The following is a 58,724-nucleotide window of genomic DNA, read 5'->3' as shown; positions in this document are numbered from 1 at the left end:
TTTTGATTCTGGCAAATAACGAACCGAAAATGTTTGTATACAAGCTACAAGTTAATATAAACAAATATGTCTGAGCAATTATACCAGTGTATCCACACTTTTAATTTGTTAGTGTATTATGTACTCTTTTATTTGTAAATAATAAAGCAAAGTGGAAAGAAGCCATTCTGCTGGTGTGTTTTTTCTAACTTTCAAGAAGTGGAAGTGGAGGTTTGGGGGCTGAAGTGGGCAGACTGAGCTCATTAGCAGCTTTTGTTACTATTTCTGTAGAGGCAAAGTCATTTTAGTTTGGGCCTTGTCAGCCAAATTCAATTCCTGCCTGATTCAGATCATCTGACCATATCGGAAGTGTCATACGTGTGATAATTTTAGTTAGATATGTTTGCAGTTGTGTGGATTTTACCCAAACCCTAAAGCAACATAAAGTGTTCATAAATAATAACTATTCAGTTATGGATGACAAAAGGTTGATGTATTGGTACTCACACTGTGTCTTTGTATTTGTACCTACATCCTTACAAATATTGTAAGACTGCTGGACTGTATGGACTGGGCATAAATGCTACAGTGGCATTAGCTGGTGAAACAGCTGGTCTCAAGGTGTCAGTGAATGGTTGGCGGAATACGGCCTCAGAGGCATTACACTAGCACTTAAAGTTTGTCTTCGTAAGCCAACTGCAGAATGTTTTTTCATGCAGACAAATAGGTAAGGCTGTTTCCTTTGAACTCCTTTTGCATTTAATCATTTTCACAGAAAATCCTCTCGCAGCCATATTTTGCCATCGTCCGCTGGCTGCACATTCCTCACTGCATCACAACTTACCACACAGAGAAATTAAACGAAAGCTGTTGTGCACTGGTTTGCATATACCACCAATGTGACACATTTCTCTGTATTTGCTGACCTAGAGAGCGGCGAAACTGAGAGTCAGTTTTATCGGTTTCCTGTGATCGTCATGATAGAATCATTAGTACTCATGACGAGAAGAGAGGAACTGAAAGCAGGAACAAGCCATACGTGGGAGAACAGTATGTCACTTTCTTTGTATGACGCTGGTTTTGTTACCTAATAACACACGACAGACAGTCCGGTGATACTGACTGTATCTGCTGTCTGTATCCAAAACAAACACACAGGAGCATTATATCATATACGTTTGATCCATATTCGTCATTTTGCTGCTGACCTTACTTCCCCTCTCTTTCTGTCATTTCTCTTAAGTCTCGGTGAGTAGTGCATGGTTGTGCTGATACCAGCGTCGTGGTTTTGTGTCTGAAACTGACGGAATACATCCATTCTCGGAGCCTGGGCCAACTGCAGAGATACATAAATGCATGCAATTCTGCTTACCACAATTTTAGTCATTTATGAGTCAGACAGATCAGGCAGAAAATTTTATAACAAACGTGGCTGCCAACAAACCTCCCATGTGGGTCGGTTCCCCTCGAGATACTAATAAACAAACTAATCCCGCTGCATTTGTCATGCATGGAAACTACTGGAATAGATCAGGTTTTATCATATTAAAAAACAAATTGCAGTCAGCGAAAATAATGTGCAGAAGAACATCCATTTATCACTTTAATCCTCTTGAGTGCAAAAGGTCAGGAGACTCATAATGACTCCCTCCCAGCTCCCAGTTCGTTAGTTCATTAAGAAAACACACAAATTATGGACTGTAACTTTAAAGCTGGATGATTATTTTTTACATGGTGTAAATGTAGTTTTGGACTAACAACTACTCAAATTACTGTAGATTTGACTACATAGTTGTTTTTTTTGTTTGCTTTTTTAAAACATACCATGATACCTCATCTTTTACATTAAACTGTCCTCCCTTCTTTCCTCCTGTCACCTTCTTGCCAGCTGCAACCTCTCTACTCATGCAAGCTGTCTGAGTCAATTCATATTCTGTTTCCTCTGTTGCCAAATTTAGGAATCACCATGTCAAAGTAGCAGAAAGTATCTGGAAGTATCTGAAAACTGGAAGTTTTACAGTTTGAATTAAGTTTGGTGCCCAAGCGAAAAACAAAATCCAGGATATGACCCATGATTTTGGTGCCATAATGTAATAACTGTTAATAATACATCTTTGACCAGTAAAATCTTTGCAGCTTAAACTTGATTTCTGTATAATTAATACAACATGGTGTAAAATGTTTTTATCATACATAAAATGATTTTAGATTTTAGAGCTGTCCTCAACCGTGGAAGGATTATGAGGCAACAGGCCCCTCTGCACAGACATGTAAAGGCCTCCTCGACCCCTTCTACATAAGAGCAAGACTCCCAGACTCAAAGAGACACAGAAGGACTTGTTGCATGTGATCGCTTTGCATCACCATGTTTTTTTTTACATCTTTGTAGATATTGGATTGACTTTCCAACAAGAAATGCTGACCGTAACTTAATAAAGAGAGGCTCGGGCCCCGGGGGCCACCGATCTCTTGGGCCCCAGGGGCCACCGATCTCTTGGGCCCCAGGGCTAGAGCCTGTTCAGTTATACATCAAGGTCCTCAACAAATTACTGCATCCTGATGTTGACAGCTACTGAATTTTATCACCAACATGTGAGTGTAATGTCATCTTTTAGGTTACCTAATTTGTCCTGTGAGGCTTTTGAATATACTCCCCAGAGTTCAAAGTGAGCAAACTAAGAACGCTAAGAGATATATATGTACCCTGGGAGTTAATATGGAGCTCGAAAAGGTAAATGGTCCATACTCTAAAAGCTTCTACCTGTACATGTTTTCTCTTTTGAAAATAGTTAGGTCAATGTGTACGTACGCATCAGTCCAAACAGTAAAAATAAAAAAATATTGCTGAGCATAAAATATAAAAAAAAATTTTAATGCATGAAAAGCTGGATATGATTTAGGCATGTTAAACTTACAGTACGGTACTTTTGTGATTTGTCTCTTATGAATAAGCAAAAACTGCAGTTTGACCTGGTTAGTAGCCAACAACTCAACATGTTTCACCAACAGTGAAATGTGCAAATATTTCATTACTGCAGCGCTGAGAAACCTGTTGTGTTAGCAAATATTCAAAAAAAATTTAAAACATTTTAATAATACAAATGTTCATTTTCATGTCTGTACACGAAAGAAGAGCCAATCTAAGATGTGCTGTATGGTAGTGACACTATGTAGCAAGTGAATCAAATGCCGGTGTAAAATCAGAGCTCTTTATTCATCGTCCACAATGGTAATGCTCATTTTACACGAAACATAGTCATCCAGTGTGAATCACAGGGCTGCTTGCTACGACCGGAGTTAAGTAGCTGACAATATGACTCAGATGAATTAACAATAATATGACTGAATATCTTGATGACTGAAAAAGAACCTTTCTTTTGGAAAAGCTGTGCAGTTATTCCAGTTTTTGACACATCGGGTCAAAACTGTGGTCAACAAAACCTCTGCAATGTGCTAAATTTCGAGGTAAAGTCTAAACTCTGACTTGATCTCCACAGTGGGACCTGGTACGTCATACCAATTGTGAAACAGAGGGAGAATAACTGAATGGAGCCCCCGTCAGCCACTGACAATTAAATCCGGCTAATTTTTCTTTAAGCTACTCAAACCTCTCCCATGAAAAGTTATGTTATTATCTTTTGCAGAGGTTACTGATCACCAAAGCCACAGCTGCAGATAAAAAAAAAAAGAAAAGCTCCCAAATGTTTTAAAAGGTCCTAGTTGATTCTAGTCTCGTTAAACTCCAGCTGTTCTCCCTAAAGAAAAGCGACTTTAGTAGCGTTCATTCAAAGCAGTAACACAATAGTAAACTCAAAACTTCTCTACATTTCAATTAAATTCCATAATATTATCTAAAATTAGGCTTTTAAATTATGATGCATTTAATTAACATAATTACTTCAACCCCTTTTTAGATTACTGAGCATCTTCATTGTTAAGAAAGTTGATAATGATTACAAAAATAAAGGTTTTATTTTCTAGAAATCTCAAAGACTCACGTTAAACTGGACATCTTTTGGTTTAGTCATTTACAGCCTTTAGCTTTGCTGTGAGTATGCACCACTGGACATCTTCAATCTCACAGGCAATGTGACTGCATAAATACTTCAAGACCGTGTCAAGAGATCTTTCTGATATTTGTTGTACCACTTCAAAATATTGTGCGAGCTTTGGTTCTATGACACTGATTCCCCCCCCCCCCCCACTTCAAAACCACCGAGTCTATTCCTCATTTTCATCCTCATCCTCTCTGATCTTCACCTTCACTCTGTGCCAGGCGTTACTCAGGACGCCCCTCAGGTTCCAGATGGGAGACACTGTGTCTGGCTGAATGTTGTAACTGTTGTCAACCGCCTTGCAAACTATCTCCAGTTCCTGAGCTTCGGGAGGAAGAGGAGCTGTCACCTCCCACAGCTTCCAGGCCCAGGCTCTTCCCGGTGGAGGTGAGGGTTCAGGTGCTTGTCCCTCGTCACTGGTCCTCAGCTGGGCCACCTGCCACGTCTTTCCTCCATCTAGAGAAACATCTACGCGTATTACCTCTCTGCCCCCGCCGCTCCAGGCATAGCCCTTCACTTTCACTTCTTCTAAACTGCGATCAACAACAGCACCGTCTGCTGGTGTGGTGATTGCAGACTGAATGGGCAGCTCTTGGATGGCCGGAGCAGACTTGAAGTCCACCGTGTCCCAATCCGTCCCAGGGGAGAAACCTTTGTAGTCGTTCTGCTGCCAGTGGCTGCTGCTCTCCTCTGTGCTCACTATGATCTTCCCCAGCCATTTAACATTACGTGCACCCACTGTGCCTGGGACCACAACGCGGACGGGGAAGCCGTGGTCGGCAGGAAGCTCCTCACCGTTCATTTCATAAGCCAGCAGCACATCACCTTCCTCACTAACTGCCTTGTTTATAGGGATGGAAGCACCATAGGTAGTACCCGTCACATCCTTGTCCAGACCTTCAAACTGAACGTGTCGAGCCCACTGAGCCACATTTGGCCTGTAGCCAGCTGCCAGCAACACATCCCTGAGTTTAGCGCCGCTCCATGTGGCGTTACTGATGGCAGCAATGCCCCAGTTCAATCCTTTCACCTGCTTGACCTTATTCATCTCAGAACGGCGGTTACCTGCACACTGCAGTGTGGCAGTGACAGTGTGTTTGGGGAATCGAGTCTTCAAGTCTTCTAAAGACAGAGTCAGTGCTCCTCCAGGTAGTCCCTCCACATGGAGCTGATAAGAAGCCGGGTCCACTTGAGGAACCGGTAAGTGGTTTCTTTTGAAGAACAAAGCAGAGGGGGTGATGTAGCTGTCAGAGAGGATCTCAGGAGGCGGCTCAGCATTGAAGGGCTTGAGGTTGTTGATGTGCAGGACGGGGTGACGCTCTGGGTCAGAGGAGTAGGGGTCAGATGACTTAACCGCCTGCTGCTTCTTCACGTCTTCTGCGTTCAGTTCACCAACCTTGTATTAACCAAAAAACCAAAAGCTTTGTTAGTCCACATTGACGCCCTGAGAGATCACATATTTTCTGCTGAACTTTTTTCTTTATCTAAAAACAAAAGGTCTGTTTGTTTACAAAAAAAAAAAAAGGTCAACAAAGCATTTTTCTCGCTGGCCACTTGAGGGAGTACCAAGATTTAACCCTACAGCTGTCAGCTTTTCCTTAGTATGAAGGCAAATGAGCAGTAGACCTTTGCACATTTGCCTTCAATGATTAAAATGCAAGATGGACAAAATAAATGACATAATCTGCCAGTAACCATAATACAGTTAGAGAGAGCAATGCCATTCTGTAGGTTGACATCAATCTCTGTTTCAATTTCTCAAAGATCAAGAAAACAATATTTAATGGATGTGTATGCTTGCGTTGGTGTTTTTGTATTGTGGTTAACATGTACTGGATTTTATTCTCACACTGTCGCTGCAGCTATCATTTCTATGAGGTTTGATAATGCACTCATCCCTATCACTAACAGTAGGTCTATAGCTAGATTAGCTACAACTATATTCTGAGTTAAAACCGAAATTGAGCGTGCCCATATTGTTGCTACAGTAGGTCAAAGCTGAATCAGAAAGTCAATGTGTAAACTGCGATGGATGTTTACAAAGAGCAGTTTGTGTATTAAAATTTTACTTTTCACCTTTGTCTTCAGTTACTGCGTTCTGAGACCTCAGTAACTACTTAGGTGAATACATATGTAACTGCTAAAACTGATAGCCGAAGAAGAAAATCAAACTAAAGTTGTAATAAACCCTAGTGTACCTTTAACTGTGATTTTTATCTCAAAACTTCAAAACCAAAATACTGCTTTGTTTTAGGTTTGACTGTGGTTAGCCAGTCGAATTATCGCAGTTGCAGAACCCTACAAGGTGAAGCTGCACTCGGGGTATGATACTATTGAATTTAAAATGGGAGTCAAAGAAGGTTGACACTTTGACTTCAGGCCTGCAGAATATTTCGTCTGCAAATGTCTTACATGTAGGCTTACAAACATTGGCTATGGTGTTTGGTGCTATCAGCCAATTCTCATCTCAGTTGTGTGTTGGACGCCCTGTTTGAGGTATCTTGGTCCAACAACAAGGCCAGTCAACATCTGCCGAAAACACTTTTTTTCAATGAGGGACTCCATTGTTAATATTTTACCCATAGCTAGGTTTCATAGAAAAAAAAGTTTCTGTTACTAACGAAATAAAAAATAAGTGTGTGTGTATGTGTGTGTCTTGGGACCAGACCTTTTATTTTTTTTTATTCTATTTATGGTTTTAGAGGACATTGTATGTCCTTTTTTGCAAGCTAAAGCTAAATTTTTACTTTTTTTCTTTTTTTAAGAACAGTCATTTAGTCAAATGATCAACAGAAACAGAGAGCATTCCCACCTTATATTCTGAGAGGATCTCCAGCACGTGCTCCTGGTTGTGTACAGCATACAGCGCCCAAAAGGGTTCGAGGGCCCCACCCGCTGCCAACAAGATTTTATCCCCACCAGGGTGCATGGCCACAAACTCAGTGATGTCATAGACGCCACCTTTGTAAGTGACCCACACGCCATCCTCCAAGGAGCGGTGCTTTTTGACTTCTTCTTGGCTGAAGATGGGAAGAGAGGAGGTCTTCTCTAAGGTCTGCACTCTGACGGGGTATTCCCGCTCAGCCTGTTGGAGAGAAGAGACAGGAGAAGAAACAAACCAATTACCTAAAAATGTATATGCCGCATACTTTAAATACCAGTATGGTACAACTGTGACTGTATGGTCATTTGGGTTCTTCTGTCTTCATGCCTATAATTTTCTGTCACTATTAGACCACACTGCAGTTCCAAGATATGATAAACCTAGAGGCCTTAGTATTAATTGTGCAAACACAAAATACTGGTTGGCCTTTGTTTTGTCAAGCGGCAGCAGCATGTTTCTGAGCTATTAATGATTTTTTAAAATTCTCTGAATTGCCAATCACTTGTGGAGGATTAAGATAAAACAAAGCAGAACAGACAGTGAGAGGCTGTAAAGCAAATGCATGATTTATACTACGACTACCACTACACACAAGTCTTGAAACCGACACTCTGAGTTACAACAAACTCCAAAATTCAAGTTTGGTTAATGATAAGTATACAAAATGACATCATGACCTATATAGCGTGCAAATAAAACATGAAACATTTGTAGTCAGCAGTGTGGGGAGCAGGTGTCATTACTTGTTCTTGAATTGCTTCAGACTGAAGATCCTATGACCTTTCTCTCTTAAGAATTCTGCTCCGCTCAAGATGTGTATAAATGTGTTAAGTCACATAAAATGTGGGAGTGAAAACTGATGAATGGGCTGAAAGAGTTAACCGACACTACAACAGTAGTCTATAAGATGCAAAAAAATAAAAAATAAAAAAAAATAAAAAAAAATAAAAAAGGGGCACATGCCTATCACAACTTGTCACGATCAAATATTCATATTGCTTATTTTGCTGAATAATTAAAAACCAGGTTTCACTGACATAATTTAGTCCTGGCACAACAAAAGCAAATTAAACACTGACTGTCTTTACTGATCTTATCTCCTCCTAACCTTCTGATGGTGGAGGCCATAAACCAGTACAGCCCCCGTACCAGCCAGCAGGCCCGCTAGGCCATGTCTCCAGCTGGGACTGTGGGCGCGCTGGTACGATCTCTGTTCATCACTGCTGCTGCTGCTCCAGAGACGAACTGCACACGAGGCCACAGCAGGTGCCACCTGACGCCTACGAAATGAAAAAACTGGGAACATCATTTTTGTGCACAACAAGCTGAGCTCCTTAGGTAGTGAGTATGTGTCTTAGAATAACTATACAAAAGTGCATTCACAAAGTGTGAAATAAAAGATAAAAAGGGGATGAACACCATAGGCTATACTGAAAAATCAAATTAATTTGCTAGAACACAACTTGTGTTGTCCATTTTAGTATCCTTCATCGAATCAGACCTTTGATTGGGTGGAGCTCAGACCGGACAAAGCTTAACTACAGGTTTGGTGGCAGGCCAAGTACATTTCAGCACATAAAACGTCAGGTATAATACCTGTGACAAATGGCCGTTCCATTACAGTACTGTACCTTTGAGTGTTGAGAAGGCCACATCGAGTCAGGCTGTGGCAGCGTCTGACAAGCAGCATTGCATTTATGTTCTAGGGAGAAACTAAGTTGAGGAAAAAAGGTAATTTCACAGTGGTACAAAAAATAGCACTTTACTAAAAAAAAAAACAACTTGAATTTCTATGAACAAGTCACTGAATTTCCTCTAATTTGAAATATAACAGAAAAACCATGGTGAAATTCAACCTGTTGAGTTCAAATTATTTCTTTTTCCTTTTGCCAAGCAGACCGTATTAACACGAGTATGTATTGCCAGCAGTGGAAAGTTGCCAGTTACGGCACCTCGACTACCACTTCTGCATAACACGTTTGGTTTGTCCTATTGGTGTCAGTCAACCCGTATATAATGATGTGATGCGCCACAACATCGCCGGTTTTTGTTGCGCTTTATTGTTATTTTTGCTGTCTGCAGTTCTACTCAATATGCAACTGGATCTCTGAGTTTGGATCAAAATGAGGACCATTCACAGGCTACAGTGGCTGACGGACCGATTAACTCATTATGAAGAATTTAACAACAGAAAAAAATAGTGTACATAAACTGTTCCTGTAAACCTTCGGCAGCTTCATATGCTTTTGACAGTAAATCTTACATGTGTTGAAAACGAGCACTGAATTAGATTGTGCAGTAGGTCAGACTAGAAAAAATTTTACAGGTTAAGATCAGCTTGCAAAGACCTGTAACAGTCCTTCTAAATACAGGCTTTGTAAGTGATGCCTTAGGACACACAGCACTGCACTGAAGGCTATGCACAGTCTAATACAGTTTTTTTTTAAAGCATGTGTTCTTGTTAAAATGATTAAGCGAACCTTTAAACCCTTGTACTGCTGCAGATCTGACCAACCAGCTGTAACCTCAACCTGCAAAAGGAGCCAACCAGCTGAGGGGGAGTGAACAGAGAAAAGGAAGAGGGCTGAGCTTCCCTTGCCACAGAAATGTTGATGTTTAACACCATTATGGTAAAGACAGTTCGTCCAGCGTCCAATTGAGAAACTAACTGAAACGTATTGTCATGTAATGGAAAATGTCATTAAACAAGAACTTGTCTTCTGCTGTTGACACCGGCTAGACGTTTTCACAATAAGGAATCAAGTTATGACTCAGTAACAACTCCAGCCTGAACCAGGGACTGGACCAAATGTCTCTGAGCATTAGAGAAACATCTATGGGTAGGGCCTACACATTATGAGGACAGATCTGTGGCCGACTAACTGGAGGGCGGAAAGTTTACAGATCTCCATTGTTAACCGGAGCATCAGACCAAAATTAACAGCAAGCCCTTCATACTGTTTGTTCAAGTAAAGCTTGAACAAACAGTATGAAGGGCTGTTAAATGGCTAGCTGCACCGTTAGAGAAATGCATTAATTATATGCCACTCATGTGATGACAGATAGCATGTGGAGGAGCTCTGCTTTATCAATCGGTCACACCTGCCTTATCGCTGTCACAAGTAGCCATTAAGATTACCTATCTCCAACCAACTTTCACTGAGGCAGCTAAGAGAGACGCTACTTACTTTCCCTCTCCTTTGTTCCTGTTTTTTGATTAGTCTCATACGTTTTCAGCAAGAGAAAACAAAACAATTAAAACAATGTTGACCTCAATTTGCCTTACTCAAAACTACATGGGGGGAAAAAATAAAATCACTCATTAACAAATTAGTCTTTTCTGGGTCATATCTCATCGTAGACTTAATATTTTTGTATATGGCACTCCTTGACAAATAAAACAAGCTATGTGAATCGATCATCTTGGGCTTTGGGAAATTAGAGTGGGCACCTCTCACTGTTTTTTGACATTTTATAGACAAACCAATTAATCATGAAAAATAATCGGCAGATGTTAGTTGCAGCTTTGTGCTGTTATTTAACTACATTCAAGACCTTTTATGTCTATTGGATGACACTGGGTTTACAAAACATTTGAAAGCCTGAAACATTCATTTTCTTTTCAACGAAGTATGTGAATTGACTTGTCTACACCATTCAATACCCAGGTAGAGAAAAATTTAACAGGCCCCCTGAGCTGGGAGCATGTTGACCACCCGCCCCATTCCAGCTAACAGACACTACAGAGGGTGTGTTTCCGTCGAGTTATTTAAAAAAACAAAGAATCACACAAACAAAAACAAAAAAGCAAAAAAAAAAAAAGGCAAATCATTACTTGTCTCTGTCGCTGCTGTAACGTCAGAAATAAAACGTGCTCGCCTTCAATGGTTTACTGTAATGTTTAATGAGAACACTTGGTCATCATTGGTAAAATGCACAATTCATATCATCTAGTAAGAAGCGTGCACTGCGTGTAATAACCTTGTAAGGGTCTGTGGACACAAGCTAAACCCCTGAGAGACAGTCAGCAACCTTAAATCTAACGCTGCAGCGCTTCATCTTCGTAAACCCCATCATCATCCTCACGGCTAACTTAGCTAACACCCCACATTAGCAAGCTTGCCACCGACAGCCGGCCTGTCCGACTTCACCCACTCATTCAGATATGTTCATAAAAAGAAGAAACGTTTGCGTTTCTTCATCTGGACCAGACCAAACCACACCACACCAAACCAAACCAAACCAAACCAAACCAAACCAAACTGACATTACTCACTTCTGTACTGTCAATCGCCCGCTTGCACCCAGACGCTCTCCACGACAAAACAACTACGTACGCTGAGCGGCTTCGCCACGTTATTGACTGAGGGGCGTTCACGACCCCTTGTACTTACTTGTCTCTGCCTCGCCATGTGTCAGCCCCAAGGATTTTTTACTCCACAGGTGAGCAAAGTATTACCTGCCCAAAATATAAACCGGTTAAACGACTGTGACACTTTGAAAACACGGTTTGGAAGGATTAATCAATGAATGAACACTGGACATCTACCTAACTAATAAAACGCTTCTTCTACTACTGAGACACCTTTTATTAAAGATTTATAAGTAGTAACTCATAACTTTAGTGCTAATAAATCGATTACTAAAGCTGTATATCTCTTACAAGCCATTAAGAACAAATGTTAGGTTGCCAGGTTGTAAAAAAAATCCCTTTGACTGATTAGACTACTTCCCTTCAGGAAAAGGTCTGCTAAGTTATCTGAAACAATATGCATTTATGAGCAAATAATTAATGTATTATTAACATCTATAATAATACATTAATTCTTCTTCTTCTTCTTCTTCTTCTTATTATTATTATTATTATTATTAACAATAATATTGTTATTATTAACATCTATAATTACATTGCCACAAAATAATAATGATAAAATGGAAAAAAGTTTGCCTATTTTCCAAGCTCCGTCTCTTCCAGTGCTTAATCTTTCCAGACGAAACCTGAACGCACCTGAATTTGCAGTACACATGGCCCTAAATGCAGAGGTGAAGTGAATATTGTAATATCGACCCCCCCCCCCGGACTTCCCCTCTGCATATCAGGTAGTGTATATATATATATATATATATATATATATATATATATATATATATATATATATATAACAATACAATTAAACAGTACCAGAATATATCCTTCACACATACTCTCTCACATATCCTCTTCTATGCCTTCGGAAAGGACAGAGGAAAAATTAATGGATGGATGGCAGTGACGTTAAACACAGAAAGAAGCAGCAGTGAATAATGTTTCTTCTCATATGAAGTAATGTCATTTCCCCCCCTTTGGATTTACTTTATAAGTTAAAGCTGTCTTCAAAGTAGAACCTCATTTGCTCTTGCTGGCTGGCATCACTTGTGAGCAGGAGTCAGTGAGGAAGTCTTGGTCAATAAACTTCATTGCTCCAGGTGGATAGGTGTGTGGAAATATTACAGTTTCACCAGATATGTCTTGCTACTAAGTAAATGCTATTGGAAGTGGAAAAAGTGTTTGACAGTACGAAATCAGCACTAACAAATGTGAAACTGTTCTTTCTAATGGGACATTAGTCCAAACAGCATGTTGTCGCTTTAGCTTGCCGGAAAGGGAACAATTGTTTGATTTTTTTTTTTAAATTAGCAATGGCCTTTCCATTCTGTTTTCAGATGAATTTTCGTGAGAAACTCAGTAACCTTTCCACCAGAGGAACAGTGTTTCCTCAGTTTTGTAGCATATTGCAATCACACTGGCTGTGTTATGTCGGGAGTTGCTTGTTTTTTGTTTTTTTTAATACAGTAAATATACTACTTTTTAAAAGTTAGAAATAAATGCAACAATGATTCATTGGTGTTACACAATACACCTTTCCCTAAAATATACAATGTAATTATGTCTAAAAGGAAGAGATACAGACTCAGAAACCTGCATATCTTGAAGATATTTCACACTCGAGCCCCCAAAGGTTCTTCGGTGTCCCTGCCAATACAACAGGGAGGAGGAACATTGACAAGAAATTCAAAGAAACACTAGAAATCCAGTGAAAAACACAAGTATCACTATTCTGACACTAACCCCACAGTTACAGCTGCTCTTTGATTCAGTTTGTTTTCTTGCTGAAAGTCTAGTATCCCGAAACGACACATGCAAGCAGAATATTACAAAACAACTCTGCGGATTTGCCCACTGATGTGTGAAATGTGGCTGGGGGTTGAAGGTTTCCTTTGTTTAAGCTTTGCCAGGTTATGTTTTCACTGGAATCCAGTGAAAACATAACCTGTGGTGCACACTGAGTCAGGATTGTGTTGCTATGGTAACAGCAGATTCGCTTGCTGTGTTTCGATGACAATATTTCCAACCCCCATGGTACATTTTTGCACAGCCTTAAGATATAGTTGTTATGTACCAGGATAATGGTACGTGCATTTAATATTGGCTTCTCAGTTATCCAGGTCACTTCTATGCGTGTTTTGTTTGTTCACTGTACTTAATGCCGTTCCTTAAGCTCTGAGGGAAGTGACAAATCTGTCAGACATTTGCACACACTGTATAATGCAAGCCAACAATGAGGCCACACTCAAAAGTCTACACACACCTAGAAAAAATATTTGTTTAGGGATAAGTGCAGTTTGTGCAGTTGGGTGCAGTCTTGCATAGTCTTGTTAAGGCATTGGAGCTGTAAATGTCTTAAATATCCCTAATATTTTATGTTGTGGAATTCCCTTTAGGGGGAAATCTACATTTAATGCCATATTTCTGAATGATTCTGTGCCCAAGTGTAGTTCATGCATTTTATGTTTTTGTGGTCTTTATGTTTTGTTAGTTACCTAACCGTCTTGAGATGCGTGATCAGTACTTCAGCATGACCAGTCCAGAAGAATCACAGAAAAGTTCAGAAAAAAACGTTGAACTCATCAAGTTAAAGGATTAGTTTCATGCAGAAGAGTGTGTAGTATATTTGCCTCTCTGTGGAGAAATTATGTCACTTACGTGTGTATTTAAAACCTGGAATAGTAACCTCTCTGTCTGCCTACAGGGCTCTCTAGCACTACCTATTGTCAGTGCCTACATGATTACAGTCAAAATCAGGACTCCAGCTCACCCATAACCCCATCACAGCTTGCAGATGCAGAGTAAATAAGTCAATAGATGCGTGACTGTAGGTTGTTGCATCTGATTATAACAGGTCTGCACGCTGGACAATGAACTTCAGTCCTTCCCAAGAAAAACAGAGAGAAAATCCAAAAATAGACATCAATTTATGGGTTTTCCCCCACAACCTCCCCATCCCCAGCCTGATAACAGACAGATCTGTTAACACCAAACTGTTCATGTTCAGTGAAATCTTATCCAAATACAGTATAGCTGATGCATCAACATTTACTCGATTTGACTATGTAAGGTTCAAGAGGCTTAAACTGATTCCCTATAACGGGATGAATAAGCTTTTAACACACTCAGTCTCACTATTCTATTAAAGCATTGCCTGGTGGTGCTCTGGGGTCACATTAAAATAAAGTGGTCTTTCATTTCAGTGCTTCCATGTGTCTGAAGCAAATTGTTTCCATGTGCTTCTCTGTTACTATTTTCTTATTTTTAACTGATCAAATATTTCTAAGTAAACATTTTGAAGTATATCAAAATTTTGAAATATATACTTTAAAAGATTTGGGCCTAATGATACCTTGAATCATTTTCTGACATCTCCATCAGTGTAGATTATTCAGTGTATTTCAGTATTTCTGCACTAACCGCTTGTTTACAGCTAGACAGATGACAGAATCCTTCCCAAATGCAGGATGTGTTGTTTGTCACAGTAGAGTGTTTTTGTCAATATGTGAAATTTAATGTTTCAACAGTAGAGTGGATTGGAACATTGTGTATACAACTTTAATATTCTGAAAAAGCTTTACTACAGAATTTAAATACAATATTTTGAAAAACTGGAAAAACAAGGCTCTACCATCAGAGTATCTACATTACAACATGAAAAATGTTCAAACACCAAGTAAAAACCTGTTACTATTCTGCTCTGGGATTTAGCTGTAGCCTTTTTACAATTCACATTTCAGGTTAACATGGCCGCTGTCAGTCCGATTCTTGTCAACACTGCTGTGCAATGTAAGAACAACTGTTAACCCCTGTTCTACACAGAACGACTGACTGGTCCATTCGTATGCCAGCATGTCCTGTGTATCGATTCTTCTGCTGGGTGGCTGACATTCACTGCTGTGTCATCTTGGCTGCTTCAGCTTTTATTAGTGAGATGAGTTCCAGGTTAATTAGAAACACAAAGCGAAGACCTGCAATCTGAAGGAACAGATACAGTATGTTAGGACCATGCTAAGCTCACCTCCACTCAAACATATCATGGTCGTTTAATTTAAAATCTTATACAACTTGGTTGAACCACACACCTCCACCACTGAGTTGTTATTGAGTTTCCACTTGTTGCCTGACAGGACTGGTCTGCCATCTATGTAGAAGGGCCGTCTGCCCTCATTGGCGATGAAGAAGTCTCCATTATTCTTCAGTTTAATAATTCCTGTTAACATCAACACATACAATAACTTTTTTTTTTTTTTTTAAATTACATCATGATGACATGGAAATGATTGGTAGTTATTTTTAATGTCTGCATCATCACAGGTTTATCAAATTATGCTATTTAAGACATGCTTTAACATGAGAATAAAATCAAAAAAAGAAACAGATCTAAAATCACCCTGTTTATAACTATGAAAAGCCTTGACCTTTTGAAATTTAACACTAGTCAAATAAAATCTTTGCTGTGCAAATTCTGCACGACTGTGATACTCTATGCAACTTCACAGATTTTGTTTGCCCAAGTGCTTAAGGCTAAAGCTGCAGCTTAGTTGTAATTTTACACTGAAACAAAGCAGAATATATGTATTTCGCCCCCAGCCAGAATGCTGCAAAGACGAATTAATTAAACATTAGCTATCGAATGACCGAATTCCAATAAAGCACTACCCTTGCATTAGGGACTTTTGGTAGGCCAGGACCTACACAACAGGAACAAAATCTAGTGCTTGGTTCCCCTGGTCGAAATGCAGGTTAACGCTTCTGACTTTCTAAGAAAGGTTAATGGGTTCCTGGAAATGTTCTGCAGCGGAGATGGGCTACATTTTGTATTTTAGTAGAAATATCAAAGCTTGCCCCAGGAAAACTCAAACGTCACTTATTTGTGTTCATGTTCAGTGCAAAACAGTGTTGCACACAAATGTACCTTAAAAAAATGTAAGTTGTGGTAATCATTGAGCCAAATAATCTCAACATCCAAAATGCCCCAATTGTGGAGAATTGTGGGATTGTTTCACTGTTTTTTGTTCTGTTGTTTCCATTCTCTCAGGTGCTTTCACTAACGAACAGGAAAATTTTTTAGAAAATTGTCTGAAAGTGATGTTAAAGCCTGACAATGTATGAGTTTAATCACCTTGTTTTCTTGATATTTTCCAGGCAGGTCCCTCTAGCGACAGATCTACATCTATCTGTTTGTCCTTGGTCGCCCTACCCAACGTAATCTGTATGAACATGAATCAAAGAATAATAAGCATCACAGTGAAAATACATCTACACAGATAAAAAATCCCACTGTTTTCTTCCATTTTCTTCTCACAAGCGCTGTAGCGCCTCAGCATTGCTTCTCTGCAACAACTGTTTCTGAAAGGTTACTTGCCTCTCGCGACCTCATGAGGTAGCGTACCATTCGTCCTCGTAGTGCCGCGAGTGTCTGGTTGTCAAAGTCGGGCATGCTCATCCCTGGTGACACAGTCACACATGAACACAAAGGAGTTCCATCAGACTGGATTCCTTACAACAAATACACCTGTAATAGTCGTCTGCTCGTACTTGGCGAGTGAAACTTTACGTACCTGTGATACTGTCCACGAGAACCTGCCAGCGAGGCAACTCCTGCTCTAGTTGTCTGATCTCCCTTTTCTGATGGCGATCAGAAATCATCAGCTCTGAAAGGGAAGAGAAGGAGAATTTACAGTGTTATAGAGTGTCAATAAAATCCACTAGGACATTTCTGGCTGTAATAACACGCTCATGTACTGCCTTGACAATAACTCAAACCATAACTGAACTGCACTGTGACTTCAGCTTGCCATCAGGCCAATCGGTGAAATATCTGAGCTTCCTCTTCCTTTCACAAGTTAAATGTCTATTGTAACTTATGCTGTGCAAGATGAGCTGTATTCAGCTTGTTTCTTTATAACAATTTCTTACCATGTTCCAAAACCTCATCTCTGCTCTCCCTATGTGAAAAGAAACATGATCAGCAATGAAAATTCACAGATGTACAATATTTTACTGAGAGCATAGAAAAGATTTTTTTTTATGTTATCCTTTGCTACATACACACAAGCACAAACACACACACACACACACACACAAACATTAACTCTGATTAGCAGCAAAAACATGAGATGAGCACTGCAAACTGAAAGACTGTCTTACTTTAACTTTACATCATCAACCATCTGCTCAGCATCAGAGAAGTTGAGAACCTGGTCACCTTTAGGGAGAGGCTGGACTGCAACACACAATCAAAACCATCACCAATGGCTTTCTCATACATCATACTTAAGTCTCAGATTAAAAAAAAACAAAAAACAAAAAACAAAGCAAAACAAAACAATGATCATTCAATAAATTGCAATGTTATTTTCATCATGATTTTCATCTACCACAGATGTTGGCATACTGTATTTCATCCAGTAAGCCTTGATTATTGCCTGATTTCTAGCGGTTGTAGTCCTTATCAGCTTTCCAGATTTTTATTATTAAAACATTCAAAGAGGCCTAGTCAGTTCTCAAAAGTCATCATTAATGTGCTAAATAACTGCACTAAAATTAAGAGGAAAATGAGACCTATTGGTTGAAATCAATAAAAGCTAATAAGGGCAGATATAATGACAATTCACTACAGTTATAACATTAGGCATATTATACCAAAATTAAAATTTCTTATCAATTTTGACATTCTAGTTAGCATAATCAAGAGTTGAAAAGCCTGGTTGTTCGTAAATAAAGTAAAACTGTGCAATTATAATGACAGTCTCTTTCTATCAGATGTCAAAATGTCACTTCACTGGCAACATGGTGCCTTTAACTGTCAAGTACTGTTAAAGATTGCAACTTTTTTCGAATGCCGAATAAGCACACCGCAGTTTGCTTAGAGGACGACGACCACTCATATTTTTTTTTTCTTTATTTAATGTGTATCTGATTACAAAAGGGATTTTTTCAATTTGCACAAATAAACCAAATTAGTAAATGCTCCAAAGTTTGAGCTGATCCTGCAAACAATATTGGTACAAATGGGTGGACAATGAAACTCACCACTCTGGTCATCCAGTAGGTAGTACTGTTTTAGCAGCTGCCAGTGCACCAACAGGCTCTTGGGAGTGCGAGATGGGTGAAAGACACCGGGGTGTTTGCTCAAAAGCTCCTGGAACACGTCTAGTTTGGGCTGACTAGTCTGTTTAATGAAAAACGTAATACAAGACAGCTTGTGAGTACACAAGTCAAATGTGTAAATTTATGAGATGCGTAAACAATGTTCCTAAAGTAACAATTTCACATACTGAACCAATCTTGGCCAGCAGTGCCTCCTCTGCCTGACTGAAGAGAGCTTTACTTTGAATTGCTGCAATGGCCTCTGGGTGAAGCTGCCGCATGGCCTGCCATGCCAGCCTAACCACACAGACAACAGAGATAATGTGATTCGAGGGTAATGAAAGGGTAAGGGTGTCAAAAAAAGTGAAATATAGAAACTTGAAGAGGGAGGTAAAGTTGTTGCTGCTTAGTCTCTTACTTTGAGATGACAGGATCGTACAGCAGAGCGTACCACCTCTCTTTAATTTCCCGCAAAGTGAAACGACAGCTGAACTTGACACCCAGATGGACAGAGGTTAGATCTGTGGTCTGGAGAAAGAGATACATGCAAACACAAGATTGGCAGTGTGCACATCCTAAACTAGTGCTTCATAAAATGAAAATGAGATTCATACAACAAACTAGTTACATTAAGTCCTAAACAATATTCATCTTTTTGGACAATGATTTAAATTTTTGACCTACTCACCTGCAACACTGCATTTATAAGGAGCAGATCATCAGTGGGTTTCCATCGTCCCAGGTCTTTAGTAATATGTAGTGGCTGCTTGCTTTTCTTTACTCTTTTGGTGATAGGTGCAGGGTTTATTACCATGGTGAGAGGCGGCGTGAGAGCGGTTCCTGACTTTGTCACCTGACAAAGTGCACCGAAAGCACAAACATTATCCATCAAACCTCTGCAAGCTCTACCTCAGTCATTGCTTCCTGGGGGAATCTGTGGATTTTATGGTCATACATACCTTTTTTTTCTCACTAGATGAAGGTTCACTTCCTGAACATCGGACAGGCTCTATGACAGGAGGGCCTTTGACTCTACTAGATGACTTCACAAGACTGCTTTCCACCAGCTCATCATCAAACTTCTTCCTCTTGATCGACCTTTATTATTTTGTCAAAATTTATAAAGCAAACCTTCATTTTTTAAACATTTGCAGATACCCTAAAGAAAAACTACAGAAAATATTTTGAGCAGCACTAAACAGCACATCTATTTTCCGGTTTTATCTATGTATTTCTTTATTTTATTGCCAGCAAAACTATACTAGTATACAGCTGGATTGATGTCACAATATACAAGGAAATATATCAAACCTGGAGGAACTTCTGCGTTTGGGAACACCACTGCCAAATGCTTGTGTTGCTGTCCTTTTCACATCTTTTACCCCAAGCGACTCCTCGTCCTCTGACCGACTCTGGGCACCAGCTACTGCCATAGATGCACCAACCACAGGGTCACCTGCTTGCATCTGTTCAGTCACAACATGAAACACATCAGGAAATAATTCAGAATTTCTCAGCTCAGAGTAGCAGGACTCAAGACAGGCTTAGACTAGACATCCTTTCTGTGGCTCACATCATAAACTTTTAACTTGGCTTCACACAGCTGCAGAGTCCATAGAACATAAACATTTGCTTATTACAGGTTGCACGCGATTATTAGAATCTAAATATCGTTAAATCTTTATTTATTTCTTTTTTTTTAAATAGCCGCTGGCAGAAGAGGTTTGCGCAATTATGATATGATCAGAAAGTCTGTGCGCTCACATCTCCCTTGGAAATGCAGTTTTTAGTTTTAACTAGTACCCAGTGAATAAATTAAGGAATAATCTGGGATATGTTGGTCTTCGTTCACCATTTTTTGACCAGTAATGTCATCCATTTACAGTATATATATTAACAACACTGTTTAGCAGTGTTGTACAAGCATAGCATAAGGTACAAGCACAGACTACGTCTCAGAGTAAAGTCCTTTATTCATAGTGTTACTTTACAATTCTGTGAGACCCATTTTCATGGTGTGTTTTTGTTGAGCAGTTATACGAGTCAGGGGAAATGGCAGGCTAATCAACTTAGTCAGTCTTTTGTTTACATCTAACGTTGGTAATTGCCTTTCCTACTGCCTTCAATATCTAATATTTAGTATTGAAGTGACTGCTGGGGCGGGCAAGGTAGCCAGCCAAGACAATATTGCAGTGCAGTCTGCTTGGTTAGCCTACGTAATTTGATAAAAAACAAAAAAACAAAAACCCAAAAAGCGCTGGTTTACGATGGCTTGCTAGCATTAGATTAGCCAACACAACGTAGCTAGCCTTAGTTAATTAGCGAGCTAATATAACCAGCTACCCCGTTTTTTGACTCACCTTTCCTCGCTATTCTCCTCCGTTGTGATACCTGATCCTTTCACTGGAGTCTGTATAGTCTATCTGTGCCTATTATCAACACCTTGTTCGCTAGCTACATGGCTAACTGGCTACACACATTTGACGTAAGCCCGTTAGCATTAGCTTCTCTGCTGTTTTCTTCCTGTGAGGTTTGGTCGCGGCGCTTCACCGCCGCCTCTTGGACTGGAGTGCAGACCCGGCTCTATTTATACTGTACATTAATAATTTCCATGACACCCATCATAGGTATAGAAACTGATTGACTTGTCCTTTTTTTCTTTTTTTCTTTTTTTACTTTATTTTGTGACAAGCTTAAAACCTGTTAGTCTTTTTTTGTGCTTGTATTTTGGGCACCTAACCAGTACGTATAGTTTCACTACTGTTGAAAATAGTCACACATCCCACTATATGCTTATTAATCAGAAACAGAGTTGTATAGCACACATGATATTGTCATGATATCACTTCATTCTTGATGTCCCTGATATTGCTACTACTACTACTACTAGTAGCAGTACTACTACTTGTGGCCCTATACACACTCAGTTGGAAGTTTAGTAGGTACACCTAGCCAAAACAAATGCAGTCTAATAAAGAAGTCCTGCAATACACCCTGACTTCATGACAGTTATAATGTTTTTTTATGAAGTTTTTTTTGTTGAAACTGTTTTAAAGAGGTGTTGATTCAACTGTATGGTCACTGTGGAGGCTGCAGTTTGTGGTGCTGTTGAATTGTATTGCGTTTATAGGGAAAGGTGTTTCTATTATCTTGTCCACCCTATTATATCATTGAGGATAACACAAGGCTCAATAACACAAACACCTCTCTGTATAATGCAATACAGTTCAATAGCACCACACACTACATCCTCCAAAATGATCACAGAGCTTAATAATGACTTCTCTAAAACAATTTCCATAAAAACTGAACATTATAACCTTCATTAAGGGAATGTTAATCGCAGGACTGTTGTATTAGACTGCAATAGGTTTAGCTAGGTGGGCCTAATAAACTGACAACTAAGTGTAACTATCAATAAAATGTATTAACATATAAAGAAGAAAGTTACTTTTCAATAATCCAAGAACCCCCTCCAGCATCATAAAAGACCATGGGCGCACTACAGGAAATGGTACTGTTATACTTGCAGCGTTTTTTTTAATGTCATCGTTTTATCACAGTCTCTTTTTTTTTTTTGGCTTAAAAGACCAACCACAGCTAAGTCCTTCTTTTTTTCCTTTTCCCAACAGGAATCTAAAACTGGAAAAGTTCTTGTATGGAACTTCCAACGCCAGTGCAGGTTTACTCAGTGTAGGGTAACAAAAGCAACATTTCTTTCAACTCAGTGGCGTTTCTCCAACTCTCCATTTCTCCACAGTCAAATATTGATCTAATATGGTCTTTAGTTTCTCAGTACTTCCATGAAAAACTTTTAATAAGTGTTGTGCGCAACACTAATAAACAAAAGTGTGAATGCTACAGGATATGTTTCAAGCCCACAAAGTCAGGGGCTCAATCTAATTAGGCATCTACAGATTACAAACTGCATTGTAGCTTTCAGAGCTGATTGTCACTGTCACATTTTGAATGAACTTTTAGCTTTAAATAGCATGACTTCTGTTCTGAGGTGGCTCATCTGTTTTTTAGTTAAACATAATTGCTTCCTGTCTAAAGGACAGGTAGATGTGATGAAGGAGGCATTGGAGTGATTTTTGTCCAAATTATTGACCCACAGCTGCTGCACCACGGCTCACACTCACTCCATGTCACTTTGATACTCATCGTCATGTTTCTTAGAAATAACTGCCTACTTGCTTAGTGGTTGTTCACTGGCATCAAACTAATGACTCTGTCAAAAAGTGTTTGATGAGTTTGACCTAATCTGATGCAGCTGATGGTGTCAAAGGAGACTTAAATGCTGAGGTAGGTATCATGTTAACACAATTCTCACTGATTATCTTAAATAAAATCAACAAACAGACACAAGTGCAACTTGAAACCTTTTACTGACATTTACAGTAACAGCTTCCAAATCTGTTAAATTAAAATAAATACAGAAGTTTACCAAGTTTACAAAATGGTGGTGTATCACTCATAGGTTAAGATGTAAAAAATAAAACAAATTAAAGAAAGATAAACCGGCATTGTGCTGCACTAATGAATTGTGACATACATTTACATTTTAGAGAAAATACAGACTGATTTACAAAGCCTGAGTGCAGAGTACCCTACTTTTCAGATTTCATTGGCACCATGTATTCCTAAACAGGAATAATATTGACAGCTGCCATTTTATTTTGAAGGAACCAGTCACTACAAGTTTTTCACTATAAGCACCTTATTAGATACACTTTGATCAGTATGTTTAACAACATATCTAAATTTCTCACAGTAGCTAAATAAGAGCTGGAGGTATTAGAAACAGTGTCTCCCCGTGCCAGTCTGAGGCTCTGCTAACACTCTTGAACAATTTAAAGAACACTGCGTATCTCAGACATGGAAAGACAAGTAATGTGCCCGTTAGTGCGCTGGAAAAACATATACAGAAACGGGCTTGAAGCGAAATATTTGCATGATCAGGACACACAGCGAATCGCTGATACTGGTGTATTGAGAAAGGGGTTACCAGATTCAGAAAAAACATCAGCCTCAAATACTAGCCTACATATTCCATGAAATGTAACATGGTCTGACTAACTTTAAGGATAAAATGAAAGTCTGTTGAAATGTATTGGAGATCACTGGCTTGCTGGTGGCCTCTGTGCAAATAAGTGCTTAATGGTGATTTTATTTAAAGAAAAAAACACAGTATTAAATTTGGAGTTACACCGCCCCCAGTGGAAAGCCTCAGTAATGAGCTGTCACTCCTCATCCTGTAGTCATTTGTCCTTCTCCACACGCCATCCTCTACAAACGGGGGTATAGGTACGGAGGGCTTTGGTCTTTGTTGTGTCGAAGGTTGAAGGTCCGCTCTGACGTGATCCACTGTGGCTCACGGTTCCTGGGACAACTCCATCTGCTAGTGCTCTCCGCTGCCGAGAGAGACTCACGTCCACATAACTGATCAGCTCGGGGAGAGTAGGTCATCGTTCGATAAACTGGAGGCTAATGACATTTTCAGGAACTAGAAGCGTCCGTGTCATGGGCTTCACAGAAACCCCTTCTGGGTCCGGCTTCACATCAAACTCTATTAGGATCTAATGAGAGTAGAAACAAAGGAAACAGATTTACTACAGGGTGACTGGAATAATAAAAAAAAAAAATCAAGTGTTCATCATGTGATAAGTGTTGGGTAGTGACTCTTAACTGAAATCCTTGGATTAAGTAATCTAATTAAATCATTAGGAGCTGGATTTGCACAATGGCTTAAAGCCCCTTCTTTTAGTTCCACACATTATTCCCTGAAAAACTGCAGCAGAAGGACTTGTTGGAAACACAGCAGTTTCTAACAAACTGCATTGAATCGGAAACAATCTAAATCACTTGTTGGATCATTCAAATAATCTGTGCACATGCAGCATGTAACAGAATGTTATTTCCATTATATTCATTTTCATGAAAGCTATAATACTGTGATGACACTGATTACAGTGTCTTAAGTCTACTCTATATATATATATATATATATATATATATATATATGTTACATAACACATTTTTAAATGCCTTACTACGGATTAAAACTGTTTAAAATTGTTCTGATATTCAACAAGTGCATTGTAACTGTAATGTAAATGTACCTGGATTTACTACCTTCTTGCTTTTTTTTCCCTAAAACTGCTGACTCAGTCTGGTTTAAACCAGATTTGGGTCCTGCTAAAAACCTACTAAGTTCAGTCTATCAAAGTCTTAAGAAAATAAAGATCAAGGTCAGCCAACACACCCTGGACAGAGCAAGATAGAGCTCCAGCTCGGCAATACGACGACCTATGCAGCTGCGTTTTCCCACCCCAAACGGTACAGAGGCATACGGGTGATGAGACTGGTCCCTGTTGAGCCATCGATAAGGCTGGAATTCATCTGGATTTGGAAAAACTGCCGCATCCCGTGATGTTGCAAAGTGGCACAGGGTAATCAGAGTCTGGAAGGAGAGATTTTATGCTCAGATACATGTTGGATTGCAATCGCGAACCATTAAAATAACCTTCATATTTAGCCCGGAACAAAGGCTCTCTCTAATGTGACCACATGGCCTGAGCCAGATTTGAAGTCAAACAGTCATCACAGGGCATGAATGGGCACTTTTTCCCTCAACACACTCACATTTTTAGGGATTAGGTAGCCTCCAACCTGGATGTCTCTGTCTGTAATTACTCTTGCATTTGCAGGAATAACAGGGTACAACCTGAAAAAATGAAAGTTCAAAAATGTAAGCATAGCTCAACTTGGATATTAATAACCAGTTGTTTGGCAGGAAAATAACTGCAACCTCTTGAATTATACCTGAGCGCTTCTTTGACTGTGGCTTTCAGGAGAGGCATGCGAGCCACATCTGCTGCATCCGGTATCCTTCGACCCTTCAGTACAGACAAAACCTCGTCCCGGAGCGAGGCCTGTACTGAAGGGTGACGGGACAGCTCATACAAGGACCAGGACATAGTGCTGGAGATCTGAAATGACACAGTAAGACAACAGTGTTAACAATGTGTTGGACAGAATCCAGTGAAGAAGACGACAGAGGGATCATTCTTACCGTGTCGACTCCAGCAAGAAGCAGCTCTGTGACATTGCTGTAGACAGTCTTCATGGGCAGGCCCGTCTGGGACAGGAAGTAGGTGAGATAACGGCCCTCCACCTTCTCTCCACGGGCAACCTTATCTGCTTCGGCCGTCAGGCGCTGCTCAATGTGGCCTTTTGCTACAGGCAAAGATATTATGGGGGATTATGACAGTGAAGGTCAATGTGAAATGAACTCACTCACTTAAAGATGCTGAGACACAGCAGCAAGTCTTGCTATTTCTAGGTTGTATTTTTTAGGAGGCTGGGATCAAGTTATCCTTCTTAAAAAAAACACCTAAAACCATGCATTAACTGCCTGCTGATTATATCCACACTTTCTCTTAAACGTGAGGTCTCTGTTTTCCAAATTTGAGGAAAAATAATACGACTACTAGGTTGATTATAACCATAATTAGATCATCATGACTGATGTTCAAGTTCAAGACTTCACGTTTTTTTCAGTGCCGATGATCTTGTAGTGCGTGAGGGTTAAGGACTTTAATCTCCTGCTTCCTGATCCAGTTTGGACAAGCGTGATTATTATAAACATTCGATTTTGACGTCTTAGATCTGGATAAGTCTTAATGTACTGTAAGAGCAAGTTGGACGACAACCTAGTGTTGAGTGGAAACCAGCAACAGCCAATGAAAACTAAGGAGAATGGGAGGAATTTAATTACATAAAGTGTGGGAAGGCATACAGTATGTTCCAACTCCATGTTTGTTTTGGTTCCGTGTTGTTGTGAGGTCCTTGCATCTTTAGTTTTAATATAGACTTCTTTATAAGATCCTCTAGAATCTGTTCAATTTGTCCAGTTTTCCTGTATGTTGGTAGATTTCACATATTCTTTCAAAAGCATTTCATGGTCTGTACAATACAGTATTATAAGTACAGCTATGACTGTTAGAGTTGTTTGTTTCCAGGTGGGCATATATGTTGCTGCCATTTCCTATACCAAACTCAAATGATGCAGTAGGAGAAATAACCTACCAAAATCAAACATGTAGTCCCAGCACTGACAGAAGATGTTCCAGGGTTTGGGGAACAGCTGGTGTAGCCAGCTTGGCATAGCCATTGTAAGAAGCGTCATCACAAACATGGTGTTGATTGACTGGATGAAACACTCTGTCTCTTCAGGAACAACCTCATCCAGGCAACCAATTCTGGATTCAAACAACACTGAGGAAATACCTGTTGAAGAAAAAAAACGAAACACGTTAAATCAGGACATGAGGAAGACATTAAGGCACAATGGGCTGACACAAATGTACTGTAAACTCCGGAAACCACATCTAAGGCTTTTTAATCATTTCAGATCTAAGCTGCTCCATCACGATAACAGAGCACAACAAAATAACATTACCATTAAATTAAGCAATACTAAGCAATAACATTATAACCAAGGGGGGATTTTTTTATCCCAAAAATGAAGAACACAGATAGAATATTGGTTGCTTTATACCTGGAAACAAGACCAACCAACATGCATCTTTTAGCAATTACCACTACTATTTCTTTATATTGTTAACTCATGCATTTATTGTAAACAGAAGCCACAGAAGTTTGGATCTTTCAGAGTAGACTATGAAGGATCAACTGGTGTCTATTTATAACATCTATTGTTATATTGTAGGTAATTATACAGTTGGTCTTCTTTGGCAACATTTAGTTTCTTTCTATATGTCACAGTCTAGTTCTTGGACCAGCTTCCATTTAACAATACAGTCATGTTGGCAATGGTAGAGTAAATGTTTGAGATACACGCATGTGACCACGCAGTCACTGGATTGAGTCTGTGTTTAGTCTGGGAAAATCTGAGAAAGGAAAATGAATGAATGTAGCTCTCTCTTCCTGCAGTATTAACTGTTCAGGAACCTTGAGGCGGAGAGCAAGTTAATTTTTAAAAATTCTGATCGACGTATCCTCCATCCATTTTCTTTCTTTCACAAACTGAGAAACTTGATTGCAAATATCTGGAAAGTTCACCCTCTTAAATCACATTTGGAAAGCCATATACATAGGAAAGGTACAGTGGTAGAAAGTAACAAAGTACATTTACTTATTTAGAATACTTATGTACAATTTTAAGGTTCTTTGAGTATTTCCATTTTATTATATACTGCTATTCCACTTCTTTTTATATACTTGTACTTTTACTTACATTAATATGACAGCTGTAGGTACTTACTTTACAGAGCAAGATTTATGTATCAGCCACAGCATTAAAACCAATTATCGGTTTTAATGTTTTGGCTGAATGGTATATGACATGACATGACATGAAATATGATGCAGTTAGTCAGTAGTTTGTAAAGTAGATAAGGTTTTGCCACTTCAACCAGCTATAACATTAAAAGCTGCTTACACAGTAATAGATCAATAACAATTACCAATTATATACTGTATAATATAGTGTATATAATAATGTAACACTCCATTCTGGCCAGTGCACTCTGCGGGTACTTTTACTTTTGATGCTTTAAAGGTGCTATATGTAAGTTTTCTCTGCCGCCGAACATGGTTTCTTGCCGGGAGCGGGTCGTGATGGTAATGGTGACTTGGCAAGAGGTTCGGCCATCGATGCATTTACAGGACAAGAGGTTAGAATACGCCCTCTGTGCAGCGCTACTTCTCCATCCTCTCATGCTGAACTGAAGGCGGACTGGACGCTACAGTGACTCACTATCGTAAAATGGCAGTATGAGATGGGACAGGCCGGGGCATGCTGGTTAGCATGCTAATTTCAGTAGAGGAAAATTGATAGAAATAGAAGCAAAGCAAGAGTCAACATTGGTGTTGCTTTCCACCTCTGCAGACGACGCTTGACGAGTAAAGGGATGAAGTTTGATGCAGAACTCGCAAACGTTTCTTCTACACTGGTAAGTAAAGAGCTGTTAATGCCACTGTTGGCTAAGTAGCGATAGCAAAAACTTACATATAGCAGCCTTAAGTATATTTTCTTAGTATTACTACTTTTCTTTTATTTAAGTATAACTTAACTTGTAATGGAGTATTTTTATATTGCAGTGTTATGCATCTGAAGACTTTTCCACCACTGGAACGGTGAGATAAAGGTTACTTGCTGTTGTTCTGAGGTGGAAATGTTAAAATTATTATAGCATGTCAGACTTTGACAGGCATGCACAGTATGCTTAAAATGTGATTGATATCACATTATATTGCCTCCTGCGTGCGGCTGGCACTAATTACCAGTGTTTAAATGGTGTGGTAAACCCAGTAATGATGCATGGCATTTCCACTCATCAGACAACATTCAACCTTACCCTCGAGGCCGAAGCGATAGAACTCGCTGGCGATATCAGTGACGAGGCCTTGAGGACGTCTGCTGAGGCGAAGTTTGGCAATGAGGTCACTGACCACGCTGTTCAGGGTTTTGTCATAAGCTTCCACTGCCTTCGGCCGCAGCATATGCTTCCCCAGGAGACTTCTCACCGCCTGCCACTCTTCCCCCTCACTAGGGACACACACAGAGTAAAAATGAATACGGACGTGCATCTGTGCATTCAGAACTGTAGTACTTCATGGTTTCAAGAGGGAGTATTTAACTGCTTTTTTGAAAAAGTTCTATCCACTGTATTTCATTCACAATTAGCAAAAAAAAAAAAAAAAAAAAAAAAACTTGACACAAGATACGTTGTACAATAAGACAGTAAGTCTAACTTCTCAGTATTACACTTTGTGAAATCTTAGGTTGTAGTTACAGAAAGTACCTTTTGAGTTGTGTTTCAGTTTCATAAATGTGAATGAAATAAGTTGAGAAATGGATGGTTGATTGTCTGAGTGCCTCATCTTTGATGTTCTGAGTTATCTCATTTACATCAAGAAAGGTCATATACCATATATTACATTTGCAAGACATTGTCTTGTGGTTCAGGGCTTTGGAAAGGGAGAGGACGAAGACAAGGAAATTCTGTAGGCAAAGATAGAAAAGTTGGCACAAGTCAGAATACATGCAGGTGATTATGCAATACTCACGATGTCAGGAGTCCATAGTGATGTCCCCTGAGCTTCCTGTAGTCCTTCCAGGAGGAAAGGTCAGAGCGCATTGGGTGCTGGCCCTCCTGCCGCAATACCTGCTCTATGAGCGCTGGATCAGCCACGTGAACTGTCAGGATGGGGCCAAAGCTAGCCTTCCACATGGGGCCATACCGCTGCACTCCTTCCAGCTGGGACATGAGACGGAGGTTTGACTTTGTTAAAACCCTGCAGGCTACAAGATGACTGGCATCATCTTTGGAAGCACTCTCTTTTAGTTTGAAGCCCGGCACAGAAATTAAGATGCCTGCAGGCTTTTCTAAACCACTAATGATCAGATAATTTTCAGTGAAGACACATAACTTGATAGGCACAGTTTGATAAGCCAAATCTTAATCTTTACTTGGCAGACATGTTGATGGCAGGTGGCTAGATTATTTCACAAGTTGTTTAACAGATTTACTGCACAGTAGACGACGAATAACAGAAAATTTGACACATATTTTAAACATTATAAGTCAGTGGATACTGAGACCTCCACCATCCAATCCCATCTAAATCTCAAAAGGGAGATTTAGATTCAAGTGCCCCTTCACTCAAAAATGTCTTTTGCCTCCCACTGCTTCACTTGGATGATTGACGCTCTCTGTACAGAAGGATGTACTGTATGTGCAGAGAGATGGATACTAGAAGGCGGTTTCACATGCATCTGCTGTGCTCACCTTACATTTGAGTTTAAGACGTGTTCATACAAGCTTGTGTTGTGGCATCGCATCTAGTTTGGAAGCCAATCGTGGCGCAGTATGCAACTCACACAAGTGGGAAGCCTCCAGTGCACATACACTGAAAATGGACTTTTTAAGAGGGGTAGGAGACATTTTGTCTCTAGTAAGTGATCAACATTTGCATGGTCATAGATCCTGGATTTTTCCCTGGGGAAGGAGGAGCGGCCTAGATGTGTTTCTAAGAATTTTAACTAGGAAATTGAACAGCTTTGTAGAAAAACCATACCAGACACAAATTATGATTAAAAGCAGAGTATCTGTAAATAAATCTTATATCATATATCTGGAGGGTCTCTTTGAGCAATTTCACGTTTTTTTAAATAATCGAAATAAAAAATGGCGAGGTCCATTTTTTCCCCCTTATTATCTTCTTTTTTTCTCCTACAACCACCTATAGGCAATCAAATATGTTTTTATTCTGTCCTGTTTGAGCCTCCTGTGCACCAGTCCACTATGATGCAGCCTACGCTGTATTTATTCGTGGTAAAAATGCAGGTATTGTAACTATTCCTGTGCTTTACCGTGTCTCGGCTCCTCTTTCACTTCATCGATGTTGAACTTTATCACCCTACCTGTAACTCGTGCAGCCGTGACAGCCCACGTTTGGCGAACAGGTCCCAGGCGAAGCTCGCGACCGACGGTCCCGGCATGTCGTCCAGCGTCCTCACCGCCTGGCGCCTGGTGCCCTCCAGACCGGCTGATGCGCCCTCAGCCCATCTCTCCATCCACTTGACCAGGGGGAGGGCGCTCCGGCCGGATACTCTAAGAGCTTGCTGCAGCATCTTTCTCGCAGAGATCATGGAGCAGTGGCCGGACGCGGCTCCCTCGGTTGTCTGTGCTCATTTTGTTTCCCCCCCGCTGGAGGCTCTATTTATAACGCGCGACTTGCTCGTCTAACCTGAGGAGATAAAGCTGTAAAATTTGTTATTCTGGGCCAATCATGAGTGCAGCGGAGGCCCCGCCCCGCCAGGATGAGACTGCGAAGGCGTGAGCTGAGAGGAAGGTGTGTCCAATCAGAGGGCCGAGTTCAGACCATCCCAGAGCGACACACGTGGAGGTCCTGGATAAATAATACATGACTTCTCTGTTACTGTCCAGGCTTATCTCTCCCCCTCTGAAGCACTTTGCTCTCCGATAGTCCAGTAGACTGACATATTTAGAGTGATCACGCACTTGTGGATATGATGTCTTGTGTGTTTAAAAGACCACTTACCCTCAAGGCCAATGTTATTATAGATTCAATTTATCTAAAAGGGGGGGGGGGGGGGGGCAGTTCTGTTTGACAGAGATAAGAGGGCTGGAGGTTAGTTTCACCTTAAAAAGACAGGGAAAAAACCAAGCAGAAACAGTTGATCCAGTAACCAAAGAGATTTGGCCACTCTCACTCAGCACCATGAAAAGGCTATATAAATAAGAATAAGCTTGCAGAGTGTCTACATCCACAATGGAAAATTATTTTAAGCTTAAATTGGAAAAATATGCAGGGATGACCTGTGTCTTTTCCAGACCTCGTGGTGCTTTGTTTACCCAGCTATAACCAATTCTTTTGCTGACTTGGTGGGTTTCCGAGCGAGAGAGAAAATCCTGACCTGATTTCATTTGCACTGGAAGTTGTCCAAAGCACCATGTGTGCGAACTGTGAAGTAAGAACCCCAGGGCTGTACTCAGAATCTGCTTTGATATTTGCTCCCACATTTCGTATGCTCTAACCAGAAATCTGAGATCACCCAGTTTCAGAGAAACACAGAGGATTGACTTGCAATCCACTCTATAAAATAATGAGGCCTGATGCTGAGAGTGTGTCACATCTCAGCATTGAATTTAGCTGACTCCATTTTTTACATACACTATCATACATTTAAACATAGTTATTGCCTACAGGGGATGTCTCTTATGTTCAAGAGGGTCCTGACATGTCACCATTTTACCGATTATTCGGAGGTGCATAGAAAAACCATACACAGAAACAAATGAGAAAAAAAACCTATTTTCTTCTGGCATTTAAATACAGCCAATTTAGAGCATCATACATATCACATTGATGGGTATAAAATGGATATATCAAAATAAATCCACATAAACTATTGTAAATAATATTTAAATGTGAAAAAGATGGGACTTAGCAGTTTTATGATACACAATATCAGCATAATCTAAAATAGGTAGCAATAAATGGGTGAAAAGTTTTTCCCTGACATTAAAAGAAAAACAGTGCTTGGAGTTATAAAGAATGCCCAGACTTTGGCTTACTTTTCAAATAATGGCATATAAATGGCTTGGAAGCAATAATGATACCAGGATACTTTACAGAATTAACTTACAATAATAAAGAAGTATCGCTGCAATCACTTGAAAATAAGGTATATTTGACTGGTTGTTTAGTGCCAAGAAGCATATACAATGACTAAAAACATTCCTATTGGGTTTTATACCGTACTTTTTCTGTGATGATTTTGTGTAAATCCTCTGAAATATACAATTAATAATCATCCTTAAACTCCCTATAACCCCAATACCATTCCATAACCATTTTAAATCATACCTTATGGCCAATATGCCAGCCAAATGCTACAATCTCATAGGTGTGCCTATAAATCTGTGCAGCCTGAAGGAGAAAGAAATATGGGTTGGCACCTGAAAAGGAGCCCAGCAACCTAGTAAAGGTAGTTCAAAAAATTGAATATCAGCTTTTTTTCTGTTTACTTATGATGGTGTGCAGAATAACAGCAGATCAGCATATTATTTATGTGGGATTATCCTGTAGATTTACTGCAGCGTTACAGGCCTGTTGCCCTGTGGTGTTCAGATTCAGTTATGAATGCACAGCTGTCTGTTCATGCCTGTTCATGTTCATGACTGTTTCGGTGATTCAGAGAAATTTATTCCACAGAAGTTCTTCCCAGTGCAACATCACATGTCCAGCCAGTCTGCTGCCAGATTAAAGGGTCACTTCTGACATGATACATGAGATTTTGATTTTTAGCAGCTACTTAGTGTTGTACGATCTAGTTATGAATGGTCAAGTAAAGTGTGCTTGATTTACTTGGCTGGGGGCTAAACTAAATTTTGTCAGAAAAATTGAACACCCCTAGTTATTTGGTCCTTCCAGGCTGGTTTTGGAGCAATTTAGATAGTTCTCCTGGTGTCAAGATATATCTGCAATTGGCTGCATTGAATAGGTATAGACAGGAAAAATAACTCATTTCAAGAAATTTACTTTAATGCAAAGATGTCGTTTTTGCAGTCTTGCAGATGCAAGAAAGCTGCATACATAACAAAAACATGAACAAGAAAAATGGCAGCAGAAGGACTTTGACATAACAAAGTTAGACTAAGCTGCACAATGGTGATCATGTACACTAAAGTTGAGGGACATGGGAAAAAGGGTGACACTGGAAGACCATTTTTAAGCTCTGCAGCAATCCCGAAATATTTGACCTCACTATTTACAGTACTTGAGCTGAACATGTGAATTAGACTCCTGTTTTAGAAACCACAAAACAATCTGTGATGCTTGGTTATGAGGATGAAAGTGCAGCATAGAGCAAAGATCAAACCCACCCTTTCAGTCTATACACAAGACATGTACACGAGACTTCCTTAGTGGAAGATGCTTAGTTATCTTCAAGACAGAAAGATAAACAGTGACCTCTGAAATTTACATGAACACATAAACAACTTTTAAACAAGGTCACCTTGTTTAAAAGTTGGTATTACACAATACACTGCAAACAAATCAAACCCAAGATTTTTTTAGGACAACAGATAAGAAATTTGGATTTTTTTGACATCAGGCTGCATGCATGTCTGCAATAAAAATTAAAAATATGTCAAAATGCCCTTTACACATCTTGCTTTTTCCTAGCTTTTCTAGGAAAGATGTACATATCCTCACATTTTACTCTGGCAAAGAGGCTCAGATGCTCATCTTCATTTTCCTGTTGAGCAGGCTAGTGAGTGAAGACCACACAAGAAGCTGACACAAATTCAATTCTCTCAAAAAAGGGACACTTTAATCAACATGTCCCTTCCTGAGAAATGGGGGATTATTGATTATGAAAAACATAATAAGAAATCCTGTGAAAGAATGGCTTCTTTGTGCTGTCGGGCCATGTGAACTGATGCGGCCCAGTTGTAGATCATACTATAGAGCGTGGTGGGGATAGCCTGAGAGGTATTTCCCTGTACTGTATTGGCCCAGTGCCCAGAAGGGAGAATGCTATACTCCCAGACTAGTGTGTTAAAGTTCATGGCTGCAGTCTGCCTGTCTGGGTGGTATCAGAACAGTGTCTTCACACACACACACACACGCACGCACGCACGCACGCACGCACGCACGCACGCACACACACACACACACACACACACACACACACACATTTGCAGAGCTATCCTTGTTAGGACATTGCATTGACTTCCATTCATTGTGGACAGCCTAACCCAAGCCCTAACCAAAGCCTAGTTCTAAAATGAACCCTAAAACCAAGACTTAACCCTCAAACAGCCATTTAAACTTGTGGGGTCCAGCATTACTACAAAGCTGTTGGACCCCACCAGTGTGCACCAGGTTTTTGGACCCCACAAATATAGTAAATACACTCTCTCTCTCTCTCTCTCTCTCTCTCACACACACACACACACACACACACACACACACACACACACACACACACACACAGATGTGCATATGTATGTATATGTGCCCAGAAGTGCACATGAATGAGTATGTGTCTAGCAGTTGTGTTAACTGTTTTCATTCACTCAGCAGGCTACTGAGGATGGTGTGTTTATGATTTCTACATGGTGTTTGAATGGCCATGTTTATTACATGGTCGCCTATATGCATTCAGTCATGGTCCCCAATCATTTTTGTCTGACCCCCACAGATCTATCAGATAAATACCCCTTCACTGGCACCAACCGTGATGTTTCAAAATGCTGTTTTGAATAGGTCATAAACTGGAGATTATTTAACAATATTAATTACATTAAAAATTGATATTGCTACAATATTTTTTCATACAATTTAATGGTAATGTTAAAGTTGCTTTGGCCAAGTTTGCATTCATACTACTGCCACTTGGAGAAGCTGAACGTAATGTAGCCATTACTTTTAGCTACCGATTTCAGCTCTTTTGTCCATTACTTTTAGGTAACTCTTTCAACAGTTTATGCATTACTTTTAGCTAACAATTTCAAAGCTGTTTATCCTTTACCTTTAGCTAACTATTTCAGCTGTATATTTATAACTTTTAGCTGATGCTAACTATTTCAACATTACCTTTAGCTAACTATAGGTAACTGCTTTGTTTAACTTACTTTTAACTATTCCAGCCTCTCTAATCACTTGGTAACAAGCTTTCATCCATTCTCACTCGCAACCTGAGGTGTTTGTGTTACAACTGACTCAGGCTGGTGGACAGCTTACTAATGTAAATATATTAAACATCAGCATCACCAGAATTTGTATTCCTCTTTGGCTGTTTATTTTGCTCCTCCACAAAAATATGTGTTGTGATTTTATATTCTATTATATTTTATAAAATCCTAATTTTTATTTTTTTAGTGAGTTGAGTTAAGTTGTGCTCTGTAAGTCCACCACAGTGAAAGCATATATGTGTTACATAATGGACTTAAAGTGCCTATAGACAAGTTTTTTTGCTTTAACTCATCATTATGAATTAAATGTTGATTGCACAATGTTATGACTATAATCAGCGTTTAGATCGATTCCCTATAAGGTTCATTTTCAATATGCAATTCTGTCTGCCACCGGGTACGGAATCTCCAAGGAAAATGAAGGCTCAATTTACGGCACAACGGAAGTGCATTTGCCATTGTGCAACCAAAACAGCAAGAGGATAGCGCTTTTGTTTTCCCCGGTAGCTATCGGAAGCTTTCAGCAGGTAGTGGAAATGGCAAACGGTGGAACAACCGGAGGAACTATGGAAACTCTACCTGGGAAAAGAAAAGGAGTAAGAATAAAAGTAAAGTTGTCTGTTTCCAATTTACTTTTGTTCCTGGGCTGTATGTGCACACCTATAATGAGTGATTACACACAAAATTCTCTACGATGATTTTTCACTCAAATCTATAATAAACGCCTGGTCATGTTCCCCAAGAGACAGACATCAAGAGCTCTGTACAGAAAACCAACAAGTGATCGAGTGTGAATAAGCCTTTTGTAGTGTTTTTTTTTATATAGCCATAAAATCAAATCACATTAGATGGATGGGCTGTACATGAGAAAAATGGTTTTGAGATAAGCTGCTGTCCCTCACATTCTCTTTAGTCAGAAGTATTGTACAATTATACTGTGATTGCATGTTTTGTTTACATTTTGCCGATGTAATCCTGCCAGAACATATAGAACTAGTTGACCTTAATGCTGTTATTAAACCCAGATTACATTCTTCGTCTATACTGGGTTTTCTTAATTATTCTTCCCACTTAAAGTAGCTCTGGATTTACTTTTCTCTGAAGCTTGTTTTTACTCTGGGGTTTTAACTCTTACATAGCATTAGTAACAGGAGCAGTATATCTGTATATTTGATCAGCAGTATTTAAAATACGAGTAGATAATGTACATGCCATGTAGAAAGATGTTTACACCAAAACCAAAGATGAACTGAATACTTTAGGGTATTCAATATTATATGTACAGTACCTACCTAGATTTTGAAAGGGTTTCATGTCCTTTTTGTTGTACTTGGTATGTTTGACAGCAGGTATTTAACTATCTCAACCTCAACCATTGTGAGCTACAGTGAGATTAAAAACATCATGGAGAAATCAATATTTGTTTTTTTTTCCCTTAAACTTGTTTGCAGCATTTTTTACATAGCAGTCTCTATCCTCTAAATAATTATTTACTTTTTTTAATTATTTATTTTGAATTAGGTAGCAGCCCATAGAGGCTGTAATTGTTTCTTATACATCAAAATATGAGAAAATATCACATGGAAGAAACAACACATTATTAATTTTGCTATTTGTATTATCAAACAGTAATGGCAATTAAAATGTAAAATTTGTTGTCAGGACTCAACAAGAAAATTCAGGGGGTCAATTAAAACAAAACAATAACTTGTGTGCAAAGTTATTTGTCCTGAGAGTGATGCAAGAGAAAATCATGTAGCATGTCCAAAATGAAGGATTCATTCATCCAAAGGGGAGCAAGCATATGCTAATAAAATTCATGACAAGCTGTAAATTAAATTGTGAATATCCAGAGAGAATTTTCATTGAAATGTGGTCATAAGTTTTAGAGAGATTTCGCCCTGGACCAAAGCGTTGAACAGATGGTCAAACTGATGGGCATCAAGCTTATGCCAAAACAAAATGGAAGAATTGTTTAAACTGTCAAATGAAAGAGACATCAAAGGACTAAGTTGCTCTCAAGACAAATGGAGCTACAAACTCACTTTTATCTATTATAAAAAGGACAAAGTACAGATTCAGCCTAACATATAGCCAGCATGCAGCCGTCGAGGCATGACTGATGACCATTTGGCACTGTTTCATAGTTTGGTCAACTGATGCAGGCTGCCTTAAATAATGAAGCAGTCCTGATGTCCGCAGGTGTAAACAGTTGTAAACAGGCTGCAGCTGCTCCTAATTAATTACTGGCGTCCATCAGCAGCAAAGTTTACTTTGAATAGTTTGAACAGGTCACATTTCCTACAATTTGTCATGTACATATGGTACAAAATGGACTTGCAATAAAGAGACCTGTATTGCTTCAATAGTTGGTGCAACCTTTGTGACGAAAAGGTTTCAACAGAAATGTAAGGGGAACCGGTACCAGACTGTACAGCTGGAAGCCTGAATAAAAGACATACCTGTGCCTTCTGACTTTCTTGCATAAAGGTGATAGATTTTATCCCCCCAAAAAGTTTGTTTTGAAATAAAAGCGGACAAAGCAGTCAATACCAGGGTATAACCATTTCAGTGCCTGAAGTGTCATTGGCTTCCCTTTCCACTGATAAACCTCATATTAATCATATCTACTTTCTGATATTTCCTCTTTAGAACACATGCTTTTTTCCAGTGTCGAATTAATGCATAGTCAGTTTTAGCCCTGATGCTGGATGTTGCAAATGATTTCTGTAACCTTAAATTTACCTATTAAAAATCCAGTGCAAAGTGAATAGAAGAAAAGATAAAATATGTTATTATTATTGTTATCATTATTATTATTTATTTATTTATTTTTACAGAGGTCAGCATAAAAAGTACAGGAGAAAACTGAGATGTGATCAGGGTAAAATAGGTGATGTGAATGTTTCTTGAAGAGATGAGTTTGCAACAAAAGACAGAATGATAGAGTGTGACTATTCAGCAGTGACTGAAGTAGAAAAGTCATTCCAGCCCGAGGGGAGCCAGCAGGTTGAATACATGATTTTAGGTAGGGAAAAGACAAAGTTGTAGCAGGAAAGTGTCACAGGCTGTAGTGTGAAGCTCGGTTATAACTTTCTCTCCTCGGGTATGAATAGACACACGCAGTATGGGCTGAAACATAGAACAATTAGGAGAAGATGAATACAAAGCGAACAGTATTTCTTTGTTGAGTTGAAGGGCCTGAAAAAAAGTTCGTTGGAACCTCAGGTCAGCACAGGTTTCTCATTAGTTCAGATCTGATAATCCCAAGAGTGGAAGGATACTCAATTCAAGCCTAGGGTGGCAGAGTCGCTCTGATGTGGTTGTGTAGAATCTCACCAGAGTTTTTAATGCAATGGGAGGGAAATGAGTCAGGATTTTCTGGGGAAGTACAACAGCTCAGTCCGGTTTAGACTGAGCTTGAGGTTTAGGGCAGACATCCAGCTTGAGACCTCAACTAGGCAGCAGAGATAAACACATCCATCTCAGTATCAGGGAGGAAAAGAAAAGGTAGAGTTAGGTGTCAGTGACTTGGCAAAAAGTAGGAAATGTTGTGTGATGTGATTATGAATGTAGAGAGGACGAGCACCATCAGAAACCATCAGGAACTTCAGTGAAGACAGTTCACAGACCTTCTTCATGATAAATAAAGAGTTCAGTTGGACAATTACGATGCAAACGATGAGTGTACACGTCCAGAAATCCTGTTGTCGGCATGAGTTGAAGTCTGGTGGTTAACAGTATCGAAGGCTTTGTACAAGTATGGGAGGATGAAAACTGAGGAATCAGAATTAGCTGAGAGTTATATGAGAACACTGATATGTTTTTTATACTAGTATATTAAGTATAAAGCTTAAGACCGAAAACGGGGAAACAGCTACCCTGGCCCTGTGCAGATCACAAACTCCATCTACCAGCACCTGTAAAACTCACGAATAAATGTTTTACATCTTGTTTGTTTAATGCGTACAAAAACCGTAGTTTAACAACAAGGAGTTGTTGTTTTATTGTGCAGTTATGTGCCAGACTGGTTCTTGGCCAGGAACTTTAGGAAGTTCCTGCTCCTGGCTAAGAAATTGTCCGGCACATAACTGCACCATACAACTACGGGCTGCTGGCAGGCAGATTTTGTTTCCTAGTTGCTGAACTACCCACCTGTTTCTCCCTGTTTGCAGGGATAAAATAAACTAAGATAAGCTAAGCTAAACTAAGCTAAACTAAGATAAGCTAAGCTAAACTAAGCTAAGATAAGATAACCAACTGCTGTAGCTTCATATTTACTGTACAGAAAAGATAGTCTGGTTCATGGCAAGAAAGTAAGTAAGTGTATTTGTCAAAATCTAAAACTACAGTTTATTGCTTTAGCCGTGCGTTGTGACAGGAATGAGAGCAGCTGAACGCCATATCATTTGCATTTATTTTACAGGACCGAAACTAATGGAGAAGAGAGGTGACAAAGAAATCAGTGAGTGCAGTTTAAACACATCCTTAAAACTGATTATAACTTAAAGAGAAAAATGGTTAGGGAGTATTTTGATTATGTGTTAACAGCAGTGGACAGCTGCCTCTGTATACACATTCAGAAGGGGATTAACCTTCGACCTCAATAACAATCTGACGTCCAGATGCAACAAATTCTTTGGGTATGAAGCAAAGTCAACATCCACATTGCTTTACTGGTGTTGCCAAATGACAGTCATTAAATTTCTCTTTCTGTAATTCCCCTGCAGTTCATTTAATTAAACTATTGTCTGATGACCTGATGGTACTAAAATGTTACACAATATACTTACACTGACTCAAAAGGCTTTGTTGTCACATGGCAACAATAAGTCATAACAGAAAAGCGGCTCCTTGACATCACAAGATTTCATGGACTATAGTGGTTAATGGTCTCACACCATAAAAAATTCTGTAAATACTCCGTGTTTAAAAATGCATATGTAGACTTGAGGTTCATTCTTGACCTTGAGAAAAGCAGTCAGACAAAAACTTATCAAAACTTACTTGGAACTTCTGGTATAGTAATGATAACAATACATCTGGGAAAATAAAACATATAACACAGGTGATGTTAAAAACAGTAATATGTGTGTGATGGTTTTGGGAAAGCTTTGGTATAACATTGTTGCCATAAAGCATATATTTAAGCCTTATTTTCTGTCAGTCAGACCATTTCTTTTTTAATGATTAATGCTGTACAGGACACAATCAACTCCATTTGCTTATGGTAAAAATGTTAATTGAACAATTCGTTTTGGCTTCCAATAACAAATGACAAATGGGTCTGAGCAAATACTGTTGTATGAGTTTATTTTGCATGCATGTTCATCATGTGTTCACAGATGGACTTGGGCCTTATGCTCACAGGAAATAAGTACATATTGTATTGTATAACTAAGGCTATTAAGAAATGGGAGAATTAAACATACGATCTTCCCACTGCATATTCACGGATGCTGTTTTAGGATAATTCTTCTCTCAATACGCAAGGCAATCCTTATCTTTGTAACACTAAGGAATTGTGCAGCAGAAATTGACTAAAAAGGGCTAAATGCAAAATGCATGAATGGTGATTTGGTACACTGTATTATGATTTGGAAAATCAGAAAAGACATTTTACTGTCAAACATGGTGGAATAATGCCAGCAAAATGATCTTTAAAAGAAAAGTGAACAGGATTTAGGGGATCTATTGGCAGAAATGGAATATTCATAATTATGTTTTCATTTGGGTATAATCAACTGAAACTGAGAACAGTTGTGTTTTCCTTAGCTTAGAATGAGCCCTTCATCTATACATTAAGGAGTGGGTCCTCTTCCATGGAGCCTGCCATGATGCACTGCTGCTGATCATCTAAAATCTTGCAGTGTCTGGGTTTCTATCATCAAGGCATGTGCTGTCCTGTTATAATCACCACCCCCTGCAGCAGCAAAAGGGCCTAACCTGCACTGTCCCACTTCTAAACTCCTGAAAGACAAAATCTGTAATACAGCTGCCATACAGCTCAAATCATAAAATGAGCACAGAAAGCCACTGTTTCTGTTGCAAACTCTTTTGATTTGAACTTCAAAAAGATCCTTACCAGACATGTCTAGTAGATAATACCACACAGATAATATAATGGGTCTTTTAGGGTATGTGCCATGTTGTAGCAACATCAGTTGTGGTCAATATGTGGTTTTAAAGAAGTGAATTAAATTGGAACTACAATAGACAGGAAAATTAAGTACTCTACATGTGTCTTTAAACATAAAAGCTGCAATTAAAAAAAATTTCATGACCAAACAGGTTCTCTATCATCTACGTAAAAAAAAACATGATTGTGTCACAGTTCTTCCTTTAAAATTTAACACTGCACTGCATTATAATTCATACAGGAAGTGCTGCAGCATATTTATTTATTTTTAAACTAGACAAGGACCCCAAGCAAACAAGCAACATGTAGATTGTTGGCAATATTTCGTGTCAAGACTGTTTCATGAAGCAGGATTAGAAAAGATAGCTGGATAATTTTGCTCCATGAAATCTAAACTCTTCAAATCTAGGCATAGGCAAGTTAAGAACAACTGATCGGGTTTTTTTTTCTAGGAAGAATAAAACATATAGTTGTTTCATTTAATTTACAATCATTGTAAATGAACAGTAAAACAATTTTACTGAAAGAAGCTCCACAGAAAAATTTTGCAAGTCTAGTCTGAATAGAGAACCTTCTATGATTTACTTCCCTTGTGCTGTTTTGTGAGCTGAAAAATTAAATATGTAAAACAAATCTGCCAGAAAATGATGTAAATGTTTGTTCATTAATTTCAGAGAGAAAAAAAAACAAAAGAACATCACTGTTCCATTACGACAGAGTAGTATCCTCCATACAGTTCATGTCTGAATGACTAAATAAGACCATTATTCCAGTTTCCTGCATGTCCAAACTGTTTGGTCTTAGTTTGAGTCTTCAATCCTCCGGAAAACTGCAAGGAAATTCTTCCCTCCATTTCTCTGCACTTTCTTTCCTTCTTCTGTACATGTACCCAAACGATTTATGATGACGTCCCCAACCTACCAAGAGAAGATTGTTTCTTAAAGCTTATTGACACATTTACATTAAGAGATACAGGGAAACATAAAATCTATTAAACTTAAATGCATGGCAGAGTTTATTCAAATTAATGTAAAAAAACAACTAGTATATGATTTATTGTTGTAGTGAAAGTATATTAACAGTTAAAAAAAGTGACTGAACCAAACTTATTTTGTCTTATACTGACTATGACTTGGAAGTAACCTAACACGCCCTTCACTCTCTAATTCTTTTATTTTTGAAAACATTACTAAACTTTTAATACAATAGCTTGACACTCTGAGTATAGATAGTACTTGTTCGCTTTCTTGCCAAGAGCTAGATGAGAAGATTGATACCAATCTCTCTTGTATTTATGTTAATTACGTAGCTAGCCCTAAAAGATGATTAGCTTAGCTTAACTTAGCTTAGTTTAAAGACTATAAACAGGGAGAAATGGCTAGCCTGCTTACCAATACCTCTAAAGCTTACTAATGAGCACGTTGTATTTTGTTAGTTTCATCTATACAAACAGAAATGTAAAAACGAGTTGTGGTTTTATGGTCTAACTTTGGACAGAGATGGGCTAGCCCCTTTCTCCAGTCTGTAAGATAATGCTGCGTTCACTTCACATTGTTCAGATAGTCGAGGGGGAAAACCGTTCACTTCAGCTTCAAAATCATAATTTTGGAGATATTGTGAATTTCTGACAGCTTTGATATCCCCTTCGGCAAAGGAACTAGAGAAAAGAGAAACCAAATATTAACAAATAAGTGATTCAGCTAATTTAAAGGAAAATTTAAGAGATTTTAGGATATATGTTGCTCAGCTTTCTTGCTAAGTGTTACATGAGAAGTCTGATACCACTTCTAGCCAGACCAGTTGCAACGTAACCTTAGCAGGCTCTAGAAGTTACTGGTCTGAGCCAACAAATATTCCAGTGCATAGCCCCCTGTAAAACAGTAAACTATTGTTTTTACACTGGTCTTTGTGTGGATGAAACAAACAAGATATAGTCCCCTAATTAGTGATCTTCAGAGGTTATGGTAGGCAGGTTTTGTTACCTCAGAACAGAGCCAAGCTACCTGTTCCCCCCTTTCCGGTCTTTATGCTAAGCCGAGTTAGCCAGCTGCTGGCTGTAGCTTCATACTTAGCGTACAGACATGTGAGTGGTGTCGATCCTCTCATCTAATGCAAGAAAGCGAATAAGTGTAATTCCGAAAATATCGAATCTTTCCATTAAAAAAAAAAAAAAAAAGGAGCTATGCACTGTTTTTGGGTATTTGCTTTAATTTTTCATTGTACTGCCACAAATATGCAACATAACAAAGTACATAATTCAGGCTATTTAGCTGGTGTGACTTCAAGGCTAGCAATGGGGCTGCCCATCTTGGAATAATGTGAGAGAATTTCTAATTCGGAATAACAGGACGTTTGTCCGTTCTTCCCATTCTGCCGACATTGTGTAGTAATCATCCCTGTTTTCTTTCATTTGTCCACTTCCTTTACCTCACTTCTTTTACTCTCCTTTCCCCACCACTAATTGGCTCGTTTTCATCCTTATTACAACCTGATTAAATTCACCAGATCCCTCCTTATTTAAAGACTGCACTCCTTTTCACTCGTTCTCTCACCTTTCCATAGGGCGGCAGTTCTGGTGAGAGGAGTTTATCTTATTCTTTAGCTCTTATCTCATGTTAGTTTAACCGGGAACTTTATTTATCCTTATTTCTTTGGAGATGGACATGTGAAACTAATTTGACCTATTGTGCTAAGTTCCCTTTATCTTCATAAATGCAATTCCTTTGCGATTTGGAGGAAATAAACCTTTGTTCAGAGGACTGACATTTCATGTCTTTAATTCCATGCAATCTGCTCTGATGCCCACAATGATAGTCATTCTGAACTGCCAAATTTACAATAAGCATAAGCTACACTAACTAGCTGGTGACTGTAGCTACATATTAAGCGTAGAGACATGAGAGTAGTATTAATTTTTTTCATCTGATTAAGAAGGTGAGAAGCATACTTCCCAAAATCTCAGACTACTCCCTCATAGAATTTCAGATCATGAATTTGACCTCTTTTCCTCCAATAACCAGTACAACAACAAATGTTGTTGTCATGATCTGGAAAACACAGGAGATGAAAAGCTCCATGTTAACGTACCAGTTCTTCATCAGGGACATGTGTGAACAGTGGATGTTCAGAGAAGTGCTTCACCATCCAGAGGTGGACTTCCTCCACATCGGTGATGGTGTACACCAAACCCTGACATGACCAGACCAACACAGGGAGGTTATTAACACAGTTCTGGGAAAAAATAAGTTAACAAAGCATCACTGGTGGCTAAACATGGATCTATAAACTCATAACATTGATAAACAAAACTAAATACAAACTTTTCTTCCTCCATTTATTTTTTCTTTTTAATCTTTTCAACATTTTCAAACATTTCAGCCTCAGAGTCAAGTCGTTTCATCACCTCTGGAGAGCAATGGTCCATGCTAAAAAGATAAAAATAACCTACAGACAACACAGAGGTTAATCACCTGTGTCACTGTAGTTTACTTTGGAGGCTGGACAGATAACATTACTAGAACAGAGATTTCTTAGAAAAATTAGCAATGGCACAGATTTCCACACCAGTGCATGTAGGCACGTATGGTTTTTTTTTCAAGAGAAGCCAGGATGAGTGTATGTGTCTGTGTGTTGTCTGATTGTTAATCACACCCATTTACTGTTTCAAATGTAGTCTGAGAACAGTTTAGATTTAAAAAGATAAGTCACTTACAAACAATAGACTCAGGTTAATTTTGATATGAAACTGCTTCTATCACTGAGCATTTTCTCGACTGCTTCCCCACAAACCAGCACAGTTATGGCTGCATGCTGAAGGCCCTAGTAGAGCTTATACACACACACACGCACATGCACGGAGACAAACAACAGAGGAAAAACAATAAAGCCAAATTTAGACACAAGCCTTCCATTGTTTCCCACAACTTCCATCAGCGCTCGCACCCTATTCAAATGTCCCGCTGCTCCCCTGACAGCTCTGGCAGGCGGGAGCAGGCTGTCTACAGACGTCAACCAGCTGCAGACCACACCGGTTGCTCAATTTTAATTCAGTGAATTCATGCATTTCTACACACTGCAATCAACTGATAAAATGATGACAAGAGTAGCAATTCGTTGCACAACTATTAGTTGGTTTTAAGATCTTTCCGTGCTATTAAGTCTATGAATGAAATCCAATTCTTTTTCATTGTGTTGAGGTGGTGGCAAAAGTCTCAGCTGCAGGTAAACCCTGATTACATAACTGAAACTACAGAATCTTAAAGCATAAGCTTGCTGATGCTGTTTTTTTATTGTGAATAAACCCCATTAAAAATCCTGATCTCACTAACAGGTATTGTATGTGTAGCCAAAATCTGGGATATCTTATTCCTATGTGCAATAGAGCTCAATTTTTGTCCAAACACTATTAAACACATCCCTTAGCCACACTGTTACACTGATTGACATGGGCACTGTAGTTAATTTTGAGTCCTCCTGCCATTAACACTAACTAGTGCATCAAATGTGTATTAGTCCACAGCTTAAAATAGTCCCCAGCGAATGCACTATTTACTGCTGTCTGAGTAATGTTTACTACAAACTACAGTGCCCAAGTGTTTTAGTAAATTACTCTTTTTTACCCTTTTTTAAAAATGAAAATATATATTTGTGACTAATTTTTAAAGATTTAATAGGAAAGAATGGGGTAGGAATAAGGGTAAGATAGTTGGAAAGTATTCAGAACTTACGTTTTTTTTGTTTTTTTTTAAAATGGGGTTTGTTGAAAATAATAATAATTATAATAAAAATAAAGGTAATGGAGAGATACCTCTAGAGGTAAGTGGGAAAATGTGTCTATTGTGTGTATTTCAGCTTACCGGACACCTTTAAAAGACTATAATGTACTATCTATACTCAAATTTGAATTCACAGAGTTTTCTACTGTTCATCTTCAATTTAAAAAAAATGATTCAGAACAGAAATGTTGTGGAAAAATACCGCAAAGAGAGGCAGAAGTCCTATGCGTGACCTTGGCTGTAACTAACAAGTATTTTCACTATTAATATACCTGTTAATTAATTTATTGATTGCTTTTAATCGAATAATTATTTACTTTCTCAGAGCTTGAGGGGACATCTTGAAATTGCTTGTTTTGTCCACTAATAGTCCCAGACCCAAAGGTATTCAGTTTGCAGCGATATACTGTACCACAAATCCTCATATTTCAGAGGCTGAAACCATTGAATGTATGAATTTTTTGCTTAATAAATTACATAAACAATTATCAAAACTGCCAGTTGAAATTTTGTTGATCAACTAATTTTTTTGGCACTAGCTGCAACAGGTCTTACGCATGTACATACCCCGACTCTCAGTGTGTAGGCATACTCTGCCAACAATGTGGGACTAATGATCCTCCATTTGTGCTTGGTCTTCTTAAAGTGAGGGTCGGGGAAGAGGAAGAACATTTTACTGAGCTGAAAGAAAGAGGGGGAAAAAAGGAACACTAAAGTAAGTACAAAGTTTAAAAAAATGTTTTAAACCCATGTCATTAATTAGTGTCAGTCTCAGACATAAGATCAAAACTAAACTTTGTATTTTTATCTTCTTTGATACTATGGTTCTAAAATGTATGAATGTCATCACTTAAATGTGGGCCCCATAATATTTTGTGGTTGGCTGTTAGGCACCATGGATTGCAAAACTGGAATTTCCCTCCTTGAATTTTTTTCCATAAAGTTCCCCATTTCTCTGTCTTTGACAAGTGTACAAATGCAGGCTCCATTGATATTAGTCTGGCTGATACATTACAAACCATTCCAGTAACCTTTTATTAGTTAAAATAAATAGTGTCAGGTATAGACAGAAATATGTGGGGATAATCACTGGGGACTGCTGCAGCCTCAGGGGCTGCTTCAGTGCTGATGGAAGATGGAAAAATCTTAACACCTTGAATTATTTTTGGGTTACTAAACATACTAAGGAGGAGAAAAAAAAAGAGAAGTATGTCAGGTCTTCAGAATATGCTGTTTCAGCACTTAAGTCAAATCATGCTTATGAGAAGGATTTAGGATAGATTTTGAGCACTGGTTTGGGTGGTTGTCTTTTCTTCCTCCGCTTTGAAAAAATCTGGCAACAAGAAGCCCGTTTTGATCTAACGAGTGAGGAAGACAAGTAATACTAAAGCTGCAACCGGAAAACATGTTCATCTATGGTAAATTAATACAAGTTAAGAGATGTGGTTAATGAAGGTAATGAAAGGAGTGACACAGTCTGCAAAATAAAGCACCTTAATGCGAATTCAATCCAAAGTTCTCAGTCCAAACCATACAGATTTCCTCTCAAACACTTCAAATCTCTGCTTGGCAAGAAGCCTCAACTCAAGCTGTACAAATAGCAGCCATATGATTTAAAGTGGCCCTGAAATAGCATATTTAAAAAAAAAAAAAAAATCAACTTCTGTGTTTTTATATGAAAAACCTATATAACTTGTATTCCATAAACCTGTCAATGTTACATAAATTTCTCTCCTGTGATCGTTTCTTAGTTTATACTCAGGGCATTTGAGGTGAAGTTTTTTATCCAGTGTACCTAAATTAACCCTGGTACACTAAGCCCACTATGTAATCTAATGCGAGTTTCAACAAGTCCTGGAGTCACAGATTACCGCAGCTAATTGGAACGGATAAATGGTGTCTTGCACTGCTCCATACTCAGCTGATGCGATGCCTTGCCTTGTCAGTCAATGACCCCATTGTTGTCAAATCCTGGATTTATTGAGCAGTCTGTATAAATTAATTCAGTCCATATGTTAAACATGAGGAAAGTAATTATTTTTTGTCAGAAACGTTTGTCTTGTGTATTCTTATTCCCTTGGGAGTGCCAGGACGGACTGCCAACTTGAATTTGAATTTACTACAGGCCATACTGGATGAGCTATTAAAGAACTGCAGGCCTTTTGTATAGGATGCCTTATTCATGGGGGTCTACAATATTTGTACGCAATACCATCACATTCTGTGGTTATTTCTATATATATAGTCGGCACTTAAAGGTTTGGTACACCCATTTTACAAAAAAAAAGTATCTAGCAAAGTAGATATAGTTTTGGTTATATTTATCCATGTTTTCAGATAGCTACCACCGAGATTTCTGCCTCTGTTCAAATGAATAGAGGTGAAAGGCATTTGGTTTGTGGTGCTTTCAGGACCGAAAAAAAAAAAAATCACATATTTAAAATGTTAGCAGTTCAAAAGCTTTCAAAGGTAATTTAATTTAAAACTTTTCACGGTAATGTCTTTGGATTTCCCAGAGTTTACACACACATCATGTTACAATAACATGATGTGTGTAGTGGCTGGGTATAGATGCATCTTAGGTCATCCGTTTAGTGCTGGTGGTTGACGTGATCCACTATATCTATAACACCTTTGACAGAGAAATCGCGTTCTGTTCAGAGAGGTTGTCCGGCACCTACACGAAGCAGTATGCATCGTGTATCAGACCAGACTAGCAATGGGCATAGAGCTCAACAACTAATGACATCAGTAACTTACTATATATATTTACACTGTTACCAGTATCCCTATAGTCCTACTGATGAATAGCAGAAAGTCAGCTGTAGAGTTGCATGCTGGTCTGTATTAATGTTTATATAATGGCCACCAAGAATCCTTGATTGTGATTGGCTGGGAGGTGTGGATTAACACAATTTGCATAACCAGAATATTTTAATAAAATGTCCAAGCTTAGTGAACAAAAGAAATTAAAGACAAAACTAGCATAATAGTGTAATAATGCAACCACAAAATGTATCCCAGACGCAATTAGCACCCTTCACTGATATTTGGTTGCAGAACCTTTGGCAACAGTGACAGCCTCTAAACTTTTCTTGTAGCCATCTCGAAGCTTCTCGCGCCTGTCTGCTGGTAGTTTTCTGCCACTCTTCCATTGCTATGTGTTCAAGCTCTTAAGTTTAAGAGTTTAAGAGATTTTTGCAATGGAAAATTTCAGCTGTCTCCAAAGGTTTTCGATGGGATTTAGGTCAGTACTCATTGCTGGCGAGTTTAAAACAGTCCATCTTTTCCTTTTCAATCATTATTTTGTGTTGCTGGATGTGTGCTTTGGGTTGTTGTTCTGCTGAAAGATCCAAGACCTTCACCTCAAACCTAGTTTCCTGACACTGGGTAATACATTTTGCTCTAAAATGCCTTGGTAATCTTCTGGTTTTACCATTCCTTTGATACATTCAGCGCCTCCAGTACAGAGGCAGCAAAGCTGCCCCACAGCATGATAGAACCTCCATCATGTTTTACTGCAGGTAGCATGTTCTTTTCCTTATGGGCTTCATTTTGTTACCTATATTGAAACTGATGCACTGCATCCCCAAAGAGCTCTACTTTGGTTTCATAGAACATTATCCCAGAAAGACTGGGGCTTATCTATGAAAAAGTTTTTGCAAACATTAGTTTTGCTTTTTTGTGCCTTTCTTTCAATAGTGGTGCCCTTCTTGGCCTCTGCCCATGGAGCCCTACTTGGTTTAGTGTGTGGTGTATGGTACGGGCCGAAACCACCACTCCAAATTGCTCCAGGTCAGCCTGAAGCTCTTTAGATGTCTTGCACGGTGTTTTTCCCCACAATCCGCATCAACCTTCACAGACCTCTCTCACTGAGTTTCTTTTTAGCACAACGTCCTAGAAGCGTCTTAACACATTTATGACCGTGAAACTTGATAATATTACAAACTGTTGAAACAGGGATTTCAAGATATTTGGCAATTGACTTGTAGCCTTTGGAATTGTTATGTTTTTCGATAATAGCATTTCTACTGCTTTCAGATAGCTCTCTTGTCTTCGCCATTGTGAAAAGGACAGTGGAAAACAATCAGCCCCTTTATATCCAGTGTCCCTTTTCAAAACACTCATTTATTGGTTTATTCAGGTTATGTGAACACTGAAAATTAAGTGCAGGTGAGTTTTATTTGTTTTTTATTTTTGTATGGGGAACTAACTTAAATGAATCAAAAGGATGCCAATAATTGTGTCAAGCGTACATTTGGTGTAGTCTTATTATTTCACTATTATGCAAGTTTTTTTTTTTTAAGTTGCTTTTGTTCAGTAACGTTTTATTCAAATATTCTGGTTATATAAAATTGGTTCATTTGCATCTATTTCTGAAGATATTCTGAACAATGTATTTGAAATTCAGGGGTGCCAATAATTTTGACCAGGGCTGTATGTTTGATATTTGCATGTATCTGGATGAAACAAATCAATTAAAAGTGGGGGAAGAGAAGGGAGGGCATCAGAAATAACATTAGCCAGATGATGGCAGTGTATGATGAAATTCAAAGGGGAAATATTACAACATTTTGATCAAAATGTCAAATGAGTTTGAAATTTTACATTTGTTCCAAAACAAAATGTAAAACATGTCCTTCAGTGCAAAAAAAAAGTACTTTTAGAATTTCCTGGAGTGTTTTTTTTTGGTCATTATTATGGCTAGAAATGACTGAACTTGAAGTGACTTTTCTCAAAAAGCGTGACTTTCAGGGTATTGTTATATTACTTAGCAATAAAATTGTGAAATTGACTGGAATACTTTTTAACCTAATATTTAATCATTTCTAATAACAATGCAAAATGAAGGCTCTTATTCAATGTATTAGGTCAAACTGCATACATATACAGTTGAGCTCATAACGCTTCTAGACTGGGTCAATTCATTTGAAAAAGAGCAGTGTCTGGCTGCATTTGTCAGACTGCAACCTCTCATGAAAGTTTTAAATAAACTGTATTAATTTGTGATTTTAAGATCTTATATTCCCAAAGGGAGTGCTCATTGGTAAGTGCATTATGCATCCCCTGTCCCAGCTTCCAAGCAGGATCAAGAAACATTCCCATCTTTTCTTTGAGCAGCAAACACACTGACACAGACCTACCTGACCCTTACAGAAGAAGTTGGGGAGGTACTTCATCGCATTACTGCGAATGCAGGCGATGTTCTGGTAGCTTCCAGGTTCAGAGGCACGCAATGATTGGATACGATCCTGAACATAATCTGACACTTTGACCCGGATCTCCAGACCCAGGATGAGCTTGTCTGGGAAAAGTGGAGATAACTCCACTAAGAGAAAGTAAAAGGTGCATGAGAGATAAAAACAGAGACATGAACGAAGCGGACAATGTGCAAACTGTAAACAGTCAGATCATTAACATATCTACCTAACAGCCCCCCGTATCCACATCCAATATCTGCAAACTCCACTCGTGGGGTCTCTTTCTCAGACGGATTTCTAGTGAAGAAGTCTGGATACAGCGTGGACCAGTCCATTTCCTCCGGACACACAGGACTGAGGGGGAAATAGTAGAAAACGGTAAGTTGCAGGGTATGGTTCTCAATGTCTGTGAAGATTCTCAGTCATCCAGGTCATGGTATTCTGTAAGTGCAATGCGAAGGCAACTGGACTTGCTTGAAGTTCATGAAGACATTTCGCCTATCATCCGAAAGGCTTTTTCAGTTCTAACTGACTAGTGGGAAGTTCCAGCTAAATATCCTCTGGTGAGATGAGCAACGAGAATTTCAAGCAAGTCCAGTTGCCTTCGCATAGCACTTACAGAATACGGTTCTCAATGAAAATATGTTCTTCTGGAGAAACTGTCCTCATGAAACCTGTTGACAGTGTTTTCTATAGATTATCCAGAGTAAAAATGATATTGTTTTTTTTGAAAGAGATGGTGCTGATGAATTTTAAGATGCTGCTGTTGTGTTTTAACAGGGTGAAGTCAGAAATGTAGGACAAATAAGTCAAATCCCAGGCTACTAAAACCGAAACTTTCTGCATAGCTTGCTGCCACTAGGGGGTAACAAATGAGCAAATATGTGTTCTTACATGTTGTTCTACATTTATAAATGCACAGCTGGGAGTTTCACGTTAACAGGTACTGACAGAAAGTAAAACGAGCAGTGTAGTGTAAGCATTGAAGTCAGACACATGGACATCACTCACTAGTCAAACGTGTGGTAAGCCATCGGGTTTGAATGGGCTCGCTGTCTGTAGTAACGCTTCTGGGGCATTGACGAACTCATGTTGGATTTTAATTGCAGACTCTACTCCCGACAATATTCAGTCTGTCACGTAAATTGTAAACAAACTCAGGAAGCAGTAGTCCCACAGAGTCACGTTTGAGCCTAGTTTACCAGCGTTTGTAAGTCGCGGCGTTTTTTCGTCATCACTAAGCGACTTCTCGGGGTTGCCAGGATTGTTTATTTCACACACTAGATGACGCGATATTTTTTCCCGCCAAAGGTGGGAAAAGACCCGCCCCTACCCTGCCTCTGATTGGCTGGTACTCGTTTGCTTTCGTTGGTTGGGTTGGTTAGGTTCGGGTCTGAAGAATGAGGATTGGTTCGGGTTAGGATAAGAATATCAAGGTAAGCCAATCATAATCAGGGTAAGGGGCACATAACGCCTAGATGATAGTGTCCGTTCTGTTAATTTATTGTGTAGTGGTGGATGGTCGTGTATGCAGATCCATCAGTAAATGGAGCGATACCACAATGTAGATTTACACCATTTAAAGTGTAGTCCCACATTTAAATTTTTACTAATGCAAAAGTATCATAAAATGTATTTTAAGTTTCAAAAAAGTAGGCTACTTAAATTTTGTGTGGGTTCAAATGCTTCCGTCCTATGTCATATTATCTATTGGATTGTTATCACAGATGCAAAAAGACGAAGCCATATTTACCGGGTATGATGCGATGAGTTCAATAGTAATTTTCCATCCTCAGATTTTAACATTTGAGTGGTAGTAGTAAATACATTAAGAGAAAAGTTTGAAAAATAAACCTTAATTTTGTTTAATAGTTTAATTGCTTACTTGTTATTGTTATTGCAGATTTTATAACATTTTTACAAAAATTTGTTAAAATGTGTAAAATCTGAATCTGCTGAGTAAAACTATAGCCATCAGATAAATGTATAGGCCCAGTGGAGAAATTACATACAAAGTACAACATACAATAACATAATGAAAACAACTGCTATGTTATCAGGCTAAATACACAGTGGTATTTATATAATTAGTTTATTATGTTCTATTAGTTTATAGTATTATCTGCAATTACTTGCAATTAATATAAGTGTTGATGGTAATACTGTTGATGAGTAACATTTAAGTTAATCGTTCCTGGTGCTTTTGTTGTACTGGGGACAATTATGAGTGTAATAGACTGTGAACCCTAAGAAAGAAAAGTTGTGTGTGTTTCACAATGTTGCTGTTGATAAAAGAAAATTTTTCCAGTTGAAATTGTACAGCCCAGAGTGACGGGAGTACGTTAACCATCAATAATACAGAGTTCAGGGAATATAGCAAAAAAAAAAAAGCGACAGGCTCTAAATACTTTCTGAAGCCACTCAATCTGCTCATGTCCTGAAAATGTTATATAATTACGTTTCCCCAGTGGATCATGTATACTTTAACAGCACAGCCTCGAAGGTACAGTCAAGTTTGTTCTGTGCTATGCAGGCTTAAACATCACCTCACAATTTTTAGTGTCCAAACTGCCACACAGCCAGGGATTATTTTCATTCAGTTGTCTGTTGAATGGAAATGCTGCAGTTCCCTCTGGGTGTCGTGTCAGTCATCTCTAATATCCTTCTCATTTTACTCCGTCAAGAACACAGGGACACATTGCAGTTACCTCCTGGTGTATTACTTTGTCAGAGACTTGTTTATGTCCATAGATGTGCAGAAGACTTTATGCCTCAGTTATAGTTATGAGACTTTTTGTGATACAGTTTTGGAAATGCACTGTAGACTAACAGCATGAGAGGAAATATGACTCTGACTTTCAAATTTTGAAATATGGCTTTATTTGGTTGTTGACAGTAAAGAGAGAGAGAGCGAAAGGAGTGACATTTCACAAAGGTCTTTGGTATATTTAAACCCAGGATATCTGATTTTGCCTTCAATGATCTGACTGGATGTTGCATTAAATCTCGACTTTTTTCTGCATCATCTTTCAAAAAAGAATTCTTTTTCTCCTATTACCTTACTTATGTAACAATGCTGAAACAGATGTAAGTCACATGTTTATGCTAGGTTTAGCTGAGACCAGTACCTTTATCCTTAATCCTTAGTAATACTGAACATAGGCATCATGCATCATGCTTATATTAAAATGAAATGAGTAAGGTTAGCCCGAGGGTAAAGATTTCATTTTTAATGCAAGACTGTAAGAATATTGGTATCAGCATTGGAGCACCCAAATTGGGACATGTACTCATAGGGAATCATGTGATGTTTTGAGGAAATATAAATGAAGTTTGTGTAACATGTGATTGGAAATTGTTAACAAATATCTGAGAGAGGCCAATTAATTTCCATTATGTCTTTTACTTACATTGTGAGATTTATTTAACAGGAAATCCAATCTGCATATACTGTATCAAGAGTGTCACATTTGTTTTCAAGACACATTCTGCAGGATTCATGTTTTTTCCTAAAAATCAGACAAAACAAAACACAAAGTTCTCCTTTGAGATCAACAAAGTTTTTATTACAAAACACGAAATGTAATTTGAGGGTATATTTGAAGCAGTTGTGTCATGTGTAAGAATTTTATTGGGGAATTTAATGTCTGATGCATCAGTGCAGCTACAATTGATAACAGATCAAATCTACCAGATCGTGGCAGCCCCTCAGGAATACGTGGAATAAAATAAGGGGGCTGGGGCCATTGTTGTGGTGGTTACATGAGAAGGAGCACAATCATTTTCACCGTCAAATTCTCTATTATAGTTCAAGTTAAACCCAAATCAAACAAAAGCGAAGAAAAAAAAAAAACAGTTCAATGGGACTGTGTAACATTGGTCATGGTGGTAACAATAATTCATAGCTTTAAGAATCAAAGCTTTTTCTTTTTTTCAGAATTAGTTTTTTTCTTATTTGTTTTCCCAGTCTTTGTCTTTAAAGTCTCAGATAAAACTGTAAAGTCCTCCCTTTGCTCAGACCTCAGGCATATTTCTCATTGTCCACTTTGAGCTAGGGGGAGAATCTGCAACAAACGGCAGTGTTTATGTGGTCGATCAGGATTTTTTTGTATTAAATCCCAATCAACGCTTTTATCTCCTGAAACAGTGGAGCACATTTGTCTGTATATAACCCAGCCTCATACAGTGGTCACCCTCATGACCACCTCATGGTTGGAGCTGTGCAGGTTGTTGGGTCTCAACTGGCTGAGGATGTGCAAAATAGTGTAGCCACAGTGTTGGTGGAGAATAGTCCTGACATGCCGACTCACCCTCCGTCCTCTGTCTGTGACAGAGTGAGAAGAGTTCCTCTCAACACGACCAGAGCCTTTACTGCTGGAACTGATGGGGTCAGCTAAGTCCTTCGCTTTCTCGTAATTCAGCACTTTCCACTGCTGGTTCACAGCCCGCCAGCGCTTAAAGATCCGGTAAACAGACGATCCTTCATGGATTATGAGGCCTGGACATAGAGGACAAAGGGTGGGGATGATCAGGGGCAGGAAACGGGGTTACAGGGAGACAAAAAGTTGTTTGTTCATTGAGTATGAAGATGCGCTAAAAGGTACAGAATGTACAGAGTTAGTAAGAACTATAAAGTCTCAAAAATAAAAAGACTTGCTAGTGGGTATATTGGACTAATGTTTGGTGAGAAATGTGTTGATGATAATCCCTTCACAAGAGTAAAAGAGGCAGAGAGAGAACACAACGAGCATGTTCATGCAAAGCAAATGGAATTTGTTTCATTCGTGTCCATGCAGTTAGAATAAGCAAATATGCAAATGTGTCAGCTGAAATCCAAATGAGTAATGCTGTATTTTATAGGTTCTAAATTTCCTAATAATTTAGGAAAATTCCTGGGAAAACAAAGCAATTATGAGGACTAATTATTAGGAAAACAGGAATTGACTCGAAAGAATTCCCCCATATAAACCTAGGTAAATATTCGTTTGTTATTCATTTATCATCAAATATGCTGAATTGTTCACTGCCTGAAATACTCTCTAGATAGCAATTAATTGGAATTAATTACATGGATGTATGAAAACAGTTGCTATATTCTTTACAATAACACAATTCATACCAATAAACTTCTAGGGAATGATTAGGAAATTATGGATGTGTAAAAGTATTATACCTCTAAGTTTGTGAATGTGACAGTTAGTTTTGTTGATATTTCAACCACCTGCAAAATAATTCAACATGGCAGCCACAGTATCTACGTCTTACCTAGACAAACTATGTCCATGAAGCCGTACATGCCGTAGCATATTTGAAAGAGAAGGTCCTGCCGCTGCCACTTGGCTGAGGGGCTGAGAGAGGACCACACCAACCAGGCGATACTGGCGATTAGGAACAAAGAGCCCAGGATAATGGCTGCAATTTGCACCTTCTCAATCACAGTCAGAGAGATGGACTGCCACTACAAACAGACAAAGTGAGACACAAAAATGGACCGAGGCCCAATATTGTACTTGAAAATTGTAAAATTCCTCTTGATTATATGACATGATAGATATATCTCGTCTTGGTATTAAGGATTATCCATTTATAGGGTTGATGGTTCGAGCCCTAGCTTCCACATGCCAAGACACTGAACTTCATTACTACCGATGGCCAGGCCAGCACCATGCATGGTTGAATGACAGGCACATTGTGATCTGCTTTGGACTAAAAGTTATATAGTAAAAACTTCTTTGCTGGCTCCCTCTGGCCGTGTGGTGTCAGTGTTGGTTGTAATGTCATTCAGTAACCGAAAGGCTGCTTACATCTGAGAAATTCTTCATTGCCCCAATTCACTCTGGGTGTCTGACTGCAGACCACTACACTTCCAAAGTGATGTAACCATAGTGCTATGTCGTTCGGTGGGAAATCCACAGTGTCATCGAGCCTCTGCGGGTCAGAGTTCTTACGCTGATAATAAAAACTTGCAATTAGCCCAATTCATAAATCCTGTGCAACACAATTTCTGCCAATTATTGTAGCATTTCATCTGATGATAGCTCTGTTCCAACATTCAGAGGCTGAAGTCATCTTGTGATACTGTCTGCGAGTCTGCTGTCCATGCGCCACATACTCTGGTAGAACCACGTGCCGACTCTTTGAGATGGGTGCAGCGTCTCATAAATTTGTTCTTGGCATATTCCTATAAATCCTTGCCACTCTCTCCCTCTCCGTTTGTCCGTAAAAGCTGTATAAATAGCTCCTCTATCTGCCAACAGATAGAGCTAATGTTCCGCCTGTTGCCTGGGCAGAACCAGTCCAAAAACGATTCTATGGTGGTGGTAATGTAAACACTGCAGGGGCTCTACTGTATGCCATTCCGTTCACCTCATGATCAGTGACCCCTAATGTGATTACTATGCTTTTCTGCCAGTCGGTCACTCAAATCTGGCAACGTAAAGTTTGTGCATGGCTCTCTGCCATACAACCTGGCAGTCTAATGTCAAGGACTTCTGACCGACTGTACCTGCAGTGGGTTTTTGGTGCTGATGGCCAGGACCTGGTACTTGCAGTAGCAGAGTTCACAGCTCCAGGAGCCTCTCTCACTTATCCAGCGGATGAGGCAGGACTGGTGAGTGCAGCGCACGGAGCCATCGCAGCGACAGGGGCTCAACAACTCCCCCTGCAGGACACAAACAGCAGCTGCATGAGACATCCAGACATTCACGGACTGATTTTATTGAATCCGCCTGCTACAAGATTTGATTTGGTGGAGATGAAAATAAAGATAAAAATTGCTATCAGGAATGGGCCCAACTGGTAAAATCCCCAGCCATGACACTGTTACTGTCAGATGTTATCTACTGCAGATATTGTTTGAGGGCATTGTCTTAGATGTCATCTTTGTAATGAAGCTGGCAAGAGATTAAAAAAGATAGACAACAGCTTGGAGCAAGTACCGACAGATATAATCCATATGAAACTATATTG

At 39.0% G+C, this 58,724-nt stretch overlaps 5 protein-coding genes across 7 annotated transcripts in view; all 5 read right to left on the bottom strand.

Annotated features, from left to right (window-relative positions):
* Positions 1-2,830: 2,830 nt before the first annotated feature.
* suox (sulfite oxidase) lies at positions 2,831-11,273 on the bottom strand. 2 transcript variants are annotated; one of them, XM_040116377.1, is made up of 6 exons: positions 11,195-11,250; positions 9,399-9,469; positions 8,550-8,631; positions 8,027-8,198; positions 6,847-7,119; positions 2,831-5,430 (listed from the first exon to the last, which is right to left on the bottom strand). In XM_040116377.1, the coding sequence occupies exons 3-6, from the start codon at positions 8,606-8,608 to the stop codon at positions 4,201-4,203; spliced, it is 1,734 nt and encodes a 577-aa protein (XP_039972311.1). In that variant the 5' UTR covers positions 8,609-8,631; positions 9,399-9,469; positions 11,195-11,250; the 3' UTR covers positions 2,831-4,200. The 2 variants fall into 2 exon arrangements, with proteins under 2 accessions (XP_039972311.1, XP_039972310.1); XM_040116376.1 differs by lacking the exon at positions 9,399-9,469 and having other exon boundaries at positions 11,195-11,273.
* A 3,550-nt stretch (positions 11,274-14,823) lies between these two features.
* On the bottom strand, positions 14,824-20,928 carry mcrs1 (microspherule protein 1). Its single transcript, XM_040158591.1, has 14 exons — positions 20,740-20,928; positions 19,691-19,845; positions 19,339-19,477; positions 19,068-19,232; positions 18,798-18,907; positions 18,568-18,676; positions 18,323-18,461; positions 17,438-17,513; positions 17,207-17,235; positions 16,849-16,941; positions 16,653-16,735; positions 16,410-16,497; positions 15,370-15,497; positions 14,824-15,262 (listed from the first exon to the last, which is right to left on the bottom strand). The coding sequence occupies exons 2-14, from the start codon at positions 19,843-19,845 to the stop codon at positions 15,176-15,178; spliced, it is 1,401 nt and encodes a 466-aa protein (XP_040014525.1). The 5' UTR covers positions 20,740-20,928; the 3' UTR covers positions 14,824-15,175.
* A 2,593-nt stretch (positions 20,929-23,521) lies between these two features.
* Positions 23,522-31,138, bottom strand: LOC120806983 (25-hydroxyvitamin D-1 alpha hydroxylase, mitochondrial). Its single transcript, XM_040158568.1, has 9 exons — positions 30,834-31,138; positions 29,477-29,667; positions 28,765-28,955; positions 26,471-26,671; positions 25,455-25,618; positions 25,205-25,371; positions 25,025-25,106; positions 24,645-24,842; positions 23,522-23,958 (listed from the first exon to the last, which is right to left on the bottom strand). The coding sequence occupies exons 1-9, from the start codon at positions 31,059-31,061 to the stop codon at positions 23,845-23,847; spliced, it is 1,536 nt and encodes a 511-aa protein (XP_040014502.1). The 5' UTR covers positions 31,062-31,138; the 3' UTR covers positions 23,522-23,844.
* Positions 31,139-41,942: 10,804 nt separating this feature from the next.
* On the bottom strand, positions 41,943-53,042 carry mettl1 (methyltransferase like 1). 2 transcript variants are annotated; one of them, XM_040116546.1, is made up of 6 exons: positions 52,767-53,039; positions 51,982-52,109; positions 51,699-51,883; positions 47,122-47,235; positions 44,867-44,968; positions 41,943-42,696 (listed from the first exon to the last, which is right to left on the bottom strand). In XM_040116546.1, the coding sequence occupies exons 1-6, from the start codon at positions 52,844-52,846 to the stop codon at positions 42,580-42,582; spliced, it is 726 nt and encodes a 241-aa protein (XP_039972480.1). In that variant the 5' UTR covers positions 52,847-53,039; the 3' UTR covers positions 41,943-42,579. The 2 variants fall into 2 exon arrangements, with proteins under 2 accessions (XP_039972480.1, XP_039972481.1); XM_040116547.1 differs by lacking the exon at positions 47,122-47,235 and having other exon boundaries at positions 52,767-53,042.
* A 2,891-nt stretch (positions 53,043-55,933) lies between these two features.
* The window catches only part of LOC120783209 (E3 ubiquitin-protein ligase MARCHF9-like), a 6,670-nt gene continuing 3,879 nt past the window's right edge, over positions 55,934-58,724 (bottom strand). The window contains exons 2-4 of the mRNA XM_040116016.1: positions 58,261-58,416; positions 57,021-57,213; positions 55,934-56,253 (exon numbers count right to left, since the gene is read on the bottom strand). Of these exons, the coding sequence (XP_039971950.1) occupies positions 55,934-56,253; positions 57,021-57,213; positions 58,261-58,416 (669 nt within the window). The remainder of the gene's footprint in view (positions 56,254-57,020; positions 57,214-58,260; positions 58,417-58,724) is intronic.

Source organism: Xiphias gladius, chromosome 21 (assembly GCF_016859285.1).
Source record: "Xiphias gladius isolate SHS-SW01 ecotype Sanya breed wild chromosome 21, ASM1685928v1, whole genome shotgun sequence".
In the NCBI taxonomy this organism is placed as follows: domain Eukaryota; kingdom Metazoa; phylum Chordata; class Actinopteri; order Istiophoriformes; family Xiphiidae; genus Xiphias; species Xiphias gladius.
The sequence above is the reverse complement of the archived record's forward strand: the minus strand, read 5'-3'. Positions and strand labels throughout refer to the sequence as shown.

Bases quoted from the DNA above. Each gene is read 5' to 3' on its own strand.
- mettl1 (XM_040116546.1), bottom strand. From the start codon at position 52,846: ATGAGTTCGTCAATGCCCCAGAAGCGTTACTACAGACAGCGAGCCCAT. The intron at 51,884-51,981 runs GTAGATATGTTA...ACTTTCTCTTAG, and splicing joins TGGATACGGGGGGCTGTTAG to TGGAGTTATCTCCACTTTTC. The intron at 47,236-51,698 runs GTAGGTCTGTGT...TCTTTCTTTCAG, and splicing joins ACTTCTTCTGTAAGGGTCAG to CTCAGTAAAATGTTCTTCCT.
- LOC120806983 (XM_040158568.1), bottom strand. From the start codon at position 31,061: ATGATCTCTGCGAGAAAGATGCTGCAGCAAGCTCTTAGAGTATCCGGC. The intron at 25,372-25,454 runs GTAAGAATGATC...GTGTCATTTCAG, and splicing joins TTCTTGCTGGAGTCGACACG to ATCTCCAGCACTATGTCCTG. The intron at 25,107-25,204 runs GTATAATTCAAG...TCATTTTTTCAG, and splicing joins ACAGTCAAAGAAGCGCTCAG to GTTGTACCCTGTTATTCCTG.
- suox (XM_040116376.1), bottom strand. From the start codon at position 8,608: ATGCTGCTTGTCAGACGCTGCCACAGCCTGACTCGATGTGGCCTTCTC. The intron at 8,199-8,549 runs GTACAGTACTGT...TTCATTTCGTAG, and splicing joins GGCCTTCTCAACACTCAAAG to GCGTCAGGTGGCACCTGCTG. The intron at 5,431-6,846 runs GTGGGAATGCTC...GGTTAATACAAG, and splicing joins AGATCCTCTCAGAATATAAG to GTTGGTGAACTGAACGCAGA.
- mcrs1 (XM_040158591.1), bottom strand. From the start codon at position 19,845: ATGCAAGCAGGTGACCCTGTGGTTGGTGCATCTATGGCAGTAGCTGGT. The intron at 19,233-19,338 runs GTATGTATGACC...GCACTTTGTCAG, and splicing joins CATCTAGTGAGAAAAAAAAG to GTGACAAAGTCAGGAACCGC. The intron at 15,498-16,409 runs GTGATTAAACTC...TGATGTTAACAG, and splicing joins GAAAATATCAAGAAAACAAG to GAATTATTAAACTGAAGAAT.